The sequence below is a fragment of the Bos indicus genome, chromosome 9 (genome assembly GCF_029378745.1).
Source record: "Bos indicus isolate NIAB-ARS_2022 breed Sahiwal x Tharparkar chromosome 9, NIAB-ARS_B.indTharparkar_mat_pri_1.0, whole genome shotgun sequence".
Lineage (NCBI taxonomy): Eukaryota > Metazoa > Chordata > Mammalia > Artiodactyla > Bovidae > Bos > Bos indicus.
The window spans coordinates 62744359-62810980 of record NC_091768.1 but is presented as its reverse complement, the minus strand read 5'-3'; the positions used below and the strand labels follow the sequence as shown (position 1 = coordinate 62810980).

Sequence of the window (66622 nt, the reverse complement as noted above, 5' to 3'; positions counted from 1 at the left end):
GTTAGGTACTCAGTAAGCATTATCATTATGATTTTTAGTTTTGCCATTTTATTGATGTCTAAGTGAAATCTTTCCAATTGCAAGGTAAATGCATTTTTTCTCCTCTAGCTCTGTTCCTATGAATATGGGTAATAGGAATCTCCCAATAGCCCTTTTGAGCATTTGAAAGCTGTGAAGTCATCAGCTCAACATTTTAATCTCTTAATAATGTAGATCACCTCCTTAATTTTAAAAAGGGTCTTTAATTTATCCCTTTTCTTAAATCACTAAGTATTGCTCCCAATTTTTGAAGAGTCTCCACTTATCATTTCTAATGTACAAATTATCCTGTGACTTTCTCCTTTCCCTTAAGAAGCAGCAGTTTACTGCACAGGAATTTTAGTTTGGAAAACTCCAATTTTTTTTAAAAGTAAAATGTTCAGTATTCTAATATAAGGAATAATTTTGAAAATTAGAAATTTCCCCCAAACATTTGATCTCAATTAAAAGTGAGAGTGGGAAGAAGGTGTGAGAACAATCATATTTCCACATGTGAAAGAATGAAATTGGATCACTTCCTCACACCATTAAAAAAATGAACTCAAAATGGACTGATGGCCTAAAGAGCTAAAACCGTGCGTACATTTGTGTTAAGTTGTTTCAGTCGTGTCCAACTCTTTGTTACCCTATGGACTATAGCCCCCCAGGCTCCTCTGTCCATGGGAATTCTCCAGGCAAGAATACTGGAGTGGGTTGCAAAAACCATAAAACTCAAAATCCTCCACCAGCTATTCTAAGGTTCTACGAACTGATTCATCCAGACAAAAGGATTAACCTTTTTTACTTTTTTTTTTTTAATCTTTAATATGTCAATAGGATTTCCAGTATCACCAAACCATTTTAGACTTTTGTTCCTTCCCTCCTCACACACTGGACTTAATGAAAGAGTGCTTTCTATTTTAACAATACATTGAGGTCACTGAGTAAAATTTTCCAGTTGCTATCTGTTTCAGCTAAGTACCATAAGGAAGGTTCCACCATAACAACCCTCTGGAGTTAGGAAAACTACCACAGACCTAGAGCTTCGGTGGGTCATTAACTTCCAACTGGTCTTTATTTCTTGTGATGAAATGATGTGCCTTTACTTGCCTAATCCCTTCCTGATGTGTATCAGCATTATTCAATGTCTTCTAATTTAGCCATTTTAAATAAATATGTCTGTAAACATTGAATTTTTAAAAATCTTATTTATTTATTTCATTACTGTAGTACTTGACTGATTTAAAAAAAAGAACAGTAGTTTCTTACAAAATCCTAAATCTGTTTTTTTTTTTTTAATAAAAAATGAGATTTTAAAAAAAGAAAAATTAATGGAATCATAGCCCTCCATAAAACATGACACCCTGGAGTGAGAGTATAGCCAGGATAAATTAAGTAACTCAGAATTTGGAGACAAATACCTCCTTTGAGTGTGAAATGAGTAAAAACCATTATGGAAAAGGATTAGCTCTTTATAGAAGAAACCCACACCAAAGAGATCATCTGTCCTGTATTCCTGGGATATGCTGGAAAGTACTAGAATGTTGGTAGATAACAAGGAGTAGGAGTATGCAGGACTTCAAACAGCAAGGTAAGAATTGGGAATTTCATAGCAACCAGAGGGTACCTGAGTAAAGTGGGAAGTAAAGAAAGAAACGGAAGACAGTCAATCGTGTGGTCCTGTGACTGGCATCATGATAGAGCAGCAAAGATTCACAAGGGACTAGAGCTCTGTGTGAAAGATGGGTGAGCAGAAATGACCTAAAATGACATATACCTACCTGCTCAGTGTCTACACGGCTCTCTACATGGAGAGAATACTGAAATGTGTGGACACTATTCTCCTGCAGCCAAGGATACTGGATTTTCTGAGACAACCCCCACTGCAAACGTGCTGCGCTGTTGTCAGAGCTACTGAGAACATGTGCAAGTCTTAGGTTCAGAAAATGAGTTCCATTAACCACCTGGCAGAGCAAGGAGGGCTAATGCATCTGGCATCTCTGGAGTAAATGTCCATCACAATCATTTGCATCTCACTACTCCAAGTGACCTTCTGAGTAATCATGTCCTTGCCAAGACTCCTTAAGCTATCCAAAGAAGTTTTCCTGACATTAGATACAGGAGTTCCAGTCCCTGGAGAGGCACTTTATAAATCAGGCTTCCCAGGGCTTGGTTAATCTGGATGAGTCCCTTGTGGATGAGTCCCTTAAAGCTGACTCCGCTTGGGGTGAACTAACTATACACCCGAACTTCTGAACATTTGGCCTGAGTACCAGCCTTCCCATCCTTCTCTTATTGCAGGATGAGCCTTTGCTATGCTAGCAACTTCCCACACGGGAGGCTTCTTGTGTGGTTCAGGCATCAGCAAGCCAAGTGCCCTCCCAGGGCTCCAGATGGCACTGTTCAAGAAACCCTGGCACTGCTGGAAGCCAGGGACCTGCTCCATCATTACCAAGGACAACATCATCAGCCTCCGTGCCCAGCTGCTTTCCCTTCTCAGTAATAATAACACCTTGGATATTATTATCCTTGGATAGGGCTTGACTATTTCCAAAACATCTCACAGCATCTCGTCTGTCCCCTGCCCAATCCTCTGTAGTTGGCAGTGTACAGTAGGACCCTCAGTGCAGTGATAAAGAAACTGAAACACAGAGGGGGAAGAGGCTTGTCTACAACTCCCAGCAATCAGGTGGAAGTCCAGCAGCAGAAACTGCAGGACGGGTCTCCAGTTCCCCCTGAAGCTGGTTTCTGTCCTACTTTGCACACGAATCATTTAACCCCTAAAGAAAAGCTTCCTCTCAAGGGCCTTTTTCCACCTCTGAGACCCATAGGACCTCCTGACGTGTGTGAACTCTATAACCTCTTGTTTGAATATAAAGTATTTCATTTTTAGAGATGCCTGCTTGGAAAAATCCCCCAGAGATTTTCTCAGCTCAAGATCTGTGGCCCCTGAAGGCCTGTTGTTAGATTCTCAAGGGTGTGTGAGAAGTGTATGAATGTGTGTGCCTTTGGTCTAGGATCTTTAAACAAACAAACAGAAGCAACGCTGGACAACCAGCTCATAACCCAGGCTGCCCCAGGCTCTCAGCGCTCGTATTTACCAGTGTCCGGCAGACTACAAAGCCTTCTGGCCAAATCCAGTCCACCACCTGTTCTGTAAATAAAGTTTTGGGAGACAGTCATGCCCATTCATTTACTACTGTTGTTGGGCACTTTCATGCCAAAACAGCACACTTGAGTAGTTGCAACCGAGATATAACAGCTCTCAAAGCCTAAAATATTAACTCTCAGGCCTTTTGCAGCAAATGTTTGTTGACCTCTGATATTTAAAGTGTGTTTTAAAGCATCTTGGAACAAAAAGTTGCAGAACTTTAATCATCTAGGCTTGTGAGCAACAGCACAGGATGGGTTGTGCTCAACGGAAGGCCACAGGAAGCAGCGGGGAGGGTAACGGGAACCAAGGTGCTGGTCGCTAGAGTGGGGACCAGCGATGGGAGAAGCAGCCAGGACTGCCCTGCTGTTGGGCAGGCCCATTGCAAGGACTCTACAGTCAGAATCTCATTCTCTCAATGAGTAGCAATTTTATTTCAGGCAAAATGATGTCTTTTGTCCACTAAACTTTAATTTATTGGTTTTGTGATGTTTGATTTTCCTTTGGTAAATATAGCCTCATGAAAGTCGTAAGTTCAGGGACTTCCCTGGTGGTCCAGTGGCTAAAAGTCTGTGCTCCCAGTGCAGCAGGCCTGGGTTTAATCCCTGGTCAGGGAACTAAGACCTAGTGCAGCCATATAAATATATATATTTTAAAGTTGTAAGTCTAAAGATGAGCCTGTAAGTTAGGTGTAAAATTATTTTACAGCTCATTTTATTTTTTGTACCTATCAATCACAGTATACTAAAAACGTGTCAATAGTGAGGGTCTACGAGCAGCACTGAGGCGAACAGAACCCACCCAGGCTGACACATGTCCGTACACAGGACTTGTCTGCTACTTCACTTTCCTATATGAATAAAAGTGTTGACACTTTCAGAGTATCCCCTCATAGGAACAGTGCAAAGGTTGTCCTCAGGCCACACAGAAAAGGCCACTGAAAGGTCCTGGGCTGTGCCTCTGTGCCCCCATTACCCCACTTACATCAGCCAATGTCCCATTTTCCTGCCAGGCTTCTGCCCTGGCCAGAGCCTCCCAAAACCCTTGTCACCTCCACGTTCCAAATGGGCAACTTTACTTAAGAAGCAGCTCATCCAGAAAGGGCACCTGTGATGCAACACAAAACTGCAAAGCAGTTTGTCTAGGTTTGTAATACAGTAATTAGGATTCCTTCCTAAAGGGAAAGAGGGAATGACTACTCAATTACAATAAGTAGCTTACCTTCCCATTAAATAAACAAATCTTACCACAGGAGAAATAAGCTTAACTTACCTCTTGACACAGATGTGAAGATTAAGAAGAAATCCGGTCATTCAATTTAAAAACCATGAGTTGATTATATTATTTCCCTGAGAGGGAATGGTGTTTTAAGCTGAGGAAAATGGAGTCTATTGGTTTCCAAGGTAGTGTAAGCTGAACAGGTGTAACCTGATCATTTGTTTTGGCTCATAACTTTGATGAGAATTCTGGTGTCTCTGCTGTTTACAGTAAACGTTAGAAGAGAATTGAAACTGAAAAACGAATTCAAAGCTGTTCACGTACACACAGTTTATTGAACATGCCTTTTAAAAAAAACCTTGTCATCATCTACACAAAGAAGCCGGGACAATAGGACAGGGTGTTTCATCTCTTCAAATGATTTCCCAAGGTTATTTATCAGAAGACATTGACAGAGGAAAAATACTAGGTGAAAGAATAAGTCAATCTATCTTTAATGAGCTTATTTTAACTTCACGTCATGGGTTCTAATCTTAGAAATCCTGAGAAGTTAAAAGGCATAGTAAAAATGACTTTTCTAAACCCAGGGAACATTGATAATAGACATTTTCTATGTATATAAATAGAGAAAGAAAGTACTTTATCTTTTTCTGGAGCCATTTCTAGGCATGAGTTCAGCTAAAATTAAAGATGTGCAGAAGTGAAAATGAAATCCCTCTCTCTTGGAATAAGAATAGTTTAGAAACAGAATTTTCACAGTTAGAAATGATATTAGATGTCATGAAATCGAATGCCATCATTTTAGAGATGAGAAAAACAGAACCACAGCGAGCAGCTTGCCGCAGGTCCCAGAGCCAGGGTATAAAGTGTAGAGAAGGGCTAAGCAGGAAACCCAAGTCCTAGACTTCCACACTGTGATAGCCACTTCTACAGACCATGTGGATTTCAGTTCTCTCTTAACTGCTCTTAACATGCATGACCTGTAAAAGTATTCCATATGTTCACATATTTAGTCCAAAATTAGAAGTGCAGTTTACTTTGAGAAAGCATTGATTTACACTATGAATTGTATTACTGGATAAACCTTTTCCATACCTAATGAAGCAAATCTTGTTTGATTTGGTTTTGTTTTTACAGAGAGATCCCAGGATCCCACAATAGTGACCCAAAGGTTTGTGTGTGCTCAGCTGCTTCAGTCGTGTGCGACTGTTTGCGACCACCAGGCTCTTCTGTCCATGGTTACTATCATGACAAGATCCCAAAGCTTGTTTTCAGATGTGATCATTTCTTTTAGTTTCCACTCCTTTGTTATAATGAGCACTTATCAAACTTCACCCTTGGCCTTAGAACATTACCTGTTGTACTAAGACACCTGCTGCCAGGAAGGTTGGACTGATGTGGTGTGTTGTTAGGGTAATCTTCAGGTGGCCTTGCTGAAAGCTCCAGCACTAATGATTTGAAAGATCCCAGCCTTCAGATAATGTTAGCACTAACCCAAACAAAGGTAGCATTTGATGATCTAGTGTGGCAGAGGTGTAATTTTCTAGGTAAAGGTCCCTGTCCTCAGGGGTCATGTAACATAAGCTAGAGGAGGCAGAAATTGCTGGGGTAGGGGGCCATCAGGAGAGATTGTATAGAAGAAAGTATATGGGTTTGCTCTGCTGAACCTGACACTTTCTTAATCACGCTCATGTTTTCATGTTTTTGCCAAACAATTTAATTCTCCCACCCTCCTTTTTTTGTTGTTGTTGAGAAACACACATAATAAGAACTGAAAAAGGAGTGGCATGTTGTAGGGAAAATAACATTTTAGAGTTAGAAATTTAAGGGCGGGGAGAGGTAAGAGAAGAGCCAGAGCTGGAAAGAGAATGGAATGAATGCTGTTTGCCTTGTTCTCTGTTTTCAGTGTGAAAATGTGGCCCTGCAGGACGTCAGCAGGAGCAGAGCCCAGAACAGGATAAGCCAGAGCCGTCGAGTGTCCAGTGTGTCCCCCTGGATGAACTGCACAGGGGTCGGGGCTGCAGGAAGACCTGCTTGGGTACAGAGATGTGTTGAATGCAGAGCTGTATGACAGCCAAGGTCTAAGTGTTAACATCACAGCTGGTGGTGGTGATGCAGGTCTAAGCTCTCCTGTGTGTCGGGAACCCTCATGCAGAGTGCTGTGCTCTGAACTCAACCTTGATTGTTTCCCAGCATAGTTTCTCTTCTAAGGGAGGTAAGCAGTCCTTCCTGCTCATTTTAGACACAACTGGAGCACTGCGTTTTTTTCTGGCCTCAGTAAGACCTTTGATGAACTCAAGTAGGTCTTGAAGACAGTGACCAGAGTGGAGAGGGTGTCTCTAAACAAATCTTAAAAAGATGGATTGACGGTGTTTGTTTAGCCTAGAGAGGCAAAGTTCAAGGGAGTTACTTATCAGAATTTGTGTCAATTCTCTATTAAGAATTTTTTTTTTTTTTTTTCCCTTTTGGGCAGAGGTAGAAATCCCACAGACCTGAGTTCAGATATACAAAGGTTGGAATTCCAGACCTGTTTTTCAAACTTTGTGAACTTACTCAAGGTGCTTGAATTCTCTGAGCCTCAGTTTCTGTGTTTGCAAAATGGAAAGGGCATTCCCTTCTTTGTTTTTCTTGTAGTGCTTAAATAAAATAATAACTCCTCAATAAATAGTAGCTGTTGTTATCTTTGTCTACTGAAAGCAATGCTGACTTTAGAGTTGTGAGATTTCCTGTCAAGAAAAATGGGACCAGCTGATTCACGCTTTTGTATGGTAGAAACCAACACAGCATTGTAAAGCAATCATACTCCAATTAAAAAATAAATTTAAGAAATGGGATCAGAAATAGAGAAATATGCAGAGACTTGAAAAGCATTGCCCTAGGCAGCAAACCACATATGGGGAGAATGTGTCTTCACGTCTCAGAACAATTGCTCTTCAGTACAATCTGTGAACACAAGGTACTTACATGAAAAAGTACCTGTCTCTTTCTTTTTTCCCTCTTTAAAAAAATTTTTATTGGAATATAGTTGATTTAGTATTGTGTTACTTTCTGCTGTGCAGCAAAGTGAATCAGTTATATATACATATATCCACTCTTTTTTAGATTCTTTTCCCATATAGATAACAGAATAATGAGTTTCTTGTGCTGTACAGTAGATCCTTATTAGTTATCTATATTATTTGGAAAACTCACAGTGGCCACAGGACTGGAAAAGGTCAGTTTTCATTCCAATCCCAAAGAAAGGCAATGCCAAAGAATGCTCAAACTACCGCACAATTGCACTCATCTCACACGCTAGTAAAGTAATGCTCAAAATTTTATATATAATAGTGTGTATATGTTAATTGCAATCTCTCAGTTTATCCCTGTCCCTGTCCCTCCTGGTAACCATAAGATTATTATCTATGTCTGTAACACTGTTTCTGTTTTGTAAATAAGTTCATTTGTACCATTTTTTTAGACTTCACATGTAGTGATATCATGTGTCATTCTCTGACTCACTTCACACAGCATGACGGTCTCTAGGTCCATCCATGTTGCTGCAAATGGCAGTATCTCATTCTTTTTTATTGTATATGTGCACCACATCTTCTTTATCCATTACTCTGTCAATGGACCCTTGGGTTGCTTCCGTGTCCTGGCTATTGCAAATAGTGCTTCAATGAATACTGGGGTGCCATGTGTCTTTTCAAATTACAGTTTTTTTCCAGGTATATGCCCAGGAGTGGGATTGCTGGATCATATGGTAGCGCTACTTATAGTTTTTTTTTGGTGGGGGGAATATGCTATTTTATTAACATTTAAATTTCACTAACAATGAATTCAAGTATCTGCTAGCCATGTGCTCAGATTTTTGAAATAAAGATAAAATGGACGTACAGCTTTAAGGGTGCAGTGTATTTAACACTGCACAATGTACCCAACAATTAGACAATCTATACACTTAGGAGCAAAAGTTTAGAGACAAACCCTGAAATTGGAGGAAAAACATGCCACTCAGGACTGAACAGAAGTCCTTGGTTGCTGACAGAATCTCCCTTTGACTTCAGACTTGAGACAAACTGAGGGAGTCTGTGTACAAAAACCCACTGAATTCAGACCAAACAGTAACAGGATAGATTTGCCACAGCCAGTTTGGACTGTGGGGGCCAGTCTGAAGTGAGAAGGGTTAGCTGGAGGCTGGAAATGTTGCAACTGAAATGCAGGATGTGTAGATTTAGAGCAGCCATCTTCTAAGAATCACTGATTTCCAAACAAGTTCACAAGATGCTTTTCCCAAACAGGTTATTTTCAGTTTTTTAAGGAACCTCTGTACTGTTCTCCATTGTGGCTGCACCAATGTACATTCCTACCAACAGTGTAAGAGGATTCTTTTTCCTCCACACCCTCTCCAGCTTTTATTATTTGTAGATGTTTAGATGATGGTCATTCTGCCTGGTGTGAGGTGATACTTCATTGTAGTTTTGATTTGCATCTAATAATTAGTGATGTTGAGTATCTTTTCATGTGTTTGTTGGCCATCTGCATGTCTTCTTTGGAGAAATGTCTATTTAGATCTTCTGCCCATTTTTCGATTGTATTTTTTGTTTGTTGTTGAGCTGCGTGGGCTGTTTGTATATTTGGGAGATTTATCCCTTGTCCATCTCTTTGCAAATATTTTCTTCCATTCTATAGGTTGCTTTTTCATTTTATTTATGGTTTCTCTTGCTGGACAAAAGCTTTTGGGTTTAATTAGGTGCCATTTGTTCATTTTTTTCTATTTTTATTACTTTAAGAGGTGGGTCAAAAAAGATATTGCTGCAATTTATGTCAGAGAGTGTTCTGCCCATGTTTTCCTCTAAGAATTCTATAGTATGCGGCCTTACATTTAGGTCTTTAATCCATTCTGAGTTTGTTTTTGTGTATGGTGTTAGAGAGTGTTCTAATTTCATTCTTTTTTTTTTTTTTTTTCCTCCTGAGAAAATGAAAAGGGGTACATGTGGATATACACAAGGGTGAACTCTGAGAGAAAGTTGCCTTTAATTTCATTCTTATAATGCAAGCTGTTAGTTCCCCAATCAGGGATTGAACCCATCACCATGGAGGCACGGTCTTAACCACTGGACCACCAGGGAGGTCCCTACTTCTCTCTTTCTAACATGCAATCCTCAGTTATATCAGGAGCTCATGGAAGATTTTTAGCATTTAGAATGACTCCAGGAACACAATAAATATTTCTCATGTATTTATTTATTGGAGCATAGTTGATTTACAATATTGTATTTGTTTCAGGTGTACAGCATGGTGATTCAGTTATACATACATTTTTTTCAGATTCTTTTCCCTTTTAGGTTATTACAGAATATCGAGTAGAGTTCCCTGTGCTATACAGTAGATCCTTGTTGCTTATCTATTTTATATAATAGTATTCATAGTATTAGGGCTTCCCTGGTGGCTCAGACAGTAAAGTGTCTGTGAGACCCGGGGTTCAATCCCTGGGTTGGGAAGATCCTCTGGAGAAGGAAATGGCAACCCATTCCAGTACTCTTGCCTGGAAAATCCCATGGATGGAGGAGCCTGGCGAGCTACAGTCCATGGGGTCGCAAAGAGTCGGACGCGACTGAGTGACTTCACTTTAACTTTCATTCATAGCTCAGTTGATAAAGAATCTGCCTGCAATGCAGGAGACCTGGGTTCGATTCCTGGGTCGGGAAGATCCCCTGGAGAAGGAAATGGCAACCCACTCCAGTGTTCTTACCTGGAGAATCCCATGGACAGAGGAGCCTGGCAGGCAACAATCAATGCGGTTGCAAGAGTCAGACACAACTTAGCGACTAAAGAGAGAGAGAGATGTGTATGTTAATCCCATACTCCTAATTTATCCCTCCCCTTCCTATGTATTTCTCAGTAATAGTTGATGAGAGCAATATAGTGCTTCCTAGGTTTCAGATTCTGGTAAGAATGAGCCATAGGGCTCTGTATCCTGAGCTGCTGCCTCTTATTCTGGTGCCATTGGTGATTCATTCAACTTCTGACTGATGTAGGAAAGGATTGAGGAAAATTGCCTCGTGGATACAGAATATCTGAGGAGTTGGAAAGGTCACATTTCTATATCTAAAGTGAATTTTCAGCAGTTTTCAAATGAAAATATGAGCATCATTTCCTGATTGTGTAAGTGTTAGTTGCTCAGTCATGTCTGACTCTTTGTGACCCCACAGACTAGCCCACCAAGCTCCTCTATCCATGGGATGCTCCAGGAAAATTAGTTGCTCAGTCATGTCTGACTCTTTGTGACCCCACAGACTAGCCCACCAGGATCCTCTATCCATGGGATTCTCCAGGCAAAAATAGTGGAGTGGGTAGCCATGCCCTCACCCAGGGGGTCTTCCTGACACAGGAGTCAAACTTGGGTCTTCTGCATTTCAGGCAGATTCTTTACCATCTTAACCACCAGAGAAGCTCTTTCCTGATTGTAACTCCTCTTAAATCAGCCCTTTCTGGATCCAGTGGCACAATGGGCTTGCCCCACACCAGGCAGTCATCAACAGAGACCCAGCTCAGAAACCACATCTCCCCACCAGGTCACTGAAAGCACTCACATTTTCACTATTTGCACTTAGAGCATCAGGTATTTTCTAAGCATTTTCCATAGCCAGGAGATATTGCTTTCCTGTTTGAGATACTGTTTTTCCTAAATAAAAGGAAGTCACATATTCCCCAGGCACCAGGCTTTCAAAATTTTCTGGGTTTGAGTGGGCTCTAAGTTAATCAATGCATATGCCTCTAGCTCTGGTTGAGTTTTCTTTATTATATATTGGCTGTGTTGGGTCTTAGTTGCAGCAGGTGGGATCTTCAGTCTTCACTGTGGCATGCTGTATCTAGTTCCCTGACCAGGGATCAAACCCAGGCCCCCTGTATTAGGAGTCAGGAGTCTTAGCCACTGGACCACCAGGGAAGTCCTTCTACTTGATTTTTCTAGCTGTCAAGTCTACGGTTAGAAGGCCCTATTTTACACACCTCTACTTAAGAAAACAAGTATGCAGTATCAGAAAACATTTAGATCCACCTGGATATGTTCAAAGTACACACAGTGTAACAGATATTACACTTGTATGACAAATAAACCTAGGTTTTCGTTTCTCTCCCTTTATTGAATTTTCTTTAAGAAAAATAATAATATGAATGGCTTTGTGTATATGTAAATGTTAATGCAGATATTGGAGAACAAACTACAGATTTATATCTTCTCCACCAATTTGTGTCAAATGCTTCCTAATTTAATCCTTGCATGCCTCCCCACCCTTCCAAAAAATAATACTATTTTGATAGTTAGATTCTAGATGGGAGACACAAGTACCGGCAACAAAATCCCACTGTGTATAGAAAAGTCTATAGAAATCTGTAAATGTACCCTGTAGATTAATAATATGAAATATAAATAGATACATACATGAGTAAGTACCCCCCACTCCAGGGTGGCTGGAATACTCACTGACTATGACTTCATAGTGTGCTCAGGAGTTAGCTCCATCATCCGGCAACAATGTGCAGGTATTGGATAACAGTGTCTGACCTGTAATAGGCATTTGATAAAAGTTAAATTTACGGTTAAAAAGGTGACTAATGAGTCATAGTTTAAACAATTTGAGATTCCCATATGAAAGGGGATCTCAGTAGGTTAAAAGCAGGAGCTACTGGTTATTTCAATGCAATCGATGGGCAAAAATATTAATACATATGTAACTATAAGAAGATGAAATAATTGGGTCAAATACTTCCTCCAGTGCCTAAACTAAACTTTAAAAAATCAAAACAAAACCACATCCAGATTAAAAATTAACGTGGACTTTTTTGTGTGTGATTCAAATGAGAGGCACACACTTAAAATTCCATTCAGGGCTTAAAGCCTGTGGCTTGACCACTCCATGTGTTGCCAAAACATTTCAGCAGATGGTGTTTTGTAAAATAAACATGGACATAAAACAGCCATACGCTCTTCTAAGTTTTCATGCCTAAGTATGCTTACCTTTTGCTCCATGTAGTATAATTTGTTGTTATGTAGTCACTAAGTCATGTTGGATTCTTTGTGACCCCGTGGACTCCAGCATGCCAGGCTTCCCTGTCCTTCACTATCTCCTGGAATTTGCTCAAACTCATGTCCATGGAATCAGTGATACCATCCAACCACCTCATCTTCTGTTGCCCCCTTCTCCTCTTGCCCTTAATCTTTCCCAGCTTCAGGGTCTTTTCCAGTGAGTCTGCTCTTCGCATCAGGTGGCCAAAGTATTGAGTTTCAGCTTCAGCATCAGTCCTTCCTATGAATATTCAGGGTTGATTTCCTTTAGGATTGACTGGTTTGATCTCCTTGCTGTCCAAGGGACTCTGAAGAGTCTTCTCCAGTACCACAGCTCAAAAGCATCAGTTTTTTGGTGCTCAGGCTTCTTTATGGTGCAACTCTCCACACAGTTAATTTTACACCCAGCCTGCATATGGGTATACACAGAATTAACACAATGGCACCCAGAGTCAAAGCTTCATAGCAATCTCAGAGACTTGTTAAGCATCTTTAGCCTATTGGAAAGGCTGAGAAGGAAACCCAGCATATGTAATGACCTGTGTCAGGCACTGTAGAGAAAGGAGAAGGCTTTGCCAGGAGTACCACTACATACCCACCAGAATGACTGAAATTGAAAAGACAGACAATATTAAGATATTGGTGGGAGTGTGCAACACTGAAACTCTCATACACTGCTGGTGAAGTATAAATTGGTGCCATCACTTTGGAGACTAGTAAATGTAGTAAAATTGAACATACACCCACTGATGACTCAGCAGTTCTAATGCCAAGTGTGTATATATGTGCATCAAAATACACCAATGTTCATAACAGTCTCAAACCGAAAATACCCAAATGTCCATCAGCATAAGAATGGGTACATGAACTGTGACATATTCATATTTTCAACCTCCTCACAAAGACTACCAGGAAAACTGTTGATCAAATAAAGCTTACAGAGTCTTTGTAATGTAGGAATTAGGGAATAGTGTTTTTAGGGTTTGGAATTCTGGGCTCACAAGATTAATGGCAGGTCTTTCAAGGTAAGGAACTGGTTAGGATTGGATCAAGTTCATGATACCATATTTTAGGAGTGGTGGTCATAACAAAGTGACATTCTGCAGGTGAGCTTTCTAGAAATAAAACCATTGTCTTGGTAAGTGAGTTGTTTACCTAGACAGGAAAACTGTTCGTGTTTATTAACTGGTTAGCAAAAAATTTCCTGATATAAATAGTAATGTAATTTATTGATCTGCTATTGTATCTTCCTTGTTATATTGACACTGGGTGGTCTCAGCAATCAGTCCCATTAGTTAAGTTCATGTTGAGGCAGGAAATCTCACTTCTCAGGACAATGCAATACTGTGTAGCAATGGAAATAAATAACAGACTAAGTGCATTAATATGAATGAATTTTAAAACAGAAAAGTTTAAAAAATTAATACATAGTGATAAAAATCAAAATAGCAGTTACCAGAGAAGGGGCTGGATAGTGACTGAGAGGAGCTGTGATGGGGTTCTGAGATGCCCTTATGGGATATTCTGAGATATCCTAGCTCCTAACTCAAGTGGTGGTCACTTGAGTGTGTACACTTGGTAAGAATCCATCAAGCTGTTCACTTAGGATTTGTATACTTTCTTTTAATTAAACAAGAAGATTATTTAAAAAATAGAGGTGAATAAAGGAAAAGTCTAAATTCCAGCACCATATGTGTGTGCTCAGTCACTTAGTTGTGTCCGACTCTTTGCAACCCCATGGACTCTAGCCCACCAGGTTCCTCTGTCCGTGGGATTTTCCAGGCAGGAGTACTGGAGTGGGTTGCCATTTCCTTCTCCAGTGGATCTTCTCAACCCAGAGATCAGACCCATGTCTCCTGCATTGGCAGGTGGATTCTTTACCACTGAGCCACCTGGGAAGAAAGAAAAGAAGTGAGTAGAAGAAAGATCCAAATTCTATCACCAGTGTATATTAAATGATTGCTACTGAAAATAAGTATCAGTTCAGTTTAGTTCAGTCGCTCAGTCATGTCCGACTCTTTGCAACCCCATGAATCACAGCACGCCAGGCCTCCCTGTCCATCACCAACTCCCGGAGTTCACCCAGACTCACGTCCATCAAGTCAGTGATGCCATCCAGCCATCTCATCCTCTGTCATCCCCTTCTCTTCCTGCCCCCAATCCCTCCCAGCATCAGAGTCTTTTCCAATGAGTCAACTCTTCACATCAGGTGGCCAAAGTACTGGAGTTTCAGCTTTAGTATCATTCCTTCCAAAGAAATCCCAGGGCTGATCTTCAGAATGGACTGGTTGGATCTCCTTGCAGTCCAAGGGACTCTCGAGAGTCTTCTCCAACACCACAGTTCAAAAGCATCAATTCTTCGGCGCTCAGCCTCCTTCACACTCCAACTCTCACATCCATACATGACCACAGGAAAAACCATAGCCTTGACTAGACAAACCTTTGTTGGCAAAGTAATGTCTCTCTTTTGAATATGCTATCTAGGTTGGTCATAATTTTCCTTCCAAGGAGTAAGCGTCTTTTAATTTCATGGCTGCAATTACCATCTGCAGTGATTTTGGAGCCCCCCAAAATAAAGTCTGACACTGTTTCCACTGTTTCCCCATCTATTTCCCATGAAGTGATGGGACCAGATGCCATGATCTTCGTTTTCTGAATGTTGAGCTTTAAGCCAACTTTTTCACTCTCCACTTTCACTTTCATCAAGAGGCTTTTTAGTTCCTCTTCTATTAAAGAAAATCTGAACAAAGGAAATAATTCCTCATAATTACACAGTCCTGTTAGTCTGTTTGCCTTGATTCATGTGCTTTCTGTTTTTCTGTGCCTGTGTCACTTGGCTTTATTCCATCAGGCATCCAGCCACTAATGGCAGAGCACTCTTTCTCTGCCTGCCCACTCAATTGTATTGATCAAAGCTCTGCATCCGTTCTGCAAACAAACAAACATTGTACAATATGATGTTCATGATGCTCTGTTAGACTCTGGGACCTCTCTCTAAATGTTTGTAAGTTTGGTAATAGGCTGCAGAGTACATCTGCGGGTTTGAAGAGAGACAGACACTCTTGGTTGCTTGGAGTGAGTGGTAGAGTCTGATTGATCTAGAACAGAAATTGGATCATTTGTAGAGATGTGGGTGGACCTAGAGAATGCCAAAGTGAAGTTAGTAAGAAAAAAACCCCAAATATGATATATTAATGCATATATGTGGAATCTAGAAAAACAGTGTAGATGATCTTATTTACAAAGCAGAAACAGAGACACAGAGGTCAAGAATAAATATATGGCTACCAAGCAGGGAAAAGGTTATGTGGGATGAACTGGAAGATTGGGATTGGCATATATACATTATTGATACTATGTATAAAATAGATAACTAATGAGAACATACTGTATAGATTAGGGAACTCTACTCAATGTACTGTGGAGCCCTGAATGAGAAGGAAGTCCAAAATAAAGGGGATCTTCCCAGGTGGCTCAGAGTGGTAAAGAACCTGCCTGCCAATGCAGGAGATGCAGGAGACACAGGTTTGATTCCTGGGTTGGGAAGATCTCCTGGAGAAGGAAATGGCAACCCACTCTAGTATTCTTGCCTGGGAAATCCCACAGACAGAGGAGCCTGCGGGCTACAGTCCATAGGGTCGCAACTGAGCATACATGGCTGATTCATTCTGCTGTACAGCAGAAACTAACACAACATTGTAAACCAACTATTCTCCAGTAAAAATTAATTAAAAACAAAAAACAGAGCGAGCCTCTGGGTCAGATTAGAAAACCTCTACTCCTGTTCACACGGAGACTGGCCTCTTGCTTTGCCTTGTCACTGTGGGTTTTAACAACAGTAATGCTGCCATTAATCCAGAAAAGCACTTAGCTCGTCACCAGGTCACCTTACTTCAACACAGTTGCAGCTTTCCTGTGAATAAAAACACCGTAATCCACAAATAACCTGCCCGGTGTGTCAGCTGCTGTATCACAACGTCCACGTGACTTGAGGAAACGCTCCAAGTGTTTTCAAACTAAAGAAAGAACAGGAGAAAAGAAAGAGAGTCAAAGAAAATAGAAGAAAAGGGAATCTTTCTTATTCGAACTTAAAGAGACTTTTCTTATTTGTTTAAGCAAGGTCATGACATTCTTTTAGAGACATTGAATAAAGGTCTTTATTGTATTTTATTCATCGAAGTAACTCAATTACTTGCTTTACGCCCTAAAAGGATAGAGTTAAAAATAATTAGAATAGAGTTTCTAATCTTCTGAAAAGCTCTGTTTATTTATTTAAATTGAAGTATAGTTGATTTGCAATGTTGTTACTTCAGGTGTACAGCAAAATGATTCCGTTATACATACATGCATATATATATGCATACACACATACGTATTTATCCAGATTCTTTTCCCTTATAGGTTGTTACGAAATACTGATTATAGTTCCCTATGCTATGCAGTAGGTCCAAATCTCTGTTTTGTTTTTGAAGCTTAGGAAGCATTTTCTCAAGATAAATGTCACTGCCCCCAAATTATCCCACTCACTTGATTATATTTGCACTAATCCCAATCCATGCAGACCTAGGATCAACACCAACTGTATTTAAATCTCCACCATCTGAAATGGTCATTTTGTCTGATTTGCTGGAGGCTTCATCCAGTCAGACATATAAATCTCCAGAGGAATTTCTTAAGATGAGTTAAAATATGACACATCCCTCTCCCCAGGGTAGAAACTATATTATAAAAACCAGTTATGTCTCACCTGGCGGATGAAGAAGGAAAGTGACTCACCACGAATGTCTGTGGTTCCCAAGGTGAGGTCTAAGGAGGAGGAACAGCAGCACCTGGGAACTTAAAGTGGAATTTCTCAGGCCCCACCCCAGACCTCCTTTCTGAGACACTGGTAACTGAAGCAGGTTCGATCCCTGGGTTGGGAGTATCCCCTAGAGGAGGAAATGGCAACCCACCCCAATATTCTTGTCTGGGAAATCCCATGGACAGAGGAGCTTGGCCAGCCACAGTTCATGGGGTGGCAAAAAGTTGGACACGACTGACTGAGCACACATTCACAATTGGTGTTTTTTAACAAGCCCTCTGAGTCTGACGCTTGCTCAAATTGCAAACCCTTGATGTGGGAAAATGCTGAGGGTATGTGGATGTCAGACCAACTCACAAGGCTTCAGAAACACTAAGCATCTTGTGAGTTCATTTGTTAGGCTCTGCAACCTCTCTCTAAATGTTTGTAAATTTTTAAATATACTGCATTTTATAACTACATTAAATTTGCTTTATTTCAAAGATATGTACAGGAAACAGTAGTTTCTAGTACAACCCAAATATCCCCAAGCTTTTCAAGCATCTAGATAAAAATAAGGTCTCATGAACATTGATACTGGTGTTTCACTGGCATATTTGTCCTACCTGTAAATCTCAGGGTCTCCCCACCCAAGGGCATGGCTAGTTAAACTGGCAGGTTGCAAAGCCTTGCATGGGCCCCTCTCTACCTCAGGGAGCTCCCCCTATTTTTGGAAATTGGGTTTGGGCAAGGGTGGAAGAGTAAGAAGGGTGGGCTTGGGGATTTGTTTGTGTTTTACCAATGATGGGAGCAGATTGATAAAGGAATGAAACATCTGTGCCTCAGTTAAGAGAAGGTTCTGCAGCCTTGGTTGCTATTGGAGGTAGTCACAGAATTGATGTCCAACAATAATCAGTATCAAGGCTACAAAGAACAAAGAGCTTTTTGAGGGGTCTTAAAAATTACAATTTGGGAGACAGATTCAGGTAAAACCAAGTGAAAGACTCTTCTGGGGAAGAGAGTCAGACACTTAAAAAAGCAAAAGCCATAAGATTGTTCAATAATTATCATTGACTTTGGTGCAGGGAAGGAAATTTTTTTAAATGTCATTAATTAATTAGTTAATGTTGGCTGTGCTGGGTCTTCGTTGCTGCGAGGGCTCTCCTCTCGTTGCTCTGAGTGGGAGCTACTCTCTAGCTGTGTGCTTAGGCTCCTCATCGCGGTGGCTTCTCTTGTTGGGGAGCACGGGCTCTAGAGCATGTGGGCTTCAGTAGTTGTAGCACCTGGGCTTAATAGTTGCAGCTCGCAGGCTCTAGAGCACAGGCTCAGTAGTCGTGGCACAGGGGTTAGTTAGCAGCATGTAGGATCTTCCCAGACCAGGGATCAAATCTGTGTCTCCTGCATTGGCAGGTGAATTCTTTACCACTGAGCCACCAGGCAAGTCCAAAAAAGGAAATATTTGTCCTTAAGGGATAGGCCGTCACCAGTTATTTTAGGGAAATCCAATAAGTATCTTGAGTTTCTGGAACACTGGGCAGATTCTCTGGACACCTGCTTTAGATGGTAAGTGATCAAAAGTCAGGTTCCATCCAGGCTGAGACGTGTGTCAAGTCACACTTTCTCGATGGCCTCCTGGCTCCATTTGAGAGCATTCTCTCAGCAATACCAACCCCATTTTGATTCTGCTTTCACAACTGTGGGCCTGCAGGCCCATCCTAACAGCTCTACCCTCCTCACTGGGCCCCCTTTCACAATATCTCACTTGCACCCTATTCTGGGAAAGTGTTGTTCGTGATCCAGAGGCACAGTGCAATGGGTTGGTTGGCTATTCTTCATCATGGAACCTCCTCCTCACCATCTCCCTAGTCCACTTAACATCCCTTCAGTGAGTACTTCTGGAGCTCTTCATGTCTGGAAATACACCTATGAGCAAAATATAGAGCCTTCATGCAGCTTCCTTGAAGAAGCTCCATGGAGCTTTCATGGTATATTCATTGTCATGGCAATCCTAGCGCAGGTTGGAAAAGAATTTCCAGACACAGAGCATTTCAGAAGGAAGTGAGTTTATTAAGAGTAAACAGCAGAGGTCATGTGGGTGCTGCAAACACAGTGGGATGACTTCCTGACAGAACTGGGAAAGCCAACACTTCGTGGGTTGGTAGGAAATTTTTATAGCCTCAAGACAGAGAAGTTTCCTGCTGGAGGTTGGCATCAGGTGATTGGTTAGGGTGCTATAGGGTGAGCACTGAGGTGGGCATTTTGCCTAATATGGAGTCAGGAAGCTCGCTGGTGATGATCGGGGGCCTTTTGGCAACGGTTACAAAGGGGCTTATTCAGTTCTGGAGATGACCGTGTTTCTGGGCTCCCCTTTTGTAGCCTTCATGCCAGGTCTTGCACCAGTAGCCTTGGAATAGGACTCCACATTCATGTCTTCATGGAGCTTACATGGAATGGAAAAGAAAGACAATAAAGAAATAAATTGTATAGTGGCAGGTAGTGACACTATTTTTTTCAAGTCCCTTGGGAGTCTCACATGTGTGTTCAGCACCAGGTCCACCCATTTCTTTCATTCTGGACTTTCTCTCACCATAAGAACACATCCCCTCACCACCATGTGAGGGCATGGCTGTGGCACCCCTTGGTGGAAAAGTTCTGTTCTGTGGTCCCTGCTGGCTGCTGCTTCTCAGGAGTTCTGTGTAATCTGGACTAGAAAGCAGGTCTACCGATAAGGTGGAGATCTGCTGGTTTTGTCTTCCTAGTACCTCTACCAGAGAAGGCAATGGCAACCCACTCCATTTGCCTGGAGAATTCTTGCCTGGAGAATCCCAGGGACGGGAGCCTGGTGGGCTGCTGTCTATAGGGTCGCACAGAGTCAGACACGACTGACGTGACTTAGCAGCAGCAGCAGCAGTACCTCTACCCCATCCTAAATCTTGGAGGTATGATGATATGACCTTGACCCAGGCTGGGCCAGCCATGGTATCCCTTCCTCCTGTCCACAGCAATTTTTCCTGAAAAATGGTACATGACCCAAAAGTCATGAAAGCTAGTTAGAGCTCTTTTATGAGATTTGATATATAGATGATTAGAAAAACTCTCTTTCCACTTGGATGAACCTTAACATGATGAACCCTACTCCAAGACATGGAGTAAGTGTATGTAAGAAGCAACTGAAGCACATAGAGAAATGAGACAAGAGAGCCCTGTTGGCATATATGGATGTACCACGTCTCATTGTTCCCCCAACAAGTTCCCTCCCTGTACCTAATTACATGAGGTAATACAGATCCTTTCACACTTGAGTTACTTTCAGTTATTTGCAGCTGAAAATAATAATTGTATGCTAAGCCCACATTAATCATATCAACTACTTTGACATGGACTGATGCTAGGGAAAAGAAGCCAGCATTTATTATACAAAAATTACAGCAGCAATAAAACAAACCCTGCCTTTGACAAAACACCATATTAACATCATAGTAATAAGTTAATACAATTTTATTACACCTTATAAATTAACTATTAATTCTTGCCTGAAAAAAAAATGCACCAGCACATATGAGATTCCCTTGAAAGGGCTCACAGACCATCAGGGAACTTCTAATTAAAACAGACATCTTTTGTAAACTTGAACGAATTTTCACATGGATGAAACTTTGTTTTATGCAGCTAGTCCCATCAAATATAAAATCTCCTAACCCTAGCAAATATCAAATCTCTTGTTAAATATTATTAAATATTGATGATGCTATTTTAAAACAGGATTATAAAAGCTGCATTCAGACTAGCATCATTCTTCAAAGTAATTTCTTAAAAGCATCATAAAATAGAACTATTGTCTATTCATATCATTTGCATTGTACTCATATCCATTAAACTGACAAGATCTTCAGGCTTTTCTCTCTTATAATTACCTATAGTTTATGCTTTTTTTTTTTTTAATTAAACAGGTTCTTAGGTTTCATTTATTCTTTTACTTGATCACTTTAGGTTGGTCATGATAGTAAAAGTGCTTTTCTTTGCATAGTGGTATTTGGCATTTAGGGCTTCCTGGGTAGCTCAACTGGTAAAGAATCTCTGCAATTCAGGAGACCCTGGTTCCATTCCTGAGTCAGGAAGTTCCCACGAAGAAGGGATAAGCTACCCACTCCAGTGTTCTTGGGCTTTCCTGGTGGCTCAGACAATGAAGAATCCGCCTGCAGTGCAGGAGAGCCCGGTTGGATCCTTGGGTTGGGAAGATCCCCTGAAAGAGGGTATGGCAACCCACTCCATCACCATCAGCAAAGTGTGTGCAAATCACAACCATAACCACATCTTGGAATTTCAAGGCACTAATAGAATGGCAGAGCACTAACTGTGCATTTGAAAGACTGTGCCCATAAAATGGGGCCCGCAGGAGACCAGATTCAAGTGTTCTTTCCCAAATCAGAAAGCTTTCCCCTTCCATTAAATAAACGTAGTTCTAGGTGATTTCTTCTTTTACTTATACAAAACACACACGCGAAACTGGAAAGTTATTGGAACCTAGGGGACTGAAAACATAAGGCAAAAAAGGGAAGAAACCTAAAATGCCCCTTGCAAACCTCATCCCTCCGTTGGGCTGGAGGACCAGGGATGTGGAGGAGAGGCGCTAGAGTCATTTCCACAACTCCCGCGCCCCTGCGCCGCAGCCTCCAGGCCGTAGGGGCCGCTGCAGCGCCGAGTTTGCGGAGTGCGCTGAGACGCTCTCTCCCGCAGGAGGAGACGAGACGGAGTGCGGCGGGCGGGCAGAGGTGACCCCGCGACAGGTGAGCGGCGGAAGGGGTTGGCGTGGCGGGGTCGGGGACGAGGTGGCCGCTCCACAGCGGTCTTGATCCTGTCCTTGGCGGGCCCTACCGCCCTGTGGACCTCGTTCCCAGGTGCATGGATTCGGACTCGGGGGCGTTCTCTCGAGGCCCCCTCTTTCCCGGTACAGTCGTCGCCACTCGGTGAACTCCCAGAGCTGGATCTGGAAGTTTCTGACCCCACGGGGCGCGTGTCTCGCCCCATACGTGGACACCTCCACCCAAAGAACCTTCTCATATTCTGGACAGTTTTTTTGGTATCCCACCTCACCAAACTCCTAATTAGGGGAAAGTGGTTTTGTAATTTTTTCACGTGAGTTTCCTCTTTGCTTTTTAAGTGTGTTTACAGTCCTGTGTCTCCCCTGCAAGACAATGTCTAGAACTCAATTGAATGCAGTTTCTTTTTCTGGAGGCTTCAAAGGCATCTGTCTTTGACTAATAGCAAGATGTAGTGTAGGTCCAGGAGAAGGCGATGGCACCCCACTCCAGTACTCTTGCTTGGAAAATCCCATGGACGGAGGAGCCTGGTAGGCTGCATGCAGTCCATGGGGTCGCAAAGAGTCAGACACGACTGAGTGACTTCACTTTCACTTTCCACTTTCATGCATTGGAGAAGGAAATGGCAACCCACTCCAGTGTTCTTGCCTGGAGAATCCCAGGGACGGGGGAGCCTGGTGGGCTGCTGTCTATGGGGTCGCACAGAGTCGGACACGACTGAAGCGACTTAGCAGCAGCAGCAGCAGCAGCAGTGTAGGTCCCACAATATGGGGAAGGCAGCGGACCCAAATAATACTTTACAGCCCTCAGATTGTTGGCAACATCCTTTGTAAATAACATTCCTTGTCAGTATCTGTCTCTAGGTATGGTAAATTTCAAGGGATTAAAAAAAGAATAACTTTTACCATTAAAAACAACAAATACAGAGTTCATCTTTAAAATTTAAAACCCAAAAGAGAGGGGACATATGTGTATCTATCTGATTCATGTTGATGTATGACAGAACCAACACAGTATTGTAAAGCAATTATCCTTCAATTAAAAATAAATTTTAAAAAATTAAGTGATTATAATTTTATGCTTCGTTGGAATATTAATTACTCAGCCATAAAAATGAACGAAATTGGGTCATTTGTAGAGAAGTCGTTGAACCTGGAGTCTGTCATACAGAGTGGAGAAAATCAGAGAGAGAAAAACCAATATTGTATATTAATACATGTATATAGAATCCAGAAAATGGTACTGATGAAGCCATTTGCAGGATAGGAATAGAGAGACAGATGTAGAGAACAGACTGTGGATGGTGAGGGGGGCTGGGAAGAGGAGGGTGAGACAAATGGAGAGAGTAGCATTGACACACATAGGCTACCTTGTTGTAAAATAGCCCGACGCTGCTGTATAGCACAGGAAGCTCAGTTCAGTGCTCTATGAGACTAGAGGGGTGGACAAGGGTGGGGTGAGAGACTCAAGAGAGGGGGGATATATGTATACATATAGTTGATTCACTGTTGTTATGCAGCAGAAACTAACACTAAAGCAATTATACTCCAATTGAAACATTTTGTTCCATTTCTTCAATCTTATAATGACTTAGAAATGCTGAGTCTTAACGATTTAGGAGTGAAGTGGTGGACCAGTGGTTGGCTGGAACATGAGTGACCTGGATTATCTCACTCTTCCATGGGCAAAGACAATCAATCTCTTTTGGTTTAGATTTGTTTAGAAAAAGGGATTGAATTAATTGGTGGAGATGAAAATAGCTACTATTTGTTGAACTTCTGTTATGTCCTTTAAAAAATGTTACCTCATTTAATCTACAAAGTCATTCTATGCAGTAGGTAATATCCCTTTTATAAAAGTGCAAACTGAAGCTCAGAGAAGTTGTCACTCAAAAACATACACTTAATAGGTAGCAAAATTGGAATTTGCAGCAATGGTACATTCCCTTAAGACAGAAAGCTGTCTGATTCTGTCCTGAACTTGTGTATTCTAAATCAAATTATTTTTAAGGTGTCCTGCCCCAAACTTCAAGTTATTTTCTTAAATTCTGAAATAGTGTGGTATGTGAAACAAAAATAACAAGTACATTATATATCCTTAAAGTATTTTATCCATTTTATAATTCCCCTAAGGCTTTTATTTAATAAAAGCAAGGCTTTATTGCTGGTATTCCTTTTCACCAGTATTCTGTGATTCTGACCTTTTTTTTTTTTTTTCATTTATCTTCTGTTCAGATGCTTATTTCAAAATGAATATCTAAGGATTAAGTTTCTCACCAAAGTAACTCATATTCTTTATATCTTGGTCTAATTTTTATGTCATGCCAGTTTTGTGCCAGCAAATTGTTTAATATCAGCGGCCAAGTACATTCTGGATTATCCCACAGAGCTGGAATTTTAATAAAGGAGAGAAAATGGTTTAAATTTTCTGCTGCCTAAGATCATCTTTGTACAGTCTCGTACAGTGTATTCGTTCTGGGGGCATGATTTTCACTCATACTTTAGGGTGTTGCTACAAAGAGGCCGCTGCTTCCTTTCTCATCACATATTGCCTTCCCCAGAGAAGGGGCAGGAGAAAAAGGTAAAGAACCTTTTGCTGGGAGGGACGTATGAAGTAAATGCAGTTTAGTTTAGATCTTTTTTTTTTTTAAAAAGCTTTTAGATTGGAGTATAGTTTCTTTACAATGCTGTGTTAGCTGCAGGTGTGCAGCACAATGTATGATTTAGTTATACATACGTTTTTTCCAGATTCTTTCCCCTTATAGTTTATTACAAAACACTGAGGGTAGCTCCCTGTGTTATACAGTACATCCGTGTTGATTATTTTATATATAGTTGTGTATGTTAATCCCAGATTCCTAATTTATCCCATGCTACCATTCCCTTTTTTGTAACCATAAGTTTGTTTTCTATGTCCATGAGTCTTTTTCTGTTTTATAAATAAGTTTGTATCATTTAGATTCCATGTATAAGTGATATCATATGGTATTTGTCTTTCTCTTTCTGACTTACTTTGCTTAGTATGATCTCTAGGTCTATCCATTTTGCTGCAAATGGCATTATTTCATTTTTTTGTTGTTCAGTTGCTCAGTTGTGTCCAAATCTTTGCTACCCCATGGACTGCAGCACACCAGGCTTCCCTGTCCTTCACCATCTCCCAGAGCTTGCTCAAACTCATGTCCATTGAGTCAGTGATGCCATCCAGCCATCTCATCCTCTGTTGTCCTCCTCTCCTCCTGCCTTCAGTCTTTCCCAGCATGAGGGTCTTTTCCAGTGAATCAGTTCTTCGCATCAGGTGACCAAAGTATTGGAGCTTCAGCTTCAGCATCAGTCCTTACAATGAATATTCAGGACTGATTTCCTTTAGGATGGACTGGTTGGATCTCCTTGCAGTCCAAGGGACTCTCAAAAGTCTTCTCCAACATCACAGCTCAAAAGCATCAATTTTTCAGCATTCAACCTTCTTTTTTAGTCCAACTCTCACATCTATATAGCTTTAACTATATGGACCTTTGTCGGCAAAGTAAGGTCTCTGCTTTTTAAATACAGTATCTAGGTTTGTCATAGCTTTTCTTCTTTCATTTTTTAGGACTAAGTAATATTCCATTGTATATATGTACCACATCTTTATCCATTGATCTGTTGATGGACATTTAGGTTGCTTACATGGCTTGGCTATTGTCAATAGTGCTGCAGTGAACACTGGAGTGCATGTATCTTTTTGAATTATGGTTTTCTCTGGGTATATGTGCAGGAGTGGGATTGCTGGATCATATAGTAGCTCTATTTTTAGTTTTTAAAGAAGCCTCCATACTGCTGCACCAGTTCACACTCTCATAAACAGTGATGGAGGTTTCCCTTTTCCCCACATCCTCTCCAGCATTTATTATTTGTAGATTTTTCAATGATGGACATTCTGAACAGTGCTAGGTGATACCTCACTGTGATTTTGATACTCTGATAGTTAGCAGTGTTGAGCACCTTTTCATGTGGTTTTTGGCCTTCTGTATGTCTTCTTTGCAGAAATGTCTTTTTAGGTCTTCTGCCCATTTTTTGTTTGGGTTGTTTGATTTTTTTTTTTTTTTGGATATTGAGCTGCATGAACTATTTGTATGTTTGGAAATTAATCTCTTGATCACATGATTTGTAAGTATATTTTCCCGTCTTTGATTGTCTTTTCATTTTGTTTATGGTTTCCTTTGCTGTGCAAAAGCTTTTAAGTTAATTACATCCCATTTGTTTATTTTTGTTTTTATTTTCATCACTGTAGTAGGTGGATCCTTTGGGATCCAAAAAGATATTGCTGAGACTTACGTCAAAGAATGTTCTGCCTGTATTTTCCTCTAAGAGTTTTATAGTATCCAGTGTTAAACTTAGGTCTATAATCCATTTTAAGTTTGTGTTTGTGTATGGTGTTAGAGAATCTTCTAATTTCATTCTTTTACATGTGGCTGTCCAGTTTTCCCAGCACCAGTTGTTGAAGAGACTTGTCTTTTGGCCAGGAGAGACATATGAAGTACATACAGCTTAGTTTAGATCTTTTTTTATAGGCAGGTATGAAAAACGCAAGTCTCTTCTATTAAAAAAAATTATGTACACAATTTCTTATTTAAGGGAACAAGAAATGGGTGATGGAAAAAAATGAAGAAGAAATAAGAACAGGGCACCTGGACAGATTGCACAGCCGTGGGGTGGCCCATGGGATACCTAACTTACTGAATGTTTTAGAGGTCAACTGGCGCAGAAATTAATCACCAAATTGGCCAGCAGCAGTGCAGTGTCAAGTTCCTATCATCCCCGCTAGTGTGTGTTTGTGTGTGTGTGTATGTGCATGCACGCACGTGTGCACACTAGAGAGAGAGAGTCCCCTTTTTAACACAATAAATGCGGGTCCTTGCTTAAAAATAAACTCATCTTGAAAACAAGTATATCTAGAGATGGATCAATATCACATGTGAATAAGTAAGTGTGATTTACCTCACGCTTTGCAGTGGGGAAAAAAAGAGTAAGAGAAGAAGTGGGAGAAAGTGATGGGGGAACTTAGAAGCTCTAATGGATGTGTGTCAGATGGTAACTGTTTTTGAGGTACTGTCCACTCACTGTTGGAATAGGTTGTTGCTGTGCTTTGAATTCATGATTAGTTCTGTAGCTTTTAAAATTACAACTTACATCAGCTCTGATTAACACACCTGTGAAGAAACAACTAAGGTTTTGCATTTTATATACTTATTCAACCACGACATCTTGCATGTCTTTCACAGTCATATTCCTACCGTTCTGTGGGCCAGGCATGTGAGGAGATAGAAAAGAACATTTTCTTACATGAAAAGTCTCATTTTGTTCTGTTCGTATTACAAATTCTTACCTAATAAATCCCTTTTTGGCCTCAGCAATCTGTCTCTCTTTATTTAAAGTATCAGTCAGTCATTCAGTTCAGTCACTTAGTTGTGTCCGACTCTTTGCGACCCCATTGACTGTAGCACGCCAGGCTTCCCTGTTCACGATCTCCCGGAGCTTTCTCAAACTCATGTTCATCTACTTGGTGATGCCATCCAACGATCTCATCCTCTGTCATCTTCTTTTTCCTCCTGCCTTCAATCTCCCAGCATCAGGGTCATTTCCATTGAGTCAGTTCTTCACATCAGGTGGCCAAAGTAATGGAGCTTCAGCTTCAACATCAGCCTTCCAGTGAATATTGAGGACTGATGTCCTTTAGGATTGTCTGGTTTGATATCTTTGCAGTCCAAGGGACTCTCAAGAGTCTTCTCTGACACCACAGTTCCAAAGCATCAATTCTTCAGCACTCAGTTTTCATTATGGTCCAGCTCCACATTCATACATGAATTAAAGTCAGTAGTTCTAAAGTATAAGATTCTAAAATAATTTCCAAATCAAAGATTTGTCATATTTAGGGAGTATTTTGCCATACTGTAATAGAAATGCACTGACCAGTCCTAAGTATAATAAATAAATAGTTTTATATTTAACTAAAATAATATTGGTATAATTATTTTCGTAAATGTAAGGGGTGTGTGTGTGTGGTTGCATGCACGCACGCTTCATCACTCAGTCATTTCCGACTCTGTGACCCCATGGGCTGTAGCCCACCAGGCTCCCTCATCCATGGAGATTGACCAAGCAAGAATAGAAGGTTGTTAAAATTTTTTGTTAGTTCCGTGAGTGGTATAAACAAGTTCATGAACTTTGGGGAGAACTGTTGGAGCATCTGCAGTGACTGTGGCACATACAAAGAGAAGCGGCAACAGAACTGAGCAGTCTTATACCAGGCCTAGTAAAAGAGTGATATATGATAGAAAGTAGTACTTTCATTGGGCTTCCCTGGTAGCTCAACTGGTAAAAAATCCATCTACAATGCCGGAGACCCTGGTTTGATTCCTGGGTTGGGAAGATCCCCTGGAGAAGGGATAGGCTCCCCACTCCAGTATTCTTGGACTTCCCTGGTGGCTCAGACAGTAAAGAATCTGCTTGTAACGTGAGAGACCTGGGTTTGGAAGACCCCCTGGAGGAGAGTATGGCAACCCATTCCAGTATTCTTCCCTGGAGACTCTCCATGGACAGAGGAGCCTGGCAGACTACAGTCCATGAGGTTACAAAGAGTCAGATGTGACTGAGCGACTAAGCACAATACTCTCATATGTTCCTAAAAATATCACAAACAATGAAAATTGTGGTATGTTAAATCTTTTAAAATATAGTGTGGTAGGTAATTCTTTAATTTGTAAAAGTCACTCAGTCATGTCCGACCCTTTGTGACCCCATGGACTATACAGTCCATGGAATTCTCCAGGCCAGAATTCACTGGAGTGGGTAGCCTATCCCTTCTCCAGCAGATCTTCCTGACCCAGGAATTGAAAAGGGGTCTCCTGCATTGCAGGTGGATTCTTTACTATCTGAGCTACCAGGGAAGCCCTTTAATTTGTAAAAGTCCCTTTCAATAAACATTTGCAGTAGTTTCCAGCCTATGTATTCTTTAATTGTCATTTCTGGCAAAGAGTTTAACATGAACAGTTTAACGTAAATGGAATGTTGGTGTCTAGAGTTTACAGTATAATAAATACTACCTTGATTGCTTATTTACTTGTTTCATCACAAAGTAAATGTAGGTTCAGCTAAGGAAAGAGAGAATCTTGTGCAAAATACAATATATATATATATATATGTATGTATATATATATATATATATATATAGCAGAGAGGCTATCTCCCAGGCGATAGACCTCAGTAAGATCCCCAAATAAAACTTATCTTGCAACTTTAAGTTTGTGCATTTTTCTTCAGTTTACAGTTTCAAGAAATTCACCTAAGAAATGTGCATGTGAGTGGACCGCTGGTTCAGCAGAAAACATTGGAGTTTTTTGGTAACCGTGGGCATGATGTGTTAGAAGCATGTGCTGGCTGAACAGGTTTCAGGCATATTATGGAATTGTTTCAGAAGTTGTCTGTAGTGGAAAAAAAAATCACTGTTCCAATAGAGAAAATTAGTAACTTGAATGCTGTTGAAATTTTTTTTTTAATTTTATTTTATTTTTAAACTTTACAATATTGTATTAGTTTTGCCAAATATCGAAATGAATCCGCCACAGATATACCCGCGTTCCCCATCCTGAACCCTCCTCCCTCCTCCCTCCTCTCCCCTCCCTCTGGGTCGTCCCAGTGCACCAGCCCCAAGCATCCAGTACCGTGCATGAAATTTTTAAAAAATTGCTAGTTACTGCTTGAATGATGTGTTAAATGCTGATGAACCAAGTGTTTTATGAGTTGTTACCTCATATAATTCATGTCCAAAGTGGACTTCAAAGAAGAGGTAAATAGAGGTTAATGATCATTCTTTTCTGCTGTAATGCATCGCGGTCGGAAGAGATGAGACCACTTGTCATTGGCAAGTCAATTAACTCCCAGGGCTTCAGAAATGTTCATTTGCTCCCCAGTAATGATGAAGCCAGTATACATGTCTAGAGAACATGAGGTTTATTTGATGAATAGCTGAGAATGGTTGGTAAGAGGAAGATAGGAGTGAAAAGCAAGATCCTCTTGCTGATGGACACCTGCTCTGCCCAACACACCCCCGTGTTTGGATCACATGTGTTGAGTTTTCTCATTGACTAATCTTTTTCACTTTTGAAAAAACTGGACTCCTAAGTTTCTCCATAAGTAATAAGGTTGCAGAAATATTGCTTTTATAAAGACTGTAAAATGGGAAACTTAATACTTGAATAAACAAAGTCCCAACAAGTGTTTAAATGTGAGTGTTTGACTCTCATTTTATAACATTTACTGAGGGTTCAGCATTTCCCCCAAAGAATTTTATTATATTGTCATGAATCTCAGCCATTCTTTGGAAAGCTTCTTTCCCTATCTTTTCCCTTCCAAACTTCCCCCCACCCACCCCACCAGCATTCGGTGGCAGGATTGGTAAGAATAACCTTTTGCCCAGTAGTATGTAGAAGAAAAAAATATTCACGAAGTGTTGACATTCTAGCAGGGAGAACCAGAAGCCAAAAGACATACTTGGATCTATTAGGATAGATTCTGAGTAATTAAGAGAAAAATGATTTCCGATTAAGGATTAGGATAGATTCTGAGTAATTAAGAGAAAAATGATTTCCAATTAAGGAGGTAGCATAGTGTTTGTTGCCAGAGAGTGGGCGATAGAGGAGGAGTAAGGACAACAGCTGCTCACCCTTCCTGCATGGTACTGGTGCTGGGGTGACCCAGTGGAGGAAGGCAGAGGGGTGGGAAGGGAAAGTGGGAGAGGAGTCAATCTGTAGGAGGAATGGAGCGAAAGAATGCTCATGCCTCTTAGGTTGGTGTCCTGAAAGGGCTGTTGGAAGGTGAAGAATGGTGAAAATGGAAGGAAATTAAGAAGGTATGGATAACCCACTGGCCACTCCTACCCTTAGTACCCCCTTCATTTAGCAAGATACAGCGTGACTCATACCTCACTAGTTCCACGAGATGAAAAATAACCATTTTACCAAACAAAACCTAAAGGCCATTTACAAAGTACGTGTTATACAAAGTAATAAAAGAATTGACCATCACTTTTGATATATATCTAGACCGGAATTTGAAAAAAGGCTGAATATAGAATGATTTTTTTAAGAGCATTATCAGAAAAACATAACTTTGAAGGGAAAAAAAGTCTCTGATTTTATTTTTAGGTATTAAATCATCGTTAGTCAAGATGTCTTCAGCACCTGAGCCTCCAGCCTTTAAAAAGGAGCCGCCCAAGGAGAAAGACCTGGGAAACATAGGGCTCAGAGGGGTCCGCACCACAACCTTATTTCGAGCTGTGAATCCAGAGCTCTTCATTAAACCTGTAAGAAATTATCCGGGATAAGACTTTATGTTCAATTTACCTAGGCTTTCAGAAATAGAAAGTTCTAATTTTCCTGTCACATTTGATTTTATCACGGATATTTGATGTTAACTAGTGCCATCTATGGGGTCACACAGTCGGACACAACTGAAGGGACTTAACAGCAGCAGCAGCAGCAGTAAGACCTCTCTGTGGATAAGAAGTAGATGGAAGGAAAATCTTAAATGCTGTTTCACTAAATATACATATAAAACTAATTATTTTGAGGGTGTTTGAGAATTTAAATGGTAAATAGTTGAATTTTAATCAACTGATCAAATTCCTGTTTAAATTTTATTTTAATAGCTGCATTGATTTTAAGGAAACTTGTTTGATTGGGTACTATTAAGTAAATAAGGCCTTCCATTGAAACAAAGAAAACAGAATGGAAATCTGATCAGTCTACAATTCCAGGCTTATTAATAATGTTTTAACCTAGGAGATTTTGCAAACATATATTGAAAAATATGAAAACATGCATTTATACACTGTTAGGGAGTTAGCTAATTATATTTTTGTAGCAAGTTACTGAATACATTTGATTTGTTAAGTTTTATTTTTTGAAAAATGCAAATCAAGTCATAAAATTTACTTAAATGTTTGAATTTGATTAGAATTTTAATAACATAGTTACCAGTATAAACTGTTTGAAAGTTAAATAGGTCAATTTAGCAATCAAATCATTAAATCAAGGTAGAATGTTTTAAAAACTTTGAACTAATGTGTTTTTTTACTTGCCAAGTACAGTTCAAGAACTGCAAAAGTAAGCTGCTCTGAGCGAGTGGCCTTTCTCAGATGTCCATCCCACTGAAAAAGTTTGACCTTGATTTTTTTTGATGATTAAGAATAGTAATGAAACAGAAGCAGAAATGATAACAGAAGCAGAAAATACAGAATTGAAAAGCTTTATGATCCAGCAATCCCACTGCTGGGCATACACACTGAGGAAACCAGAAGGGAAAGAGACACATGTGCCCCAATGTTCATCGCAGCACTGTTTATAATAGCCAGGACATGGAAGCAACCTAGATGTCCATCAGCAGATGAATGGATAAGAAAGCTGTGGTACATATACATAATGGAGTATTACTCACCCATTAAAAAGAATTCATTTGAATCAGTTCTAATGAGGTGGATGAAACTGGAGCCTATTATACAGAGTGAAGTAAGCCAGAAGGAAAAACACCAATACAGTATACTAACGCATATATATGGAATTTAGAAAGATGATAACAATAACCCTGTGTACGAGACAGCAAAAGAGACACTGATGTATGGAACAGTCTTATGGACTCTGTGGGAGAGGGAGAGGGTGGGAAGATTTGGGAGAAGAGCATTGAAACATGTAAAATATCATGTATGAAACGAGATGCCAGTCCAGGTTCAATGCACGATACTGGATGCTTGGGGCTAGTGCACTGGGACGACCCAGAGGGATGGTATGGGGAGGGAGGAGGGAGGAGGGTTCAGGATGGGGAGCACATGTATACCTGTGATGGATTCATTTTGATATTTGGCAAAACTAATACAATTATGTAAAGTTTAAAAATAAAATAAAATTAAAAAAATTCAGGAATTCCCTAGCTATCCCGTAGTTAGGACTCTGCCCTGTCACTGCCAAGGGCCCGCGTTCAATCCCTGGCTGGGGAACTAAAATCCCCAAAACTGTGTGGTGTGACAAAAAAAAAAAAAAAAGTAGCATCCCTTTGCCTCTTAGGGTCTTGGATTTTACACAGCAAGTCAGAGTTATTACATACAGCATATCTGTTCTATGACTGTGTTTCTTGAGGTAATAGAATAAGTTCCCGGAGAAGGGTGTGTCTGTTTTGCTGTACCTGGTATATAACATGAAAGGCTTTCTGCCAGGTTTTCATGATCCTGGGTGACAAGAAAAGCATGTAGACTTCATTCCTCACTTCTTAATAAAAATAAAAAATTTAAGGTTTGCAGATGGGAAACTTGGGCCCAAAAAAGTTAAGCAACTTCTTCACAACATAGGTAACTGAAAACTGAGCACTGGATCAATTTCCTTCTTAAAGGTGAAGGTCAGAGATGTCCCAGCTGTGATGGGAAGAAGAAGAGTCTTCCATAGTCTCTAAGTTATCAGGAGTTGAATTAACTGAATAAAGAAATGGATAAATATTAGAAATGAAATTTGACCCTAGGAATGCTGGTGTGGTACTAAAGCCTTGGCATGACGAGCGGAAAGTGCAGGAGATATTTGAGTCTCCTCAAATTGGTCTTATTGAGACCTCGTGATTTGTTTTTTTCTTTGACAGAACAAACCTGTAATGGCTTTCGGATTAATAACCATTTCGCTTTGCGTGGCTTATATCGGTTACCTACATGCGACACAGGAGAATAAGAAGGACCTCTATGAAGCTATTGATAGTGAGGGACACAGTTATATGAGGAGGAAAACATCTAAATGGGATTGATTGCGCTGGTTGCTGCAGATGAAAGTTTACTGGGGCCTCTGAAATCTTCAGCTGAAAATTAGGACCGCACAGTGTCTTGTTTGTTGTTCCAGAAGATGCTGCTGAGGAAGAAGGATGCCGATTGCAGCCAGACCCCGAGAGTGAATGTTATCCTTTCAAAATGGCAGCCATTATTGTGTTCTTTTTTCCACAGAAAGAGCTGTTCAGTATTTTAATTTTATTAAATCCTCTTTTAAAAAGTGCCATGAGAATGGAAGTCATTTTTGTGAATTATAAAGTTCTGTCCAATAAAAGTACTGCTGCTCTTAAATTTGCATGGTATTGTTAATATTTTAAGGGGAATGTGCATTTACAGCTGTTGTGAAGGTTTAGTTTTGCTATTTGCAAAGGCAGTGTTCTTTTTCTCTCTGGTGAAAAAGAAAATGATTATAAATTATTGTAAAGCCTGCAGTTAAAAACAGTTTTTACAGAATTACAGATGGGTCATATATTTCAGTTTTCCATTTCAGCTAATTTTGGTCCAGATTTTTATTTTAGTTGAAAAGATACTCCCACTCAATTACTAAAATAAAGATTAAATGAAAGAATAACCCAGAGTAATTGGAGTTGTTTAAAAAAAATAACCAGACAATATGTTATACTGAGTATGATGTTTTTATTTGACTACAACTAAATGTTATCTATTTTGTTTTCATTGTAATTTGTTGTTTCATTGTTATTTGTATTTCATTGTTATCATTGTAATTTAATGTTACAATGATACTATAAATGTAAGACCTAGAGCATTTGGTCTTAGTTACTTGAAAACTAGTTACTTAGTTACTTGAAAACTAGAACTGCTCAGTAGATAAGGTCTAGATTTAAAGTAACTATAAGTATATGGGGTTTACCTTATACCTTTCTGATGAGGGTTCTAGATGTGTTTTATTTCTAGATATTTACCGCATTCTCCAAATCCTTGGAGTTGCATCTTAGTAAATAAATCTTGTCTCTGAAATTTTGTTTCATTTATTATTAACAAGTAAAATAATTGCAAAGGCAGAGTTTATCATCATAATGTAAGATTTAATTTCCAGTGCTTTATGGTAGTTTTATAAGATACATGAAAAAGTAATTATGTCTGATTTGTAGATATTAAAGAGCTTAGCTAATTGAGTTATCTGTATGCAACTAAATTAAATCTTTATTACTGACCCTTAAATATTTCTTTGTGAGGTCTCTCTATATAGTACACTTCATACAGTTTAAATACACTTAGGTGGTATACAATGCCTTTTAATTTAAAGTATTATCTTTTGCTGTTGGTTGGTAAAGAACTAGAGTTCTTCTGTTTTCAACTTATGCATTTAATGCCACATCATCATCATTAGAGTTCTTCTAATATTCAACAAAAGAAGTTACTGTTTGGTGGGGGAAGTATTAGTGAGCTATCAAGAGGTTATTGCAGCAAAGAAGGGCTGCAGGAACTGGGCAGAGGGCAGCCTTAAACCACGTGACTGTGTGTGAGTGAACCAGGGTAGCAGTAGATTCCACAAGGTGCGCAGCTGCGAAAAATAGTGCAAGGGAAGAATTCCATTGAATTTTAGAAACAACCTGACTTCCCTGGTGGCTTAGACGGTAAAAGTGTCTGCCTACGGTGGGAGACCCAGGTTTGATGCGTGGGTCGGGAAGATCCCCTGAAGAAGAAAATGGCAACCCACTCCAGTATTCTTGCCTGGAAAATTCCATGTACAGAGGAGCCTGGTAGGGTACAGTCCATGGTGTTGCAAAGAGTTGGGACAGGACTGAGTGACTTCACTTTCACTTTCAACCTAACTGTGCTACTGTTTATAGGTCTGTTACAAGTTCTGTAGCACGGTCTTCTATGTGCAGTGTCAAAGACTGCTTGGCTGTGGATGTTTTCATTCCTTCTCTAAAGGAAAATGAGACAAAGTCAGTGGTCTAAGGAGGGGATGCTCAGGGCAAGATGCTCAGGGCATCTTGGAGTCTGAGTTCAAGTGGTAGGAGAAATGTTTTCCAATGCAGGAATCTGGTTGAGATCGGGCAAACTGTAACATAATAGATTGTCCTGAAGCAAGTATTGATAAATGAACTGCTGGTAAGCTGCAAGCAACCTCTTAGCCCAGGGAAGTAATCTGTTCTGATAGAAGAGCCATTTGCCCAGAAGAGCAAGCAGTTTAGTTGTTAAGAATTTCCCAGTGTAAACAGTGAAGTTATTTATTGTTTAATAGCCTTATCTTCTGTAAGGCAACCAATCCTTCCTAGTTTTCTAACCAAGGAGGGGATTCTTGAGATACAGTTCTTTCCATTTTAAAACAAGACAACAAATGAATTAACTATGATTTTAAAAGCCAACCTTAGTAATTTTGAGTGCTTGCTTGCTGCTGCTGCTGCTGCTGCTAAGTCGCTTCAGTCGTGTCCGACTCTGTGTGACCCCATAGACAGCAGCCCGCCAGGCTCAGCCATCCCTGGGATTCTCCAGGCAAGAACACCGGAGTGGGTTGCCATTTCCTTCTCCAGTGCATGAAAGTGAAAGGTGAAAGTGAAGTCGCTCAGTCGTGTCTGACTCTTAGTGACCCCATGGACTGCAGCCTACCAGGCTCCTCCATCCATGGGATTTTCCAAGCAAGAGTACTGGAGTGGGGTGCCATTGCCTTCTCCGGAGTGCTCGCTTACTGAAAGTAATTTTTCCTTTAAGGTACTGTGTGATTTTCCCAGTTTTATTGCCCTGGCACAAAAGCATTATAGATAACCTAAAAAAAAATTAAACTCCTTTTTTTTAGTTCTGGCTTAAAAAATCAATTCTTTAAGTAAACATTTAACAGAAAGTATGGTAGACTGAATAATACACCTCTTTTCCCACACCACCCTAGAGATGTTTGGATCCTAATTCCAGAACCTGTAAACATGTTCATTATATGACAGAAGGGTTAAGGTTATACCAATAACCTCAGATATGCAGATGACACCACCCTAATGGCAGAAAGTGAAGAGGAACTAAAGAGCTTCTTGGTGAAGATGAAAGGAGAGTGAAAAAGCTGGCTTAAAGCTCAACATTTAGAAAAACAAAGATCCCATCACTTCATGGCAAATAGGTGGGTAAACAATGGAAACAGTGACAGGCTTTATTTTCTTGGGTTTTCAAATCACTGCAGATGGTGACTGCAGCTATGAAATTAAAATACCCTTGCTCCTTGGAAGAAACTCATTGGAAAAGACCCTGGTGCTGGGAAAGATTGAGGGCAGGAGGAGAAGGGGATGACAGAAGATGAGATGGTTGGATGGTATCATCTACTCAATGGACATGAGAAAGAGAGAGTGAAGTACTGGGTAGCCTGGTGTGCTGCAGTCCTCGGGTGCTCACAAAGAGTCAGACACGACTGGGAAAAAGAAAAACCATGGCAGAAGGAACTTGACAGATATGATTAAGTTCAGGATTTGAAATAGGGAAATGACCCTTTATTATTTGGGTGGGCCTGATATAATCACAAAAGTCCTTATAAGAGGGAGGCAGATGATGAGAGGAAGAAGCAATGTCACCCTGCAAACAAGAGGATAAGAGGCTGTATTGATGCAAGCCCATGGGCCGAGGAATGGGGACAGCCTCTGGGAGCTGGAAAAGGCAAGGAAACAGATTCTCGCTGAAGCCTCCAGAAGGAAGCAGTGCTGCCAACACCGTTGTAGACTTCTGACCTCCAGAACTGCAAGACAATGAATTTGTGTGGCTTTAAGCCACCAGTTATGTAGTCATTTGTTACAGCAGCAGAAGGAAACATACAGAAAGTATCTGGGAAATGAAGAGCTGTACCATGCTGCCTTTTGTCATGATTTCTAGTTGCTTTTATGAGCAAAGCTTGTCTTACCTAGCAACAGTTGCTAAGTAAGTTAACAATTTAATCTAGACTCCAGGAGGGAGCAGCTGCTTAAATCTTCCCAAATCCAGTGCCCAGACCTTCTATGGGCAGGGGCTTTCAGTACCATTCTTTACCACTAGGCATATAACCACTACCTAACCATGGTGAATCATTTAATCTTGATTAGCCTCTAGCATTGTCTTCAAACCTTGAATCTCTTCTGCTTTCTCAAACTTGAACTTTTCTTAAAACTACTTTTTCTAATCCTAAGAGTGTTTTAACTGTACATAGTAAAAGACAACTTTAATTATGATCAGAAATCCAAATTATACAAACTTTGTTTGCTGTGCTGTTTGTAATAAAATAATTCCACCAGCCCCTTTTGGGGAAACCTTCAAACGGATCCATGAATACAAGCCATTTAAGACACGGTTTTACACTCACAAAGATATACTGGGTAAGTGAGTTTGCTGGTTTTCTTTGTCCTAATGTTTCATAGCATTGTATGTTATTCTTGTTGTATAGACTTTGATCAGCTGTCCTAATCAAAGCTCCTTGTCCTGCAGATGTGTCTGTTTGGCATGAGAAGAATATGGGTTGAAATCCTGCTTCTCCACTTTCCAGTTGTGTGCCTTGGCAGGATACTTAGCCTCTCAATCTGTCTCCTTATATGTAAACAGGGATGTTAATATAATACTTTTCTTGCAGGTTTCTTCTGAGGCTTTAATGAAATATTCATACCTATTCTAAAGCCTGGCACATAATAGTAACTTGGAGTTCTTTTTGCCCTTGCCCATCCTTGAGCACTTTCCATACACGTAGGAGAGAAATATCTCTAAGTAACACCTTAATAAACAGATGAAAGAAACTGTGTTCTTTGTTAGTACTGGTGACATAAAATAGATTATAAATAGCATGAGAATATGTACTGTGTATATACTTCTTTTATCTTTTAAGTCCTTTTGTATTTAAAAACATTTTAAGTATAGCTGATTTATGACGTTTCAGGTGTACAGAAAAGTGATTCAGTTTTATATATACATATATTATTATATTCAATATATTTTATATTAAATTATATATATATGTTCTCTTTCAGATTATTATCCATTATAAGTTATTATAAGCTATTGAATATAGTTCCCTGTGCCATACAGTAGGTCTTTGCTTACCTATATTATATATAGTAGTATTATCTGTTATCCCCAACTTCCTAATTTATCTCTTCCCCCTATATATGCACTTCTAATAAGCAAATCAAATTTTAATTTCAGGTTTCCTTTTCTCCTCATTCCTGTCAGGTTTTCAGTCAGGTTTTAAGCCTTGGAAGTGTTTTCCTAAGTACTCTCAATCTACTTCTCAAATCCTGTCTTCCTTTAATGTGTTAAATTAGTGGTGATTAAATTTTACTCCTGATCTTTGAAAATGTAAAAAGCTATAGAATGGAGAGTGTTTTGAAAAAAAAAAAAAACAAAACTAAAATGTGGAGGGAGATCAAATTGGGATCATCCTCTAAAAATATCAATACCAAAATTGATTACTGATTTTAACTTCTAGTAACTGTTTAGTGTGACTTATTAATTATGATCTCTATAATGATTTGGCTTTTTACACTCAGAACAGTGGATATCCATTTTTAGATATTTTTTTTTGGTTGATTCCTTATGCCTCCTAGTATATCTGAATCGAAACATTAAGTGGATAAATTAAAACATGTATCAATGCTAATAAGTATTGCAGAGGGTAGTTCTCAACATTGGCAGTGTTCTACAGAATTTTTAAATCCAAACACAAACGTCATTGGATTTAATACTGTTACGAAGTCCAAATTCATTCTACTCACTGCATGAGAGGCCAGTAAATCAGGAGATGAGTTGTTGGGGCAAAGAAGAACGACTTTATTCAGAAAGCCAGCAAACAGAGATGGCAGATTAATGTGCCAAAGAACCTTCTTACTCCTTTCAGAATGCAGACATTTTTCATATTAAAAGGGGAGGAGGGGTGAGTTGGTTGGTGCAAACTTCTTGGTGCAGGAATCCTTTGTTCTTGTAATTGTCCATTATGGGTCAGTTCATGATGTTCCTGTAAACCTCCAGCAAGACAAATCTTATTCTCTGTTCTGCAGCTTTTCGGCTCTACATGAATGGAAAAGCGTTATACCTTTAAAGGTCAGAACCTTGAGAGCAGGCTACCCTGTATATTTCAGGCTATAGGCAACATTCTTCACTCTAAGCAAAAGCAATTGAATACAAAGGTTAAAGTAAATGAAAACATCTAATATGGAGTCAGGTTTGTTCTTCCCTATTACAATACTAATCCAATACAGACCCACTAAATTAGAACCTTCAGAATTGGCCCTCAGCATGTGGGCTTTTAAAAAACTTTGCCAATATTTTTTACATATTTAATAGATTTTTATTTGGAAATAGTTGAAGACATTTTAAAAATAGAACAGAGTTCCCACCCAGGTTCTCTCACTGATGCCTTACATAACACTGGTACATTGTCAAAACCAGGAAACTGGTGTTGGAGCAATACTGTTAAGTTAGGTGCAGACTTTATTTGTTCTTTTTTCCTTGGTGTGTAGTTTTATTAAATTTATCACATGTAGATTCATGTAACCATCACTACAGTCATAACACAGAAATATTTCTTCACCACAGAGAAACTCGCTCATGTTACCTCTTAATACCTCCTCATTTAAACTCCTGGCAACCACTAATCTGTCCTCAGTCACTATAATTAAAGCTCTTTGACAATGTTTTATATAAAAAAAAATATATATATATATATAATATACTATATTCTCTATATATCCTGTGTGTGTGTGTGTGTGTATAATCATACAGTATGTAACTCTTTGACTTTTTTCACTCAGCATGCCCTTAAGATACAAGTTATTCTTCATATTAATAGTGTGTTCCTTTTTTCAGCATTTTAAAAAAGCTATGCAGGGATCCTGTTGTACAGTTAGGGTGGAGAATGACTAATACAAAGTACTGGAACTTATGTATAAAAAAGGATAATAGCAGCCCACACTTGTATCACATTTTTATGAAGTGCAAAACTTTGCCAGTCCATGCTTAGTCCTATGTCTTTCTAAGTCTTTTGTAATTATCTCTTCACAATGTTGGGCCTGTGTAGTATATGTCCATCCTCCTCATAGTATTCACTGCTTTATACTTTTAGACTCACTGATAATCTAGTAGCAAAGACTGTTAAATCAATGCCAATTAATATGTATTTCAGTTGCAGGTGACAGAAACACAACTCAGACTAGACTATTTATAAAAGAGGATTTCTTGACCCTTGTAACAGTGGTACCCAAGAGGGATCTGGGACCAGGGCTGTCAGTCTGTCCACACTTGCTGTCTCCATGCGTTGGCTTAGTTGTTTTACTGCTGCAGCCAAGCTGACTCCAGCAACTGAGAAAGGAGTGAAAGTGGTTCCAAACTGCCCTAATCATCTTGATATCTCCAGCTTAGAAACCTTAGAGGAAAAGAGCTTTGTTCTCCTTATAGCCTTATATAAAATAAGAAAGAGTGTGTTTGGCCAGGCTTGAGTCTGTGCTCCAGTTAACGGGGCTTGGAAGGTGGGGAGCATGTGATGGGCCAAGCAGGTTGGCTGCTGTGATTGGCAGTCCCAGAACAGGTGAGGGAGGAAGTTCTTGAGGAAAATGGGTCCTGTTACCAGAAGGAGAAAATAAAGTCTGTCACTGTTTCCTCATCTAAAATAAAGTGACAGACTTTATTTTCTTGGGCACCAAAATCACTGCAGATGGTGACTGTAGCCATGAAACTCAAAGACGTTTGCTCCTTGGAAGAAAAGCTATGGCAAACCTGGACAGGGGCTGGTGCACTGGGACAACCCAGAGGGAGGGTACGGGGAGGGAGGAGGGAGGAGGGTTCAGGATGGGGAACACAGGTATACCTGTGGCGGATTCATTTCGATATTTGGCAAAACTAATACAATATTGTAAAGTTTAAAAAAAAAAAAAAAAAAAAGCACAAACATTACTTTGCCAACAGAGTTACATCTAGTCAAAGCTGTGGTTTTTCCAGTAGTCAGGTGTGGATGTGAGAGTTGGACCATAAAGACGGCTGAGTGCTGAAGTATTGATGCTTTTGAACTGTGGTGTTGGAGAAAACTCTTGAGAGTCCCTTGGACTGCAAGGAGTCCAAACCAGTCAATCCTAAGGGAATTCAATCCTGAATATTCATTGGAAGGACTGATGCTGAAGTTCCTATACTTTGGGCACCTGATGTGAAGAACTGACTCATTGGAAAAGATCCTGATGGTGGGAAAGATTGAAGGCAGGAGAAGGGGACGACAGAGGATGAGATGGCTGGATGGCATCACCAACTCAGTGGACATGAGTTTGAGCAAGCTCCAGGAGCTGCAGTCCATGGGGCAGCAAAGAATCAGACATGACTGAGTGACTGAACAACAACTAGATGTGTGGGTTGTGGTGAAGGGGACTGAGTCCATCCAGGTCTCACCGTGCTGTGAGCTCCTTCCTAATCAGTTGGGGGAATAACTTCCCTCTTTCACTGGTGTCTTTAGAGATTGAAACTTCCCAAAATGATCTCTTAGATAACTCTAGTAAATAACTTGATAGCAGTGAAAAAGAAAGCCAAGATAGAGTCCGTGGATATATGTGATTGTTTTTCCTCTTCCACTCCACAGATATTGGGAAAGATATTCTGAATAAGGAAGAGCAATTTCAAGAGGATGCACTCAAAGAACGTATTGCACAGGCAGAAGCTGATATATGGGCTAAGGTAAAGGAACCGGAAATCCGCCTGCATGCCTCTTGGCAGTTCTTTCTCTTTGGGGATTTGTATATGCTAGAGTCAGGCAGGGCTGACCTTGAATGCTGGTCATCTGTGGGGCAGGTTCTTCAGCTCTGTAGTCTTGGCATCTTCAAATGTGAAAGAGGAATAATAATACTCTCTAGAATTGTTGAGAAAGTTCAATGAAATGACATGCCCAGCACACATAGATGCTGAGTAAGAAGCAGAAATCATCAGGAGCTTCCATCCTTTAAAATTGCCCCTGTGTGTGGATGACTCTGGCTCCCTTTATTGTCATTGAATTAAAAGTTCAAAAAAAGATATTCTTGTTGATAATTGTTTATTCAGTTCAGTTCAGTCGCTCAGTTGTGTCCAACTCTTTGTGACCCCATGAATTGCAGCACGCCAGGCCTCCCTGTCCATCACCATCTCCCGGAGTTCACTCAGACTCACGTCCATCGAGTCAGTGATGCCATCCAGCCATCTCATCCTCTGTCGTCCCCTTCTCCTCCTGCCCCCAATCCCTCCCAGCATCAGAGTCTTTTCCAATGAGTCAACTCTTCGCATGAGGTGGCCAAAGTACTGGAGTTTCAGCTTTAGTATCATTCCTTCCTAAGAACACCCAGGGTTGATCTCCTTTAGGATGGACTGGTTGGATTTCCTTGCAGTCCAAGAGACTCTCAAGAGTCTTCTCCAACACCACAGTTCAAAAGCATCAATTCTTTGGTGCTCAGCTTTCTTCACAGTCCAACTCTCACATCCATACATGACCACAGGAAAAACCATAGCCTTGACTAGACGAACCTTTGTTGGCAAAGTAATGTCTCTGCTTTTCAATATGCTTATTGCTTAATATTTAATATGTAGACCATCAATTTGTTCAGCGTGTAGTACCCCAAGTGGCTTTTTTTCCAAATACTGCATCATAGCTGAGTCTCTTTTTTCAAGCCTCTCCCAGCTCCTCTTTGCTCCAAAGTCCACATGACTGCTGAAGGCCATGGGAGCAATTTGAGCACCTTGGAGCTCACAGTCAGATCCCAGACACTTCAATAAGGCAAAACCTGTATCCTCCAGCTCCCATTTCTTCCAGTAAGAAAGAAAAGGCTATATGTGACTTCCCTAAAGCAGATTAACACTTCTTGAGAGCAGGATAAGCCACAATGCTTAGAAGTTATTTCTCAGTTTCTCTACAATATAGACATCATAGCAAAGAGTATTGGAATTGTCCAGTATTAGTTCCAGCAAAAGCTTTGGATGAAAGTCCTCCAAAAGTACAAAATGCTTCAGTGTGAAGGGTAATAGATATAAAAGTCTTAGTAGGCATTTATCCTTATCAATAAAAATACAATTTAAATTGACTGTGAGCCATTAATTATATTCCCTAATACAAGGGAATGCTTTTGTGAATAATGTACAATTTAAATATAAGTTTATCTAATGTTCTGGGCATTCTTTTCAAATAAAATAATGAAACATCTTTCTGAAGACCCTGATGCAGGGGTCACCCTGCTTATTTAACTTATATGCAGAGTACATCATGAGAAATGCTGGGCTGGAAGAAGCACAGGCTGGAATCAAGATTGCTGGGAGAAATATCAATAACCTCAGATATGCAGATGACACCACCCTTGTGGCAGAAAGTGAAGAGGAACTAAAGAGCCTCTTAATGAAAGTGAAAGAGGAGAGTGAAAAAGTTGGCTTAAAACTCAACATTCAGAAAACGAAGATCATGGCATCCGGTCCCATCACTTCATGGGAAATAGATGGGGAAACAGTGGAAACAGTGTCAGACTTTATTTTTTTGGGCTCCAAAATGACTGCAGATGGTGACTGCAGCCATGAAATTAAAAGACGCTTGCTCCTTAGAAGAAAAGCTATGACCAACCTAGACAGCATATTAAAAAGGAGAGACATTACTTTGCCAACAAAGGTCCATCTAGTCAAGGCTATGGTTTTTCCTGTGGTCATGAATGGATGTGAGAGTTGGACTCTAAAGAAAGCTGAGCGCCGAAAAATTGGTGCTTTTGAACTGTGGTGTTGGAGAAGACTCTTGAGAGTCTCTTGGACTGCAAGGAAATCCAACCAGTCCATCCTAAAGGAGATCAGTCCTGAGTGTTCATTGAAAGGACTGATGTTGAAGCTGAAACTTCAATACTTTGGCCACCTGATGCGAAAAACTGACTCATTGGAAAAGACCCTGATGCTGGGAAAGATTGAAGGCAGAAGGAGAAGGAGACAACAGAGGATGAGATGGTTGGATGGCATCACCGACTCAGTGGTCATGAGTTTGAGTAGACTCCGGGAATTGGTGATGGACAGGGAGGCCTGGTGTGCTACAGTCCATGGGATCGCAAAGAGTCAGACACAACTGAGCAACTGAACTGAACTGAACTGATGCAGGGGATCTGGGGTGGTACTCAACCTCCCTTCTCAGCAAATTTTTGACTTTGTGCATTTTTCTACTTCTCTGTATTTTCCATAATTTCTTGGATGAGCCTACATTACTTTGATAGTTAGTCAACAAGAAATAGAGTGCCAAATTAAAAAGACCACCCAGCAGCCTGCAGTAAAGCTCTCCTGGGCAGCTCCTGAAACAGTAATGTTAGCCAGAGGCTAGGGCTGTGTTAGGGACATCTCTGCCTGAGACAGTGTGCTGTGGGAGGTCTGAGATGGGAACAGAGCCAGTTAGTGGGGCCCCATGGTGGTGGCTAATTTCATTAAGCATGAAAATCTGATGTATATTAACAAATAAATGAACTCTCTTTCAAAGGCCGATGAACGCCAAAGACAAGCAGTGAAGAAAGCCCTCGAAGAAGCAAATGACATGTACAAAATGCAAATCCAGTTTCTGAAAGAGGAACATGAAAAAGAGTTAAAGGTTTTTTAAAAAATTATTATTCGGGTATAATTGCTTTACAGTTTTGTGTTAGTTCCTGCTGTACCACAACGTGAATCATCTCTAAGTATACATACATCCCTTCCTTGAGTCTCCCTCCCATCCACCCCCCAGCCCAGCCCTCTAGGTCATCACAGGGCACCAAGCCGACTTTCCTGTGCTGTGCAGCAGCTTCCCACATGGTGGTGTATATATGTCATTGCTACTCTCCCAATTCATCCCACCCTCCTCTTCCCCTGCTGCGTCCACTTGTCTCCTGAGATTTACAGGTTTTTTATAGTGGCCTGTTTGTTGTCTTTTAAGAAGTACTTAAGTTTGTTAAAAGCTCTGGCAAGGGAATGGGAGAAAAACAATCATACAGAAAGTCTAGATGAGTATTTTATGGAGGTTGGTTGGGAGGCCCAGGATTTTTACAGAAGAAATCCTGGACTCTATGGCAAGAGTGATGATTGGGTACAGGAGAATCCCTTTGACATAATGAACCATAATGAATGGCCTTGGATGAGCCCAAACCTTTATGGGGTTAGATATGAAGGAGGCACCCCTGCCTGTCAGTCTCCACATCTCTTGTCACTGGCTCTCCTCCTCTTACTGCCCTTTCTCTGGATCCTCAAACCTGTACTCACCAACCTCTTTCCCACCTTGGAGACCTTGTCAAAATGTTCTTCCTGCACTTCATCAGACACCCAGCATCACTGGTCAAGGGAAGCCTTACCCAATCAGCTGTGTGCTGACACCCAGCATCCCTACCCAGCACTGGTGTAGGTACATAGATGGGAGGATTGATTACTTGTTGAATGTCTGGTCACCACACTCCTGCAGTCTCCACAAGGACACATCTGACTCACTATCACCCTTATCCAGGGGCCAGTGTGGTGCCCTGACTTTGTAAGTGCGAAAGCAGGCTGGACAGAGGAAGGAGGCTCGATTGCATCCTTCTCCCTAAATTTGCATTTACTGTGGTTATGAGAGGGACCCCTGAGCTGTTTCTCAGGTATTTCCTGCAGGATCAGAAGTCACACGAGGGAAACTCTGCAGGCTGTACCTGGTACCATTACACAACTGCACGACTTGGGGTAGTTAGTAAACTATCAAGGCAGAGCCCCAGGGTTCTTCACACAGTTCAGTCCAACAGCTGCTCAAAGGAAAAGCACACAGCACTCCTTTCACATGTGGGTCATGGGAACGACAGGACACAGTCCCAGGTCATAATTCCTGGGCAGAGGCTGGAGGGAAAGCAACAGAAGTGTGGCCGCAGTTTGGCCTCATTTAGCAAGAACATAACTCACAAACAGTTCAGGGACCACAGGCCCATTTGTCCATTGTCAACACCATGCACACCTGTCATTGATCAGCTCTGTACTAGGGAGGTTAAATGGACCATCCTTGCCCTCAGAAAACTTGCTAGTAGGAAAGAGAGCTCCATCCCAGGGCTCCTGAAGCGTGGTGGGCCCTCCCTACCTGACTACAGGGGCCATGGTCCCTGAGGGGCTGGCTGCAGTGGACCACTGCCCATCCTTGATTTCAGTTCAAAACATGAGGAGCATTTATAGCATGTCTGGAGAGGCCTGCTGCTCACCCAGCAGGGACAGAACGGCCACACCGGTTCTTGAACAGTGAAATACTTCTCTATCAGTTGATAAATCACCATGCCCAAGCCTGCCCTGGACTTCCCCAACCAACAATTTCAAGGGGTAACCATTTCCATAGGTGTGGAGGCCTTATGTCCCTGCTCTGTGCTGCAACCAGAGGACAGACATTTTAAACATCACTGCTGGCATTTGGTTGTGACAACACAAGGTAACTTAAATGTGATTCCTGTTTCCAGGAGCTCACATCACAGTCTTGCTTTAAGTCATTTGGTGGTACCCCGTATAGTCTTTTTTTTTTTTTTTTTTAAACTTTATAATATTGTATTGGTTTTGCCAAATATTGAAATGAATCCACCACAGGTATACATGTGTTCCCCATCCTGAACCCTCCTCCCTCCTCATATCATCCCTCTGGGTCGTCCCAGTGCACCAGCCCCAAGCATCCAGTATCGTGCATCGAACCTGGACTGGCAACTCGTTTCATACATGATCGTATACATGTTTCAACGCCATTCTCCCAAATCTTCCCACCCTCTCCCTCTCCCACAGAGTCCATAAGACTGTTTTATCATCAGTGTCTCTTTTGCTGTCTCATATACAGGGTTATTGTTACCATCTTTCTAAATTCCATATATATGTGTTAGTATACTGTATTGGTGTTTTTCTTTCTGGCTTACTTCACTCTGTATAATAGGCTCCAGTTTCATCCATCTCATTAGAACTGATTCAAATGAATTCTTTTTAATGGCTGAGTAATACTCCATTGTGTATATGTACCACCGCTTTCTTATCCATTCATTCATGTCCTGGCTATTATAAACAGTGCTGCGATGAACATTGGGGTACACGTGTCTCTTTCCCTTCTGGTTTCCTCAGTGTGTATGCCCAGCAGTGGGTTTGCTGGATCATAAGGCAGTTCTATTTCCAGTTTTTTTAAGGAATCTCCACACTGTTCTCCATAGTGGCTGTACTAGTTTGCATTCCCACCAACAGTGTAAGAGGGTTCCCTTTTCTCCACACCCTCTCCAGTGTTTATTGCTTGTAGACTTTTGGATCGCAGCCATTCTGATTGGTGTGAAATGGTACCTCATACTGGTTTTGATTTGCATTTCTCTGATAATGAGTGATGTTGAGCATCTTTTCATGTGTTTGTTAGCCACCTGTATGTCTTCTTTGGAGAAATGTCTATTTAGTTCTTTGTCCCATTTTTTGATTGGGTCATTTATTTTTCTGGGGTTGAGCTGTAGGAGTTGCTTGTATATTTTTGAGATTAGTTGTTTGTCAGTTGCTTCATTTGCTATTATTTTCTCCCATTCTGAAGGCTGCCTTTTCACCTTGCTAATAGTTTCCTTTGTTGTGCAGAAGCTTTTAAGTTTAATTATGTCCCATTTGTTTATTTTTGCTTTTATTTCCAGTATTCTGGGAGGTGGGTCATAGACGATCCTGCTGTGATGTATGTCGGAGAGTGTTTTGCCTATGTTCTCCTCTAGGAGTTTTATAGTTTCTGGTCTTACGTTTAGATCTTTAATCCATTTTGAGTTTATTTTTGTGTATGGTGTTAGAAAGTGCTCTAGTTTCATTCTTTTACAAGTGGTTGACCAGTTTTCCCAGCACCACTTGTTAAAGAGATTGACTTTTTCCCATTGTATATTCTTGCCTCCTTTGTCAAAGATAAGGTGTCCATAGGTGTGTGGATTTATCTCTGGGCTTTCTATTTTGTTCCATTGATCTATATTTCTGTCTTTGTGCCAGTACCATACTGTCTTGATGACTGTGGCTTTGTAGTAGAGCCTGAAGTCAGGTAGGTTGATTCCTCCAGTTCTATTCTTCTTTCTCAAGATAGCTTTGGCTATTCGAGGCTATTTGTATTCAAACAAATTGTGAAATTATTTGTTCTAGCTCTGTGAAGAATACCATTGGTAGCTTGATAGGGATTGCATTGAATCTATAAATTGCTTTGGGTAGTATACTCATTTTCACTATATTGATTCTTCCAATCCATGAACATGGTATATTTCTCCACCTATTAGTGTCCTCTTTGATTTCTTTCACCAGTGTTTTATAGTTTTCTATATATAGGTCTTTAGTTTCTTTAGGTAGATATATTCCTAAGTATTTTATTCTTTCCGTTGCAATGGTGAATGGAATTGTTTCCTTAATTTCTCTTTCTGTTTTCTCATTATTAGTGTATAGGAATGCAAGGGATTTCTGTGTGTTGATTTTATATCCTGTAACTTTACTATAATCATTGATTAGTTCTAGTAATTTTCTGGTGGAGTCTTTAGGGTTTTCTATGTAGAGGATCATGTCATCTACAAATAGTGAGAATTTTACTTCTTTTCCAATTTGGATTCCTTTTATTTCTTTTTCTGCTCTGATTGCCGTGGCCAAAACTTCCAAAACTATGTTGAATAGTAATGGTGAAAGTGGGCACCCTTGTCTTGTTCCTGACTTTAGAGGAAATGCTTTCAATTTTTCACCATTGAGGATAATGTTTGCTGTGGGTTTGTCATATATAGCTTTTATTATGTTGAGGTATGTTCCTTCTATTCTTGCTTTCTGGAGAGTTTTTATCATAAATGGATGTTGAATTTTGTCAAAGGCTTTCTCTGCATCTATTGAGATAATCATACGGATTTTATTTTTCAATTTGTTAATGTGGTGTATTACATTGATTGACTTGCGGATATTGAAGAATCCTTGCATCCCTGGGATAAAGCCCACTTGGTCATGGTGTATGATCTTTTTAATGTGTTGTTGGATTCTGATTGCTAGAATTTTGTTAAGGATTTTTGCATCTATGTTCATCAGTGATATTGGCCTGTAGTTTTCTTTTTTTGTGGGATCTTTGTCAGGTTTTGGTATTAGGGTGATGGTGGCCTCATAGAATGAGTTTGGAAGTGTACCTTCCTCTGCAATTTTCTGGAAGAGTTTGAGCAGGATAGGTGTTAGCTCTTCTCTAAATTTTTGGTAGAATTCAGTTGTGAAGCCATCTGGACCTGGGCTTTTGTTTGCTGGAAGATTTCTGATTACAGTTTCAATTTCCGTGCTTGTGATGGGTCTGTTAAGATTTTCTATTTCTTCCTGGTCCAGTTTTGGAAAGTTGTACTTTTCTAAGAATTTGTCCATTTCTTCCACGTTGTCCATTTTATTGGCATATAATTGTTGATAGTAGTCTCTTATGATCCTTTGTACTTCTGTGTTGTCTGTGTGATCTCTCCATTTTCATTTCTAATTTTATTGATTTGATTTTTCTCCCTTTGTTTCTTGATGAGTCTGGCTAATGGTTTGTCAATTTTATTTATCCTTTCAAAGAACCAGCTTTTGGCTTTGTTGATTTTTGCTATGGTCTCTTTTGTTTCTTTTGCATTTATTCTGCCCTAATTTTTAAGATTTCTTTCCTTCTACTAACCCTGGGATTCTTCATTCCTTCCTTTTCTAGTTGCTTTAGGTATAGAGTTAGGTTATTTATTTGACTTTTTTCTTGTTTCTTGAGGTATGCCTGTATTGCTATGAACTTTAGGACTTTAGTCCCTTAGGACTGCTTTTACAGTGTCCCACAGGTTTTGGGTTGTTGTGTTTTCATTTTCATTTGTTTCTATGCAAATTTTGATTTCTTTTTTGATTTCTTCTGTGATTGTTGGTTATTCAGCAGCGTGTTGTTCAGCCTCCATATGTTGGAATTTTTAATAGTTTTTATCCTGTAATTGAGATCTAATCTTACTGCATTGTGGTCAGAAAAGATGCTTGGAATGATTTCTATTTTTTTGAATTTACCAAGGCTAGCTTTATGGCCCAGGATGTGATCTATCCTGGAGAAGGTTCCATGTGCGCTTGAGAAAAAGGTGAAATTCATTGTTTTGGGATGAAATGTCCTATAGATATCAATTAGGTCTAACTAGTCTATTGTATCGTTTAAAGTTTGTGTTTCCTTGTTAATTTTCTGTTTAGTTGATCTATCCACAGGTGTGAGTGGGGTATTAACGTCTCCCACTATTATTGTGTTATTGTTAATTTCTCCTTTCATACTTGTTAGCATTTGTCTTACATATTGCGGTGCTCCTGTGTTGGCTGCATATATATTTATAATTGTTATATCTTCTTCTTGGATTGATCCTTTGATCATTATGTAGTGACTGTCTTTGTCTCTTTTCACAGCCTTTGTTTTAAAGTCTATTTTATCTGATATGAGTATTGCTACTCCTGCTTTCTTTTGGTCCCTATTTGCATGGAAAATCTTTTTCCAGCCCTTCACTTTCAGTCTGTATGTGTCCCCTGTTTTGAGGTGGGTCTCTTGTAGACAACATATGTAGGGGTCTTATTTTTGTATCCATTCAGCCAGTTTTTGTCTTTTGGTTGGGACATTCAACCCATTTATGTTTAAGGTAATTACTGATAAGTATGATCCTATTGCCATTTACTTTATTGTTTTGGGTTCGAATTTATACATCCTTTTTGTGTTTCCTGTCTAGAGAATATCCTTTAGTATTTATTGGAGAGCTGGTTTGGTGGTGCTGAATTCTCTCAGCTTTTGCTTGTCTATAAAGCTTTTGATTTCTCCTTCATATTTGAATGAGATCCTTGCTGGGTACAATAATCTGGGCTGTAGGTTATTTTCTTTCATCACTTTAAGTATGTCTTGCCATTCCCTCCTGGCTTGAAGAGTTTCTATTGAAAGATCAGCTGTTTTCCTTATGGGAATTCCCTTGTGTGTTATTTGTTGTTTTTCCCCTGCTGCTTTTAATATTTGTTCTTTGTGTTTGATCTTTGTTAATTTGATTAATATACGTCTTGGGGTGTTTTGCCTTGGGTTTATCCTGTTTGGGACTCTCTGGGTTTCTTGGACTTGAGTGATTATTTCCTGCCCCATTTTAGGGAAGTTTTCAACTATTATCTCCTCAGGTATTTTCTCATGGTCTTTCTTTTTGTCTTCTTCTTCTGGGACCCCTATGATTCGAATGTTGTAGCGTTTGATATTGTCCTGGAGGTCTCTGAGATTGTCCTCATTTCTTTTAATTCGTTTTTCTTTTTTCCTCTCTGATTCATTTATTTCTACCATTCTATCTTCTAATTCATTAATCCTATCTTCTGCCTCTGTTATTCTACTATTTGTTGCCTCCAGAGCGTTTTTAATTTCATTTATTGCATTATTCATTATATATTGACTCTTTTTAATTTCTTCTAGGTCCTTGTTAAACCTTTCTTGCATCTTCTCAATCCTTGTCTCCAGGCTATTTATCTGTGATTCCATTTTGATTTCAAGATTTTGGATCAATTTCACTATCATTATTCAGAATTCTTTATCAGGTAGATTCCCTATCTCTTCCTCTTTTGTTTGGTTTGGTGGGCATTTATCCTGTTCCTTTATCTGCTGGGTATTCCTCTGTCTCTTCATCTTGTTTAAATTGCTGAGTTTGTGGTGTCCTTTCTGTATTCTGGCAGTTTGTGGGGTTCTCTTTATTGTGGCATTTCCTCACTGTGTGTGGGTTTGTACAGGTGGCTTGTCAAGGTTTCTTGGTTAGGGAAGCTTGTGTCAGTGTTCTGGTGGGTGGAGCTGTATTTCTTCTCTCTGGAGTGCAATGAAGTGTTCAGTAATGAGTTATGAGATGTCTATGGTTTTGGGGTGACTTTGGGCAGCCTGTATCTTGGAGCTCAGGGCTGTGTTCCTTGCTGCTGGAGAATTTGTTTGGTATGTTTTGCCCTGGAACTTGTTGGCCATTGTGTGGTGCTTGGTTTCAGTGCCGGTATGGAGGCGTTTGATGAGCTCCTGTCAGTTAATGTTCCCGGGAGTCAGGAGTTCCCTGGAGTCAGGGTTTGGACTTAAGCCTCCTGCTTCCAGTTATCGGTCTTATTTTTACAGTAGTTTCAAAACTTCTCCTTCTATACAGCACCATTGATAAAACATCTACATTAAAGATGAAAAGTTTCTCTGCCGTGAGGGTCACCCAGAGAGATTCACAGCGTTACATGGAGGAGAGGGAGGAGGGAGTTAGAGGTGACCCGGATGAGATGAGGTGGAATCAATAGAGGAGAGAGTGGGCTAGCCAGTAATCACTTCCTTATGAAACTCCACAACTGGACCGCTCAGAGATGTTCACGGAGTTATACAGAGAAGAGAAGAAGGAGGAAGGAGGCAGAGGTGGCCAGGAGGATAAAAGGGGGGAATGAAAAGGAGGGAGACAGATCCAGCCAGTAATCAGTTCCCTAAGTGTTCTCCACCGTCTGGAACACACAGAAATTCACAGAGTTGGGTAGAGTAGAGAGGGGTTAGGGAGGAGACACAGGCGACCTGGTGGAGAAAAAGGAGAGTCCAAAGGGAGAGAGAGCAGTCAAGCCAGTAATCTCACTCCCTAGTGAAAAATGGGTACTGAAGATTGGGTTCTTAAAGGTACAAAATTGGTAACAAATACATAAAAGCAAAAATTAAAAATCTAGAGTAGAGTTTGGAATTTCAAAAATACAATGTTAAAGAAAAGAAGAAGGAAAAGAAAGAGAGAGAAAAACAAACAAAAACAAAGTCACAAAAATTATAAAGAAAATTTAGATATAAAATTGATAACAAATACCAAAAAGCAAAAGTTAAAAATCTAGAGTAGAGTTTGGAATTTCAAAAATACAATGTTAAAAAAAAAAAGAAGAAGAAAAAGAAAGAGAGAAAAAAACAAACAAACAAAAACAAACAAAGTTGCAAAAATTATAAAGAAAATATAGGTACAAAATTGATAACAAATACCAAAAAGCATAAATTAAAAATCTAGAGTTGAGTTTGGAATTTCAGGTATACAATGTTATATAAAAGAAGAAGAGAAAGAAAGAAAAAAAAAGTCACAAAAATTATATATAAAAAAAAAAAATATATATATATATATATATATAGGTACAAAATTGATAACAAATACCAAAAAGCTAAAATTAAAAATCTAGAGTAGAGTTTGGAATTTCAAAAATACAATGTTAAAGAAAAGAAGGAAAAAAAAAAGGTCAAAATATTATAAAAAAATATATATATGAAGTTTGCTTTTAAAAAAATAGGGTCTTTTTTTTTTCTCAAAGTAATAGTAGGTTATAAAAGTGAAAATTAAAGGAATAATAGAGGACTTAAATTTTTTTTAATTAAAAAAAAAAAAGAATGAATGATCGTAAAAATAGTAAAAATATATCTAGGACTTTCTCTGGCTTTGTTGTCGGTATTGTGGGTTCAGTTTATTTTCGGCTAGTTCCTTGGTCCAACTTATATTTCTCAAGATCTATAGGCCCCTTCCTATGTAGACGGTACTAACCACAGGGTTTTAATCTATTGCCTGTAGCTTCCAAGGCGGTTCCCTCTGTTATAGCTTCTTCTGTTTGCTGGTCTCTTCAGTGTCTGGTTTCCACCCTGACACAAAGGGGACGGTGGAGGACACTTTTTTTTTTTTTTTAGACTCACTTGTTCAGTCACGCTGTGGGTAGGTAGGGACGCTGCAAACAAATAACACTGGCGTGTGCTTGCAGTGCCTCAGCCACACTGGGTCTGCCCCCGCTCACGGCGCGTGTAGCCTCCCTGCCCACACTGCTCAGGCTCTAGGTTGCTCCGCCGGGAACCATCTGTGGCTGGCCCTGGGCTGCTTGCACCTCCCAGGTCCAAGCTGCTCAGGTTCAGGCACTCGGGTAGTCCTCAGAGGCGCAGGCTCAGTTGGGCCTGCGTTTTGTGCCTTTCCCAGGTCCGAGCAGCTCAGGTGATGAGGTGTTTGGCGAGCGCCAATGCTGCGACTTATCGCCTCCCTGCCACTCGGTTATCTGGGTGTAAAATCGGCACACCTTCTCAGGTGGATGTTGACCGTCCAGACCCCCAAGAAGTCTTAGTTAGCAAAGAAGTCTGCTTACAGTTTTATAGATAATGTCTCTCTGGGGCTGCGATTGCCCCCTTCCGGCTCTGGCTACCTGTCACCAGAGGGGGATGGTCTGCAGCCGGCTATCTCTGTTCAGTCCTTTGTTCCGTGCACGGGCCTGGCGGTGTCTTAGGTTAGGGCTGGCTTTTTGTGTGGTAGATATCCCAGTCTGGTTTGCTAGCCCAAATTATTTCGCTCAGATAGCGCCCGGGGTACTCAGGCCAGATTCTTACTCTAAGCGATGCAGCCCGCGCTGCGCCTCCCTGCCCAGCCCCCGCTTGCTAGTGGGTGTGCAGGCATCTGTGCTGCTTCTCTGCTGGGGGAGTTACAGTAGGGCTCGTAATCTGCGGGTTTTAATTGTTTATTTATTTTTCCTCCCTGTTATGTTGCCCTCTGTGCTTCCAAAGCTCCGCACAGATTCGGCAGTGAGAAGGTTTCCTGGTGTTTGGAAACTTCTCTCTTTTTAAGACTCCCTTCCCGGGACGGAACTCCGTCCCTCCCTCTTTTGTCTCTTTTTTTGTCTTTTATATTTTTTCCTACCTCCTTTTGAAGACTTGGGTTGCTTTTCTGGGTGCCTGATGTCCTCTGCCGGCATTCAGAAGTTGTTTTGTGGAATTTACTCGGCGTTTAAACGTTCTTTTGGTGAATTTGAGGGGGAGAAAGTGTTCTCCCCGTCCTACTCCTCCACCATCTTAGCTCCTCCTCCCCCCGTATAGTCTTCAGGGGCTTCCCAGGTGGCTCAGATGGTAAAGAGTCTGTCCACAATGTGGGAGACCTGGGTTCGATCCCTGGGTCGGGAAGATCCCCTGGAAATGGCAACCCACTCCAGTACTCTTCCCTGGAAAATTTTATGGACGGAGGAGCCTGGTAGGCTACAGTCCATGAGGTCACAAAGAGTCGGACACGACTGAGCAACTTCACTTTATCACATATAGTCTTTGGTGGCTCAGTAGTAAAGGATCCGCCTGCCAGCGCAGGGGACACAGGAGATGCAAGTTCCATCCCTGGGTCAGGAAGATCCCCTGGAGCAGGAAATGGCAACCCTTCCCAGTATTTTTGCATGGAAAATTCCACGGACAGAGGAGCCTGGCAGGCTACAGTCCACAGGGTCACAAAGACTCAGACATGACTGACCATGCACACATGCACATGTCTTTGGGTTGAGTTAATCCACTTAGTGTTAAAATAGAAGTCCTAAGAAAATTTAAGGGGGATAGTTAGAGGGAGGTTGGCCTTTCCAAATTATTCCATAAAAGTTTTAGTGACTTTTTTTTTCATATAATGAAGATTTGTCTAAGTGGAGTACATAGGGTTGTTTCAGCTGTAAGATCCCTAGACATAGCCCTCATTGTTGCTTCTCAGGGGGTGCCTCTGAACCACCTCCCTAGAGTCTCCCTTCCTACAGATTCCTGGTCCCACCTGTCCTACAGAGTCACTGACAGTGTTTTTAACCATGTGCTTCTCATGCCTAAGAAAATTTGAGATTACCAGTACAGAGAGCAGAAAACCAATTTCTAGCACCAAACAGCCTTACATTCTGATACATAGAGCTCACCAGGTACTGCTCTTCTGTGATGCTAAGAATTTGGGATAAGTTTTAGGTGAATTGCTGTGAAACCAAATTTCCAGGTCTTGTCCAATGGACAGATAGGATTCTGAAAAAGTGCTAATATTATCTTATTGAAATACAATAATATTAAAAAGTAAATAATAAAATGGAAGCTAAGGGAAAATGAGAAGAGGAAATACGAAGTCAGGTGTGAATCCAAGACTCAGAAGTGTCAGTAGCCATGAGGTCCTGTGCTGTTATCACAGCTGGGCCTTTGAGCTTTCTGACAGTCAGTTCAAAGAGGAAAGTGCTGCAAATCACCATGTCCCCCAGCTAAAGACAGATTCAAGGCCCAAGATCTTGCTGCCTGTGATACGTGAGAGAAACTTCTCCTGAGGGAGACATGGTGGCATGAAGAAAGATCTGTCACACGTCTGTACAGTCAAGATGATGGATTTGGTGAGGCTGTCTCTTGTCTCATAATAGAGGCCCATTCTCTCAAAATGCACTTCAATAAAAGTAATTTGACTGGAAGGCTTTCTGTTGAATAGGAACACTGCCAAACAGTAGGTCATTGAATTATTTTTTGTAGCTTTAAATAGCTATTGGACATACCATGTGATACAGTAAAATGCTTTCAGTTTCACTAAATCATTACATGAAAGAGGAACGGGATTTCATTCTCTAAATTCAGAACCCAGTCAAAATAAAGGGCTGAGGTATCCTTTTTAAGTTCTGTGATTCAAATAGAAATGTATTATGGTAATACATCATCTTTATAAGGCGCAACCATTTGGCAATCTCAGTTGCTGAATATGTACTTGAAAACCCAGAAATGATACCTAAGAAGTTGAAATATGCCCTAAGATGTTCAACAGCAGCCTCTGACTACAAGATAAAAACTTAGACTTATTACCCATAGCAGAACCTTCCATACTCTGCTCAGAAATTGTCTCTGGGAGATGGGGAGGGGTTCGAAGGGAGGGAGGAAACTTACTGAACTGTCTGATAAGACTGGACAGAGTTTCTGGAATGAAAACAAACCAGTGAATCTCTGGAAAGACCCCAGCATCACAGCCAGCAATGAAGTGAGAAGCTGGTGGGTGAGAATCCTGCTTTCTGGGCCTAGTTCTTCCAATGACTCACTCTGTAAAATAACTTAATTTCTTTTTTGTTTGTTTTGTTTTTACATTAAAAAAATTTTTATTTTATATTGGAGCATAGTTGATTAGCAATGTTGTATTAGTTTCAGGTGTACTGCAAAGAGATTCGGTTATACATATATTGACACATGGATCTATTGTTTTTCAAATTCTTTTCCCATTTAGGTTATTACAGAATGTTGAACAACTTAGTTTCTGTATGTTCTCTCTTATCCCTAAAATAGAGATACACATTTCCCTTTAAATGAAAATTTTGAAACAACTGGAGAGAATTAACTGCTCCTCCTTTCTGGCATGTATTTCTTTTAGAACAGTGGTTGCAGGATGCAGTTTGGATCTCCTTCAGTAGGCAGAGTCCTGAGGATGGAATTCCAGCCTCCTCCTGCTTGGAGCAGTGGACCCAGCACTGTATGGTATGGTATGCCTGGCATACCATGCCTTCATTGGGCATTTCCAGGGATACCGGGTTTCCCTTGAGAGCCTGTTGCCCTCAAGTTCTGTTTCGTTTTTGTTTTTTTATCTTTTGGCCATGCTGCACAGCATGTGGGATCTTATTCCTGGACCAAGGATTGAATCTGTGCCTCCTGCATTGGAAGCATGGAGTCTTAACCACTGGATTGCCAGGGAAGTCCCTAGTCCTGGTTTGAGAAGTGTCTCCTCTCTTTACCTAGCTGAAGACTCCATAGGTCCTTCTACAGGAACAAGTGGTGGAACTCTTGTTCCTGTCTCTGTCATGACTGAGGATGGGCTTCTCAAGGTGAATGAGCTGGAATACTCCAGAAGGACAGTGAGGGCATGCAGGCAGCTTCCTGAGACTGCCGTCCTCTGGACTGCTTGCTCAGGTCCCCTCCTACCCAAGAGACTCTCCTGGTCATTATTTCTACCAGTTTCCAGGACTCACTTCCTAAAGCAGAATTGTAGTCTGTATTTCTAATCATGGATAAAGATAATAGGATGCTATAGAATATTTGAAGAATCAAAACATGACCATGACTCAATTACTTTTCCTTTTGCATATCCCTTTTCAATATTATCTGTGTATATGCTTGGACTTCCCTGGTGGCTCAGTGATAAAGAATCCGCCTGCCAATGCAGGAGACCTGGGTTTGATCCCTGGGTTGGGAAGATTCCCCTGGAGATGGAATGGCAACCCACTCTAGTATTCTTGCCTGGGAAATCCCATAGAGAGAGGAGCCTGGTGGGCTACAGTCCATGGGGTTACAAAACAAGCAGACATGAGTTAGCATCTAAACAACAGCTATAGTATACGTACTTATGCTATATAGTTTGTACATTTCTGGTTTTACCTAGCATCATTATAAGTTTCCCATATAGTATATACTCCTTTTCTTTCCTTTTCAGTAGTTGTATATTAATAATATTCCATGGTATAGACATACCATTTCAGTTTTTCTTTTTAATTGGGAGATAATTGCTTTATAATGTTGTGTTGGTTTCTGCCATGCAACAATGCAAATCAGTCATAACTATATATATGTGTGTGTATATATATATCTCCTCCCTCTTGAGCCTCCCTCCCAACCACTGCCCCCCCAAGTTTTTTTAAACTTTCTTTTTTGGTATTCTTTCACTTTTCTAAACAATTCTTTTTGTATTGAATGAAAAATTCTTTAAATTCTATGGTACTTTACAATTTTCAAAAGTTTCACACACTTGATTTCATACAACCCCATAAAAATCCTCCTTTTCTCCCTCCCCCTGACCTCTTCCCACTGGTAACTTATTCGTTTGATCTCTATATCTATGGATCTGCTTCTTATTGTTCAGATCAGATCAGTCGCCCAGTCATGTCCGACTCTTTGCGACCCCATGAATCACAGCACACCAGGCCTCCCCGTCCATCACCAACTCCCGAAGTTCACTCAGACTCACGTCCATCGAGTCAGTGATGCCATCCAGCCATCTCATCCTCTGTCGTCCCCTTCTCCTCCTGCCCCCAATCCCTCCCAGCATCAGAGTCTTTTCCAATGAGTCAACTCTTTGCATGAGGTGGCCAAAGTACTGGAGTTTCAGCTTTAGCATCATTCCTTCCAAAAAAGTCCCAGGGCTGATCTCCTTCAGAATGGACTGGTTGGATCTCCTTGCAGTCCAAGGGACTCTCAAGAGTCTTCTCCAACACCACAGTTCAAAAGCATCAATTCTTCGGCGCTCAGCCTTCTTCACAGTCCAACTCTCACACCCATACATGACCACAGGGAAAAACCATAGCCTTGACTAGACGAACCTTTGTTGGCAAAGTAATGTCTCTGCTTCTCAATATGCTATCTAGGTTGGTCATAACTTTCCTTCCAAGGAGTAAGCGTCTTTTAATTTCATGGCTGCAGTCACCATCTGCAGTGATTTTGGAGCCCCCAAAAATAAAGTCTGACACTGTTTCCACTGTTTCCCCATCTATTTCCCATGAAGTGATGGGACCGGATGCCATGATCTTCGTTTTCTGAATGTTGAGTTTTAAGCCAACTTTTTCACTCTCCACTTTCACTTTCATCAAGAGGCTCTTCAGTTCCTCTTCACTTTCTGCCATAAGGGTGGTGTCATCTGCATATCTGAGGTGATTGATATTTCTCCCGGCAATCTTGATTCCAGCTTGTGCTTCCTCCAGCCCAGCGTTTCTCATGATGTACTCTGCACAGAAGTTAAATAAACAGGGTGACAATATACAGCCTTGACAAACTCCTTTTCCTATTTGGAACCAGTCTGTTGTTCCATGTCCAGTTCTAACTGTTGCTTCCTGACCTGCATACAGATTTCTCAAGAGGCAGATCAGGTGGTCTGGTATTCCCATCTCTTTCAGAATTTTCCACAGTTTATTGTGATCGACACAGTCAAAGGCTTTGGCATAGTCAATAAAGCAGAAATAGATGTTTTTCTGGAACTCTCTTGCTTTTTCCATGATGCAGCGAATGTTGGCAATTTGATCTCTGGTTCCTCTGCCTTTTCTAATTGTTATACACTCTTAAATCATCAGGCTTAATTGGTGTATATTCCATCAGGCAGATAAATTATGATCTGAATACCCTCTTAGTATTCATTTTCAAACATCAAAGCTGTAGCATCTGACCCTGGTTTTCCTGTTGTTTAAGGAAATGGCAACTAGGACCAAGATGCAACTGCATAAAAACTTGGAAGAAGAACTGCAGCGAGAACACCTGGCTGCCGAGCAGCGCATGGTCCACAGGATCCAAAGGATCATGATGGAGTGCCACCGCGAGAAGGTCCAGGCTGTGCAGGAAGCGCGAGAGCAGGAGAGGCTCATGGCCCAGGAAGAGATCCAGTCTCAGAGAAGGTACTCCAGGGAGCACCCCTGCAAATCAGTGTATCCTCTGTCAGAATCACCTTGGAAAGAGGGTAGAGTGGATGCCGTAGATACTTCCTACTTTTTGTGTTTTTACATTTTTATTACAGAATATATCAAACATGGGGAACAGTATATAATATATTGTACAGTGTGTGTGTGAGAAATGTAAAGAAAAATAACACAAATACTCAAGGGCCTACCAGCCTTTTGAGCGGATTGGAAAGTCCCATGTTCTTCCTCAACCACCTTTGTTTCCTCTCCTCCTATCTTGCAAGGTAACTACTGCCCTAAAAATTGTGCTTTTCATGCCATATGTCCAATTTTAGGGGAGGCAAGGTATTAAGAAATGTTTTTCCACAAACACATAACGGTCTTCACATCCCCTAGCCCACATGGTACACTACTGTGGATGTGTTACTTTTGGTCTCTTTCTTTTTACACAAGTCATAATGCTATAAACAAAGCTGAGCTTCTAGAAATACAGAGAGAGCAAAATTTACTAAGTCCTGACTCCCTGCTTCCTGCCCACTGTCTCCCAGAGACAATCATTTAAAAGAATGTAGTTCAGTATCCTCCCTTGCTCTTTTGATATATTTGCTCCAAAATCACTGCAGATGGTGACTGCAGCCATGAAATTAAAAGACACTTACTCCTTCGAAGGAAAGTTGTGACCAACCTAGACAGCATATTAAAAAGCAGAGACGTTATTTTCCCAACAAAGATCCGTCTCGTCAAGGTTTTTCCAGTGGTCATGTATGGATGTGAAAGTTGGACTATAAAGAAAGCTGAACACCGAAGAATTGGTGCTTTTGAACTATGGTGTTGGTGAAGACTCTTTAGAGTCCCTTGGACTGCAAGGAGATCCAGCTAGTCCATCCTAAAGGAGATCAGTCCTGAGTGTTCATTGAAAGGACTAATGTTGAAGCTGAAACTTCAATACTTTGGCCACCTGATGCGAAGAGCTGACTCATTGGAAAAGACCCTGATGCTGGGAGGGACTGGGGGCAGGAGGAGAAGGGGACGACAGAGGATGAGATGGTTGAATGGCATCACCAACTCAATGGAGATGAGTTTGAGTAAACTTCGGGAGTTGGTGATGGACAGGGAGGCCTGGCGTGCTGTGGTCCATAGGGCCGCAAGGAGTCCGACACGACTGAGTGACTGAACTGAACTGCCTTATATATGTGCATAATTTGAAGTAACTTTTACATAAATCAGATCACATATACACTTATTAATATATATGTGAAAAATACCAAAGTAACCATTTTATATATGTAGTGAACATTTGATGGGTTTGGCCAGTTTTAACAGGTCAGCATTCAAGAACCCTAGTACTTATCAGGATCCAGAGGTTCCAAACCTGTTTCTGCGTGCTCAGTGACCTGCCCAAGCTCATGTAGCTGACACAGCTGGACCCAAACTGAAACCTCTCTGCTTGGCCTCCTGGTCTAGGACTTGTCTCTTGCTTCACTGCTTGAATTAACAAATCTATTTGTAAACAGTGGAAACAGTGTCAGACTTTATTTTTCTGGGCTCCAAAATCACTACAGATGGTGACTACAGCCATGAAATTAAAAGACGCTTACTCCTTGGAAGGAAAGTTAATGACCAACCTAGATAGCATATTCAAAAGCAGAGACATTACTTTGCCAACAAAGGTTCGTCTAGTCAAGCCTATGGTTTTTCCTGTGGTCATGTATGGATGTGAGAGTTGGACTGTGAAGAAAGCTGAGTGCCGAAGAATTGATGCTTTTGAACTGTGGTGTTGGAGAAGACTCTTGAGAGTCCCTTGGACTGCAAGGAGATCCAACCAGTCCATTCTGAAGGAGATCAGCCCTGGGATTTCTTTGGAAGGAATGATGCTAAAGCTGAAACTCCGTACTTTGGCCACCTCATGCAAAGAGTTGACTCATTGGAAAAGACTCTGATGCTGGGAGGGATTGGGGGCAAGAGGAGAAGGGGATGACAGAGGATGAGATGGCTGGATGGCATCACTGACTCATTGGACATGAGCCTCAGTGAACTCTGGGAGTTGGTGATGGACAGGGAGGCCTGGCGTGCTGCGATTCATGGGGTCGCAGAGTCGGACACAACTGAGCGACTGATCTGATCTGATCTGATTTGTATATAATTAATGGGCAAAATTTCCTTGTTAGAACTGTTTAGAAGAGAGCCAAAAGTAAAATCCTATAGGAAGTATGGATAAATAGGAATGAAGGCTGCAGCCTTGGCTATTTCAGTGGTTCCCTACCTGCATAGTCTGTAAATCATTGTGAGGTAGACAAGGAAGAAAATAGAGGATTTGGGGAGAAAGTTAGAGAAGACAGTAACTCCTGAGTGAGTTTTCCAAAGCAGTGGAGGGTGGTTCTCCTCTCCCTCTGCCTCCTCCTCTCCATCTCAGGAACTCTGCCCGTCCTAAAGGAACATCTGAGTCTCTCCTCATACTCCCCTGAGCCTCCTGCTCCCTCCTTCACTCCTTAATTTTTGCCCACCTTTGGCCCCTTCCTGCATGAAGTTCAAAGGTGGAAGACTTTCAATGGCCATCTTTCACTGAACCCGTTGACTAAGACTAGGAAACTGCTGTGCCTGTTATGTAAGTATATCCACCTAGAATGTCCATTTTGTTCTTTGATGTGTCCCTAGTGCCTATAAGAGAGCCTGGCACACGGTGGGCATTCTTCAAATAATTGTCAAAGGTTCAAATTTGTTCCAGTCAGCTGAACCCACTCTGCAGCACACCAGATCTCATCTAGAGACTTTGCTAGATTCCAGCATTCTTTAGAACATTTGCAGAAACTAATATGTGGAGTGAATGTGGAAGTCACTCAGTCGTGTCCTACTCGTTGCAACCCCATGGACTATTCAGTCCATAGAATTCTCCAGGCCAGAATACTGGAATGGGTAGCCACTCCCTTCCCTTCTCCAGGGGATCTTCCCAACTCAGGGATCGAACCCATGTCTCCCACATTGCAGGTGGGTTCTTTACCAGCTGAGCCACTAAGGAAGCCCACTGTTTAGAATTCCACTGTGGATCTCTTGTTGTTCTTGTTCAGTCACTCAGTCGTGTCCACCTCTTTGAGACCCCATGGACTGCAGCACACCTGGCTTCCCTGTCCTTCACTGTCTCCCAGAGTTTGTCCAAACTCATGTTTATTGAGTCAGTGATGCCATCCAACCATCTAATTCTCTGTCATCCCCTTTTCCTCCTGCCTTCGATCTTTCCCAGCATCAGGGTCTTTTCCAATGAGTTGGCTCTTCACATCAGGTGGCCAAAGTATTGGTGCTTCATCTTCAGCATCAGTCCATCCAATGAATATTCAAGGTTGATTTCCTTTAGATACATTATAATCAGAGGCATATGAATTTGTTCAGCAATGGTTCTCAAAGTATGATCCCAGATCCTTTAGTAGGACACTAAGGTCAAAGCTATTTTCTTAATAGTATTAAGACATGATTTGTCTTTTAACTCCATCTCAGGAGTATATAGTGGCATTTTCCAGGGTTTTATGAGGTGTGATACCTCAACAGATTGAAGCAAAATGAAAATCTAGCTTTTCTCCTATTTAGCCAGACAATAAAGGGTTTTACAGAAATGTAAAATGATGCCACTTTTCTCATCAAAAGATTTTTGATTTACAAAAAAATATTTTTCATACAAGGTAAGCTTTTTATTTTAACATTTAATGGATTTATCCAATATTTCACATGAATTTATAATGCTTGTGAAATGTCTGACTTTAATTTTTGAAAATGTTAGGGTCAGTAGATATAAACCATATATATAAACAAAGGCTCTTTGGGTTTCTTGCTCATTTTAAGAGTGAAAGTGATCTTGAGACCAAAAAGTTTGGCTGTCATAGAATATTGCTCAGATAGAATCAAAATTAAGGCTAAACTCACTTTGTGAGATAGTTTCCTGCTCTCTAACTAAAGGCGAGTAGCTATGTTGATATATAGAAATACTTTCTCTAGGGGTTTGGAGCTCTGACCTTATTTCTTCATCTTTGTAGAACTCTCCATTCATATTTTCTGACCTTGGTAGACTCCCTAAAGTTAGCATTAGTCAGTAGACTGGTGGCTTCACTCTAGCTCACAGCAAGGAAATCCATGTGTTCCTTCCCTGCTCTGAAAAGTACTTTTTGATTGTTAACATCTAATCAAAAGCTCATCTTGACCAGCCTGTCTCAGACTGGGACTCATGTAAACCATACAGTCATGTCTTCTCCATCTGTGGTGAAAGACAAAATCTTTTGGTTTTTAGTGGGTAATCCATCTAACCACTAACATTCAACTCTTACTCTTTTTGATAGAAAGGCCATGGAGGAACTTATGAGTTCTGGTGTCACAGTTGTGAAGGATCAGAAGAAGAGTGTGAACCAACTGATAAAGGAAAAGCAACATGAAATGAACCTCTACTATTGCATGACTCAGAGGCAGAAGCAAGAAGAGGTTCAGGAAGTGCTTCAAGAAGCAGAGAAAACACATCAGGCCAAACTTGGAAGTGTGATGGACAAACTGGTTAACACTCAGGGGGAGCTGCTGTCCATAGCTAAGCAACTGGGAATTATGACGAATTGGAAAGACTTCCTGGAGGAAGAGTTACAGGAAACCAGGGCAGCATTTCAAAAATACATCAACTATACATTTCCAAAGCTCTCACCAGGACATGCAGATTTTATTCTGCCAGAAAGAAAGAAAACACCTTCCAATCTTATTATTCCAGAGAACCAAACAACTCCTGATTAGAAGTCTTCATCTGAAATTTCACTACAAAAGACGCAATTCAAAAAACTAAATAAATATCATTCAAAAACCATGTATGGATCCCCAGTTATGTGCATGGTACTATTGAGCTGTAAGCGTTTTGATGGAAAACCAAAATATTCAAAAGCACATTTCAGGCTACAATGGGCTCCAAGTCTAATGGAGGAGAGATAACAGTGAGAGGGGTCAAAACGGACTAGGAGGTGGTACTTCCCCCACAATTTAGTGGTTAAGTAGTCACCTTCCAGCGCAGGAAGCGTGAGTTCAATCCCTGGTGGGTAAGCTAAGATCCCACATGCCTCACAGCTAAAAAACCAGAACATAAAGAAGGAAATAGTAACCCACTCCAGTGTTCTTGCCTGGGAAATCCCATGGACAGAGGAGCCTGGTGGGCTACAGCCCATGTGATCAAAAAGAGTCAGACATGACTTAGCAACTGAACGACAACAACTTGTCTTAAACCTGTCTCTCTCTTTATGTCTCCAAATGCCTGCTGCACTGTTCGTACCTTGTCTTCTTAAGCTAAAACCTGAACTTTTCCACTCCCCTTTCTCCCTTCCCTCTACCAATATTCTTTTCACAGTCACTTTAGCAGTATTTCCCAAATTCTGTCCCTTCTCTTAAATTTCAACGTCATTGCTTTGTCCTAGACTACATAAATGCTTTCCTTATCTAACCTAGTGGCCTCTCCAAAGCTCTCCTTACCGCCAGGTCATCTCCAGTCAACCCTGGAACATGCAGTCATATCAGTTATATACCTTGTTATTGGTCTGTTTTAGGACTTCCCTGGCAGTCCAGTGGTTAAGACTGCTTCCATTTCAGGGGGTGTGAGTTGGATCCCTGGTTGGGAAACTAAGATGCCACATGCCTTGGAGTCAAAAAACCAAAACATAAAGCAGAAGCAATATTGTAACAAATTCAATAAAGACTTTAAAAATGGTCCACATCAAAATCAAAAAGCAAAC

General features: G+C 40.7%; 2 protein-coding genes across 5 annotated transcripts; both read left to right on the top strand.

Moving 5' to 3' along the window:
• Nucleotides 1–21919: 21919 nt before the first annotated feature.
• Nucleotides 21920–34166, top strand: SMIM8 (small integral membrane protein 8). 4 transcript variants are annotated; one of them, XM_019967388.2, is made up of 4 exons: nucleotides 21982–22007; nucleotides 29339–29375; nucleotides 31222–31379; nucleotides 33698–34166. In XM_019967388.2, the coding sequence occupies exons 3-4, from the start codon at nucleotides 31245–31247 to the stop codon at nucleotides 33854–33856; spliced, it is 294 nt and encodes a 97-aa protein (XP_019822947.1). In that variant the 5' UTR covers nucleotides 21982–22007; nucleotides 29339–29375; nucleotides 31222–31244; the 3' UTR covers nucleotides 33857–34166. The 4 variants fall into 4 exon arrangements, with proteins under 4 accessions (XP_019822945.1, XP_019822947.1, XP_019822943.1 ...); XM_019967387.2 differs by lacking the exons at nucleotides 21982–22007; nucleotides 29339–29375 and adding exons at nucleotides 29403–29418; nucleotides 30864–30926; XM_019967386.2 differs by lacking the exon at nucleotides 29339–29375 and having other exon boundaries at nucleotides 21920–22007.
• A 2234-nt stretch (nucleotides 34167–36400) lies between these two features.
• Nucleotides 36401–65709, top strand: C9H6orf163 (chromosome 9 C6orf163 homolog). The gene is made up of 5 exons (XM_019967389.2): nucleotides 36401–38167; nucleotides 42397–42491; nucleotides 45274–45381; nucleotides 60676–60878; nucleotides 65204–65709. Exons 1-5 carry the CDS (start codon nucleotides 38020–38022, stop codon nucleotides 65637–65639), a joined length of 990 nt encoding a protein of 329 aa, XP_019822948.2. The 5' UTR covers nucleotides 36401–38019; the 3' UTR covers nucleotides 65640–65709.
• Nucleotides 65710–66622: the final 913 nt, after the last annotated feature.

Bases quoted from the DNA above. Each gene is read 5' to 3' on its own strand.
- C9H6orf163 (XM_019967389.2), top strand. From the start codon at position 38,020: ATGATCAGAAATCCAAATTATACAAACTTTGTTTGCTGTGCTGTTTGT. The intron at 42,492-45,273 runs GTAAAGGAACCG...TCTCTTTCAAAG, and splicing joins AAGCTGATATATGGGCTAAG to GCCGATGAACGCCAAAGACA. The intron at 45,382-60,675 runs GTTTTTTAAAAA...CTGTTGTTTAAG, and splicing joins AACATGAAAAAGAGTTAAAG to GAAATGGCAACTAGGACCAA.
- SMIM8 (XM_019967386.2), top strand. From the start codon at position 31,245: ATGTCTTCAGCACCTGAGCCTCCAGCCTTTAAAAAGGAGCCGCCCAAG. The intron at 31,380-33,697 runs GTAAGAAATTAT...TTTCTTTGACAG, and splicing joins CAGAGCTCTTCATTAAACCT to AACAAACCTGTAATGGCTTT.